General features: G+C 41.6%; 2 protein-coding genes across 3 annotated transcripts in view; both read right to left on the reverse strand.

Moving 5' to 3' along the window:
• Nucleotides 1-7,363: 7,363 nt before the first annotated feature.
• LONRF2 (LON peptidase N-terminal domain and ring finger 2) lies at nucleotides 7,364-58,562 on the reverse strand. Its single transcript, XM_048493768.1, has 12 exons — nucleotides 57,632-58,562; nucleotides 29,166-29,284; nucleotides 27,515-27,637; nucleotides 26,450-26,611; nucleotides 25,652-25,856; nucleotides 23,886-23,985; nucleotides 22,834-22,948; nucleotides 22,035-22,156; nucleotides 20,722-20,880; nucleotides 18,275-18,437; nucleotides 13,539-13,688; nucleotides 7,364-10,479 (listed from the first exon to the last, which is right to left on the reverse strand). The coding sequence occupies exons 1-12, from the start codon at nucleotides 58,344-58,346 to the stop codon at nucleotides 10,321-10,323; spliced, it is 2,292 nt and encodes a 763-aa protein (XP_048349725.1). The 5' UTR covers nucleotides 58,347-58,562; the 3' UTR covers nucleotides 7,364-10,320.
• Nucleotides 58,563-71,173: 12,611 nt separating this feature from the next.
• CHST10 (carbohydrate sulfotransferase 10) overlaps nucleotides 71,174-72,089 on the reverse strand; it is a 19,976-nt gene continuing 19,060 nt past the window's right edge. For both annotated transcript variants that reach the window (XM_048493460.1, XM_048493461.1), the window contains one exon: nucleotides 71,174-72,089. This exon is cut by the window's right edge and continues 2,881 nt beyond it. The gene's annotated coding sequence lies outside the window, so the exon portion shown is untranslated.

Consider the following 72,089-nt stretch of genomic DNA (forward strand, 5'->3'; position numbering starts at 1 on the left):
TTCACTATCTACTGATTTTCAGAATATACACCTGTTCTAATTAAGAATGTAATTTAATATTCTTGACATTCAGTATTTAATGATGATAGCACCATATATCAACAAATGCAGACATCAATCTAGAAAACCTTCCACACTGGCCACCTGTCTCTTCTCAAGAGATTAAACTCTTAATAAAAGATCTGAAATATGGTAAATCTCCGGGCCCCGACTTACTTACTTCTGAGTTGATTAAATCTAACACGAACTTGTGGTCTCAATTACTTTCTTCCGTTTTTACCTGAGTAAACTCAACAGGCAAAATACCAAAAACATGGCTTGAAGCGATAATAGTCCCATTTTTTTTTAAAAGGTGGCCATGAGGATCCTTCTAATTATCGCCCCATCAGCCTGCTGTCTGCAGTGGGCAAATTATACAGGTTTCTTCACCTCAAATTAAGTAAATGGATACAAGAGCAAGAGGTGATAGGGCACGAACAAATAGGATTTTCCAAAGAAAAACCTGCTTATGATCATGCAGTAATCCTGGCTCACCTTACCCAAAAACAGTTAAAACAAAGTTCAGGCAACCTGTATGTCGCTTTTCTAGATCCTTTGATTCACTTTCAAGAGATTTACTATGGAAGAAAATAGAAGATATGAATATAGACTCCAGACTTCTTGTTTTAATTAGGCAATTATATGCTAATCCCTCCTGTCGGGTAACATGTACACAGGAGGGGGCATTAACCAATTGTATCTTAATTAACAAAGCAGTGAAACAAGGCTGCATAATTGCCCCAACCTTGTTTAATACATAAGATATTTACCATTGGAACTCAAAGGAATTGACAGACACGGTCCCAAATTAGGAAACAGACATATAAAAGTGCTGCTTTACACTGATGATACTATCATATTGTTGCATACTAGGGTAGGCTGTTATGTCTATTAGACAGATGTTACAGTTACTGTAAATCAAATAAGCAAGAACTTAATTTTGATAAATTGAAAATTATGGTGTTTGCCAAATCATGGAAGAAACAATCCTGGAAAGGAGAGGCAAAAGAAATTGAACAAGTTAAGAAATATAAATATTTAGGGATCTTGTTTACTCACAATCTTCCTTGGTCAGCCCATTTTAAAACAGCATCAGTAAAAGCTACCTCAACTGCAAATGCTTTAGTAAAATCTTTTACGCTAGAGGATATCAATATATTCCGATAGTAATTACATTCGATGCAAAAGTAGTTCCTCAGCTACTCTTTGGTTCCCCAGTCCTCTCCTTAGCTCAAAACACCAGTCTAAATACTATACATTCTAAATTCTTACACAGGATTATGGGTTTTCCAAACTGCATGTCCTACGCAGCCTTATGCGTTGAATTAGGCCTCTGTCTCTATCTACTTTGGTTTGAATTAGAGCGATAATATGGCTAAAAATCCACCATTATTCCAAGCTGGGGAGCTTTACATGTTTGCTGTTGTCCGAATGTAACACCTCCAACTGGCATGGGAAAATTGTTGATAAAATCACAGAAATGGGTATATCTATGGACGAAATATTAATGTTATCTTACCTGGAGGCAAAACATTGATAAAAGGATTATCAAAGATCTTTAATAGCAGCAAATTCAACTTGCTCACCTGTAAATCAGTTTCTAGTTGGAGAACAGGGTTGTATGTATCTGTTCTACATTATCTTAATCCTAAATTAAGGCGTGCATTCTCCTTAGCAAGATTAATATTTTGCCATTTGCCTTACTTGAGGGCAGGTTTAAAAAAATACCAAGGTCTGAAAGATTATGCCTCTGCAGTAGTGCACAAGTGGAAACACTAGCACACACTATGTATGTATGTACTTGACACTCTGAGTGGTAATTGCAGCTTGATTTTTCCTGCTTTGTTTTTCTTGCTGCAGTTGTCTGATCTGCTGATGTCACAATGAGGCAGGATTGGCAGGTAGGTGTGGCTTTGAGTCTACTTAGAGTTAGATGGCCAAGAACAATGGTTACACAACAGCAGATTCATCAGTAACATCAGTGACATTTTGTTACCACCTTATAGATGCAAATCAGTCAAGTAGTGGTGGGGGACTTTTGATGGAAACTGACCTACAAAGGAAGGATAACTGTGACAGACACCCACTCAGCCTTCTGTAACACCAAACCACTGACTCAGATTTTTCCCACCTTTTCATTTCAGGGTCTGTGGTGCCTCTAGTAATGGAAGCATGAAAGTAGGTGAATGGATGGGTGCCTGTTGACTTTTACTTTTCCTTTCTTTTCAGACGCTCCCCACCCTTGGCACATGGAGATAAATATACTGAGGCAGATTTAAACAAATATACTGAGGCAGATTTAAACAAGAACACAGATTTATTAAACAGGCAAAGGAGATGGTGAAGGAAAGGATTTTTAAACTTGGAGACAGATGGCTGAAGCAAACAAGGCACGAGAAAATATATTTACACCAATTACAAAAGAGAGCTTGGCACAGGGACTTATATTTTGCACTCAATCCATCACAATAACAAATTGTACACAAAAGAGGCTTATGTAATATTAATAGTAACAACCTGAAAGCCACACTCAAGGAATAAAATTCAGATCAAGTAGCACCTTAAAGACCAAACTCAGAGCTCAGCTCAGCCTAATGAAAGTGAGGCTGGAAAATCATGTCAATCCCTGAAAGAATGCCTTTGTCTTTAACGTGCTGCTTGAGTTTTGTTCTACTATTACACAGACTTGAATTTTGTTCTACTACTACACAGAAACAAGCAATGAGTAAAGAACGTAGGCCTCAGATTTTATGTGGAAGTCCATGTAGTACAGTCCAATGACATGCCACATAAGTTGTGTCTCAGCTACATGTATTAGTGCTTAAATGAAACTTAATTTGGACATGTGGATTAAAACTAAATACTCAAAAAGCTTCAGGAGAATTTACACAAAAAACAGGTTCCTGGAAATGCACAACGGCTGTTTGAATAAGGGGGATTCCGCACAGGGCAAATATAACTGATGTAGGGTGCAATACCATGGGGGGGGGGGCACTTTGCACAGGTCCCATCCCCAAAACGAGTTGGCCCCATTTTATTTCCCAGGATTTCAAAAATCACTAAACCAGTGATTTCTTTGCAAAATCCCAGGTTGGAGCAGCTCCAGGCAGGAGAATGCTTTATTTCCCTTCCTTCCACCCATTCACTGTAAGTTCCGTGCTGTCCACCGTCAGGGAGATGTCTGCCATTCTGTGCAGATCACCCAGCAGGTTGTTGGTAGATTCTCCGAGGGATTTCCCGAAGGTACAAAGTCCCCTAAGCACATTTTCTCCCCGTGGCAGCGAGAGTACCTATAGCAGCATGTTCATTGTTGCCCTGCCATTGCGGTCCTTTTTTCTTTTGCAGGGAGGTCCTTTTTTCTTAACATGCACAGCTACGTCGATTGCAGCCAATCACATTGTGGGACGATCAGCATGGCTGTGGGGGTTCATTTTTGTGTGCCTGTCAGCTGCGTATGTGTTGGAAATTTTTAAAAAGAGAGAGAAGTGTCTCTGTGCGAAGTTACAAAAGCAACCTGGAGTGTTTCTATGGGCTCCAATTGCTGCCTACATGGCATGCATGCGAATGGGAAAAAGAAAAACAGGTTCCTTTATAATGACTGCAACCCACTATACATTTGCTGTGTGGAATCCACCTAAGTCTTTACTTTTGATCTACTGAATCTAGAGTATCAAGCTGAAAGCAGACTACCTTCCAATAGGGAGTGGGATGGTCAAGTTTTTGTTCAAACCACCAGAGAAAGGAATAGTCTGCGGCACTCATAGACTTTCCCCTTTGGGAGGTTTACTTATCCCAGAGTTTCTGAACCCACTTCACTAAATTGTTCTCTGGCCTTTCCTCTGCAATGAGGAACAGAAAAAAAGTGTGCAGGCCACGGAGGCAACAAAATGACATGGTAAGGCCATGAAGGGAAAGAGAACTTCGTTGCCAAGTGCACCTCTTAGCCAAAGATTTCAATATGTCTGAGAATCATGTTTCAAATACTGTTTATTACCTTTTAGAGCTGTACTCTTTGTTTTATATATGACACCCACACAAATCAGATCATCACGTATCTTACATTGTTCTGTGTTCTTGGGAAGTATTTTGCTGTGTGGGAGAAAAGGACAATGAGCAATGGATTCTGAGTTTCATTCAACCATATAAATGACAGAAGCTCTGAAAGTGATAGACTTTAAGAGCTTCACAAAGGGATTCTGCACTGCGACTTGGGAAGCCGCCCGATACTGCGACTTAGGAAGGCACTTACCAAAGGCTTTGAACGATCCCTGAATAAATTGTCTGGGGACATATAAAATATTTGGACGTTAACTTTCTATCATTTATATTTCAGTCATTTATTAGACATTATATAGGACTTTTGTCATTTCATTGTATTTGTAGATTGTAGAGTTCATAGTATACAGAGCACGTTAAGTTTTCTTTTTCATGGTAGCTGGTGATAGTTTATATTGTTCACCATGGATTATAATAAATTCATATATTAGTTTTGGGCAGCTTGTAGTGCAGTGCATTGATTGTGTTGTCATTTATTATGTTGCACTCAATTGTTGATAGGAAATACAGGAAGCCACAAAGGGGGGGGGCACCTGCAAGTCCAACCTCTGTCATGAAAGTTCAGATCATGGCTAAACTAAATTGTCTTCTGCACTTTTCAGATTTTCATCAAGAAAATTGAAATTCTAGCACCTTTAGGAAAACAAAGCATCTCCATAAGAGATGCATTTCCCTAACTAGGTCATAGCTAAGCCCACCCCCTAATTACCTTTCATTGGCTCCCAGTTGAGTTCCGAATCATCTTCAAGGTGTTGGTGCTGACCTTCAAGGCCTTACGTGGCCTGGGACCCTCGTATCTTCGAGACCGCTTTACCCCATATGTCCCTGCACAGCCTCTTCGTTCGGTGGAGGCCAATTTACTGGTGGTCCCTGGCCCCTCAATGATGCAGCTGGCCTCCACACGGGCCAGGGCCTTTACGGCCTGGTGGAGCACTCTTCCTCCAGCTGTCTGAGCCCTGCGGGATCTTGGCAAGTTCCGCAGGGCCTGTAAGACGGAGTTGTTCTGCCGGGCCTTTGGAGAGACCAGCCGCTGAATGAAGTGCCCCCTTTTTGCTCCTTTTACACCTGGGTCCCCTCTGTTTTATGGGTCCCGTCACCCCTCCCTCCTGTGGAGGATTTTAAATATGGGTTTTGTTGGACGCCTCTTATTGCTTTAATCGCTGTTTTAAAAGGTTTTTAGTAATTGTATTTAAAATTGATGGTGCCAGTGCAATCTGTAATTTATTCATGCGTAGTAAATCTGTGCTCCCTTGTTTGATTGTACTGGGATTCTATGTTGTACACTGCCCAGAGCCCCTTGGGGATAGGGCGGTATAGAAATCCAATTAATTAATTAATTAATAAGAAGAGAGGCTAGGGCCATAGTCAGACTTCCTCTAAAATATTTCCTACCTCACAACCACCCAACTCCTATAAGCCTCACACCAAGCCCCCTAAACATCAAATGGAGAAGGAAATATCTTTTTTTTTTAGTTCAGAAATTTTCATCTCCATGCAAGAGACTACATTTCTTATAGTGCCCCCTTTGGGCTCCTTAAGCAGCCATAGCTAAAAGGGGATTGATTTTTTTTTCAGGATCATTTCAGCATTGTAAGAATGGTAGCAACCTTGAAAACGCCACCATTTGGAGGGGAAATCTTGAGTGGAGGCAGAGCTGGGTAGATCAAAAAAGATGAAAATTGGAAACTACCCCTTTTGAAAGGGCAATAGCCAGTCTTGTTTAAAACAGCATTTCCCCTGTTCTAAAAACTACCTTTTAAGTTGAAAGTGAAAACTGTCATATAACTACTTTAAAGGTGTATATTAAACAAAAATATGGTGGGGGAAAGCACCTACTGGCTGCAAGAAAAGCTCATCTAATTTTATCTAGTGGGGAAAAAATGCCAGGCATATATTTAAACGCTAATTTCAAACAGACAACTTCAACAATAGAGCTACTAATAAAAGAACTCCTATTTGTGTTCCATGTTCAGCTTCCATGAGTTGAAGAAAAATACCCCACACTGTCTATCTGGTTTTTAGAGAGCTAGAAGCAAACAGGTTCTTTACAAGTTAATACACAACAGAAACTATTTTGAGGTTCAAACCGCACATGACAAGTTTCATGACTCTTTTTTCCCCCAAGGACTGTTTTCTTTTTCTTTTAACCCAGCACCATCACTAAGTTGCAACACAGAAGTTGCCAAGAGCAGCTTAACCCCTTTTTCTCTCTGCTGTCTGCTTAAAACTGCTTTCTTTTCTGCCAATGGGGAAAAAAGATGTTTATTCCATGTACAGCATGAAACCACTGATTGTTTCAGGGAGGTATATATATACAAACTACTAATTCCCAGTAATAACCTCCAGAATTACTTCAAATAAAAGAGCTAGAATTACCTCAAATAAAAGAGCTACAAAAAGGACAGCTTGGTATGTGTAAACTGAATTTATTTATTCCAAATATCGCATAAATACACTTTCCCATGAATATTCCAAATATACATGAAATGAACATTGCAAAAGAAAAAATTAAAAAATGCTTGGCTTCATTTTAGAGAACAAGAAATACCAAACATGGTTGTTAACACAGATCTGTTGTGTTTTTGTTTTCACTAAGTACAAAAAGGCGCAGATTAATAATTTATATTTATACATATGTACACATACATACACACACTTCAACTAGCTTCAAAACAGATGAGGATTTTGTTTCAAGTTTTTATCTACATAAAATGTACTCAAAAACACACGCACACACACAAAAACAACAACAACCTGGTCACAAGCCCCAGATCCTGTTTTGCGTTGCTTTGTTGATACAATCATTCCAGAGCTGCAAAATTAAGGCGCTACCAGACACCAGTCCTTCAGATACCCTAGATACCGTATGACTAAAGCACACAGCCTTCTGAACACCATGGCCATTTATCAGAGGCATATCGGGGGGAAATGGCACCTGGAGAAAACTCCATCTCCAGGCGCCCCCAAGCCCTGCCCCCCCACCTCCCTGCAGGTCGGCTCCTGAGCCGGTCTGCAGGGAGGCTTGGTGGAGTGCAGCTGGGGTGCACACTGTTTGGATATGTGTGGGGGTGCCCGGCGCCCCCCCACGTGACCAAAAGGCATGCACCCATATCCCTATAGGCCCGTGGTGGCGAACCTTTGGCACTCCAGATGTTATGGACTACAATTCCCATCAGCCCCTGCCAGCACGGCCAATTGGCAGGGGCTGATGGGAATTGTAGTCCATAACATCTGGAGTGCCAAAGGTTCGCCACCACTGCTATAGGCCATAAGCCTCTGCCATTTATTTTGTTTTGGAAATTAACTGCAGCCCAAGTTGAAGGAGAAGCAGTAATCTGCTGATTATCACCTCGGTGAAGTCACAAAACAATCTCCGTGATTGAAAAGAAGAAAAGACAGTTAGAAGCAGTTGATAAAAGGCCTCAGTACCAAACAACTGGTATAGATTCGTGAAGTTCAAAAGAAGATGACTGAACTTCAAACAAACCTCTTATTTGGAAGCCTTAGAACTGGCCTGTGAAGGAAAACAAGTTTATGCATGTTTGATTCAAATAAGGGAGGCTGGAATGCCTTCACCACCTTGCCATAATCAACATAATATTATGCCCTGCATGATTTTCTGAAAAGCTTTTTGGACTGCAAGACACCTACTCACCTCAGTTCTCCCAAACTGCCAGACAAATTAGCCTAAGAGAGAAACGCTTTCATAATGTACCTTACATTAAGACATCTGCTCACTTTACAGTTTAATCATTAAGAAGTAGACAACCTGATCTTAATTTTAAGGACTGGTACCATGCTGAAGATTGTCCAAAAAAAAATTGTTTCACCCTAAACAGCCAGGACTCTTCAAGGAGACTGTAGGGGATAGAATCTCGGAGACTGGAAAATGCTGAACTAATAAATTACTCGAACAAAATAGCTGTTTAGTTATATACCATTCCTTTGTTATTTCACCAACTGACAGAAAAAAATAAGACAGCCAGGGTGGAAAAAAGGCTTGAGTTATATCTGGAAGTGGCAAAAAAATGTTTGAAACAATCAAAAAGCATTGTGAAAAGTCTTTGCAGCTGGTCTAAGTTCCCTGCCAAAAATTAACAAGGGCATGCTCAGTTAACTTTGGAAGCTTTGTGAAGTCCAGTGGATTAACTGGAAGACAGCAGTGGTGGGGAACATATGATAGCACCTAGGGAATGGATATAAGGGAATACACCCTAAGACCTCCCTTTTTCTGGCTTTTATGCTTGCTAAAAATACTTCAAAAAACAAAAACACCAACTCCATCTCTACAAACTCTGGAAAAGGTAGCAGAACTTGCAGGAAGGCTATGGTAGAGATTATTAGATCATTGGTTGCAAGTTACACAGTTTACAATTAAAAGAGTAGTCAGAGGTTGTTACTTAACTACAAAAGGCTAATTCAAGGTAGAGGCAACTACAGTACATTCAGAATGTGTTGATCAGTTCTGAGGAAATCACTATTGGCAGTTTCTGACTAGATACTTTTGCCAATTATCTAATATCACTCAGGCTACAATTACAATACTCAAGAATACAGTTAAACAATGTTTAAATATTTCTTCCTGAACTCGTGTGCAAGTGTTTACTACCTTTGTCTAAAGAGAACTTTATTTTTATAATTTAAAAAGGAGGCACTTTTAAAATATTTTGGTATTGCCACTGTTTTCACCTTGCCAAATTATTTGCACAAGCCAATGTTTAACTTTGCCTTCCATTTGTACAGCATGGTGAGATCTGAGCCATTGTGTCTCCCAAGAGAGAGGACTCCCGAGAATACAATTTCCACAGCTTAAAGACCTCTGCTGCTTGCATTGTTTTGTTATTTCACCCCTGCTAAAATTTTCTTTCCAGTGGGTTGTTTGACCATTTTTAGAAGTCCTCAACAATAGGTACTAAGACATCAAAGTACGAACATATTTACAAAACCAACAACAATTTGAAGGTAACACCTGGTTTAAGCTTGCATTGAGTTTTGCCTTTACAGGGTTCAATTGTGCCTCCTTTCATGTTGTCACCATGGGCAAAAATACTTCAAGCACAGACAGTAGTCGGTACAAAAAGAGGAATATTAAAGTTTTGGTTTCAAAAAAATGTGCTAACATTGTTCCAGTAAAATAGGCTGGTCTGGCAGTTGTATGCACAGGTAAACTGAATCTTGCTTGCCTTGAATGAACATGTAAGAGAACTTGAAGTAGCAAATTCTATTTCTCAACAGCCTTTTCATAAGTTAACCACAGAACAGCCCAAAACAAAGTATATATAAGCTAAAAACTGGCTATGATCCAGCCATTACAGCCTGATATGCTTAAGTAGTACAGTGGTAGAGAAATCATCCTGTACACTCAGGAAATTCCATATACTATAGTAGGCAACAGGATTCTCACATGCACAGAGCCCTGGGTGTAACCATTGGGTACTGGGTAGACTCTAGGTATTTTTTTCCGTTTTGAAATATAGGCTGTCTGAGCTTCTTCTAATATTTCTTGGAGGGGGATACCTTCCTCTCTCTCTCTCTATATATATATATATATATATGTTTAAACATTCTTCTCATTACACACAGCATGCAAATTACAAAACACAAGGGATTAACTTATTCTACCACCAACAGTGCTGTTCAGCAGCTGCTTTTCAGGACAGACAAATCCTCTGAAGGAACATCTTGACCAGGAAAACCCGGTTCGCTTCATACAGCAATCGTTTTGACAACAGGGTGCAAAGATTGTCCTGTTCATTCAACTGCCATTGTCTTTTCTCCATTCTTCCTTCAGTTTGAGGAATTTCCCTTCAGTTTTCTAACAGGCATATTCTAATAATTCATTTCCTAGTTCCTAATCTACTGTTCTGAGTTTGTCTCATTGCTACTAAGTTAAAACCACATCTAGGGCTTTGGTGACAATGTAGGGCTCCTAAACTGATTGTCTCACTATGACAAATAGACAGTTGGGCTATTATGAAGCTGTTGCCTACAACCACTGTTAGATATGTTTTAATTGTGGCAAAACTTCCAAGAGGCTCAGATTTCTTCAGGACAATAGGCACTGAGTGCTTGAGTAACTACTGGACAGAGAGTGCAAAGAATGGTGAATGCCAAGATGAGCAGATCAGTATCATTAGTAGGAATAATTATTGTCTCCTATTTCTTTCATTTAAACTAGTGTTCGCAACAAGTAGGTTGCATTGTCCAGTCACAAATAAGGCGATGTCATCTGGGTCTTTTGCGCATCACAAATATTAATACACGTCGTATAGCAATAAGCCGGTCTTTCAGTGAAGTCATAGCAAGAATGGCCAACTGGGCCCTGTTCTCTAGCGGCAATACTGCTAACAACCACCAAGACCAAGCCGGGCCACTGGGACTGCTCTGCAAGAAAACAAAAGCAAATAACGTTAGCACAAGTACATAGGCATAAAACAGTGATCAAGGATCCACTGCCTGCCACTCTGACAATGAAAGGGAGCAAAAACAAAACAAAAAATTAAAAGAGTCTGCACAAAACCTTTGTGTGCTTCAGGTGCCCTTGCCTTCTGAGATTAGGCAGGTGGCAACCTGGAAGAGGGCCTTCTTGGTTATGGCACCAAAACTCTGCTGCTCTCCCTAAAATACTATTCCCCTTCTGTTGCAGTCTTCCACCAGAAGGTGAAGACTTTTTTGTGTTGTCTGGCATTCCCATGGTGGTTCTTCCCTCTCCTTCTTCCGCTGTGTTTAATTGATATTTTTGAATGTATGTTTTAGCTTGCTTTTGTTTTAATGATGTGTTTTTGGCCCCTTCCGCACGGGCATTGTATGGCGGCCTGGGGACAGCAAAAACGCCGTCCCCAGGGAGCCATTCGCACAGGGGGCGCAGCTGCTGCGCAGCCGCGCCGTCCTCGTGCCGCCCAACCGGCGCGAAGCCGGCATTTCCCAACCTCGCTTGGGGAGCGAGGTTGTTGGGAAATGCTGGCTTGGAGCCGCTGCCGTGCGAACGGGAGCGGCTCCAAGGCGCCTTCCCCCGCCCCACTCCCTCCCGTCACTTACCTAGTCTCCAGCCCTCCGGCACGTCGCCGAGGCCTGGGGACACACACCCCTGCCCTGCGACGCTCAAGCAGGCGTGCAGGGCCGGGGGGGCGTGTCTCCAGGCCTCGGCGACGTGCCGGAGGGCCGGGGACAAGCCGGGTCGGCCGGGTGACGGCGCACTGCGGCGCCGTTGTCCCAGCGTCGTGGGGTCGGCGTGGTTTACACCGACCCAACCCCTTCCGCCTCTGTGCGGAAGGGGCCTTTCTTTGGTTTTAATAGTTTTTAAGAAGTATTGTTAATCAGCTAGCCTCCTGGATGGCAGAAAGTGGGGTATACATTTTGTAAATAAGTTAAGATATATAAATCAAACATCATCATTATCCCTTTTCTGAAACCTCCTATTAGCTTCATCTATATCACCCAGATGCAAAATTAGCTTCATCTATATCACCCACATGCAAAAACTACGCCTGACTGGAAACAAAACAACAGGAATCAACATTTATTTGAAATATTAATACCACTGTGTCGCTAGAGACTTTACTTTAGAGGCTCTCGGTGTGTTTTCCACTGATTTCTGCCTTGTAATCTGACAGATCCTCTCACAGACTTTCTTACTTCCCTCGCCCACTGCAACTCATTCGGGCATGCAAAATTTTGTTCCCTAGGGTCGCTAGACTCTGAGGAACAGTATGGGGGAGTTGACAGAAATTGCTACTCCCTATTCAGAAAATGATAGAGTCCTGAGGTATCTTGAACTGTGCAGATATAAGCCACTATGTTAGAGGTCTATATATCTGCACAATGGCATGATCAGTTGGGATCAGTTCTGTCCAGATGGTGAAGAAAACTGCTGGTACATGATTTTCCTGTACTAGATTTCCCACATCCCATTTCCATTCTAGCTTAAACAACTCTGCTAAAAAATCAACTGGGAACAAAATGATCTTTTCATGCAGATATTCTAATCTTAAATAAGGAAGGTAAATAGCTGTAATTGCCAAAATGCTTTTTGCTCACACCAGTGTTGAGTTATCCTGCAATTATATGTTATTTTTTGTCACAGCTGGAAATACCAGAGTTCTGACAGAGCAGCACTGCTTGACGATAAACCTGTTCTTTCACTATTTACTGGTACATAAAAATGGATTTATAGCTTCAGAAAACTGAACACACAAAACCAGAACAAGTAAACAACGCTGCAGAGAGTATGTAGATATTTTGACACATTATGTATTAGAAGGAACAATAGACTATTCAAATACAAATGTAACTGAAGCAAAGAGGGAGTAATTTTAAGATACAATATGTCTCATTGGGCCATTTTCTAGCTATGTAACAGCCTCATCCAAAGGGAGGTGGGCCAAACTGCCCTCTGGATGGCACGAGTTCTCCCTGGGACACTTACCACAGTGGTGGGGCAGAATTGCTGGCAGGTAGATGTTGTGGCCCTCTGGACTGAGTGGACACAGCACTGGGTGCCACATCAGCAGTTCCATACCACCATTTGTCTTGTTGGCACAGAGAGGTGGTCTGGAAGTGTTCCTGAGGGTGGAGCCAACTATAGGGTGGCAAAGTCAATTCAGCCCCATGGAGGGCTTTCAGGTGGCTGGCAAGGGTTTTTTTTTCCTGCCTCTCTGTGCCACCTGAAAAGCTATACAAGATGGTTTCTTATGCACATATTTCCATGTGATGTGTAGTTAATCTTTGAATCTGAATACTAGGCAAGATCTTTCATGGTCATTTAATGTACTCTACTTCCTAACCCTCCTCCAAGATGTAAAAGGCTATTGATGCTTTTTTTAAAAAAAACACTGATCAAAATTCTTTCCTACTGAACAAAATAAGGGACAGATTTTATTTTGACATGGAATGTGGTGCTGTTCATGCTCTGGGATTTTGCAACGCTCCCCTTCCCCCCCACAAACAAGAAAAAAACTGGTTAGTCAAGACTGACCAAATTTGCCTTGTTGCTCTAGAAAAAGACAGAAAATGAAGACAGTGCTTCCCAAAGTAAACCAAACCAGAAACTGACACATTTTAAGGAATGTTTTCAACTAATTGATTTAGTATTATTTCAACTGTGAGGCATATTTTGTCCTATGCATACTAAGACCTCATTACTGGATGAATTCTAAGGCTTATGCCCCCATCCCAAATAACACAATCCTCTCATCAATTCCCTTCATTTACAATCCATAGGTCCAAACTATTTCGTTTCCTTCCTATTGTCAGATCTGGTCTGGGGAAGGGACTTTAGTTAATCCATACCCCCCCTTCCCCCATATTTTACAGATTTATTAATAAGTGGCTGAAGATAGCACATGGCTGGCAAACCAGCAGCTTATGAGAATATTTATCTATTTATGTTGTATACTCTGACTTCAGAACTCCACTTAATTACTGATTTGTAGTATAATATTTACCTGTGGCTCGGGTTCTTTCCCTGGCATTGATCCAAAATGATTTAAAATTTGCGCTTTCATGTTGTCCTTAAGAGAAGTAAACCATGCAACAGCTTGATCATACACAGAATCATGAAGGCGGACAAGTTCTTCATACTCTGCTCCTTCAACCTGGTCAATGCATTAAAAAGTTATTCAGAATTAAGGTTTTGCTCATGTACATCATGATAAACAGACAAAACATATACTAAAGTGATTATACCACTTTTAAGAACTCTGAAACATGGTGTCTTGACTTCAACAATAAAAAATCCCGATTCTGCAAGATTCAAACTGTGAGGGTTGGCACAGATGGAAATACAGAAGTTGTGCTGGGCAGGGTAATCTGAGGCAGGAGAAGGAAGAGGAGGAACACTGCAGCAAAAATAAGGCCCCTTCTGCACATACAGAATAATGCACTTTCAATCCATTTTTACAATTGTTTGCAAGCGGATTTTGTTATTCCGCACAGCTGCATTGACAGTGGATTGAAAGTGCATTATTCTGCATGCGTGGAAGGGGCCTTAGCCATACTAACACATGAACATGCCTTATAGTGAATCAGATCATTGTTCTGTCAAGGTCAGCATTATCTCCTCAGACTGGAAGTGGTTCTCCAGGGACAGAGGTCTTTCACATCACCTGCGGCCTGATCCTTTTAACCCGAGATGTCGGGATTGAACCTGGAAGCTTCTATAATTAAAGCAGAGGATCTTCCATTGAGCCACAGCCCCCTATCTACTCTATGCTGGTCTCTAAGACTATAGCAGAAATTGACACAAGACTCTTCTTGGGACCAATGTGCTACAAACTGAAAGCTGAGCTCCTTAGCAATTCATCCTGTTTACAATATTCACAATAAATAAAATTATAACCACCTCCAAAAAAGAATGAGTTCTTTCACCCTTCCCAAACAGAGAACTACAAACTACAATAACAAATTCAGCAGCTAACCCAACTAATCAATTACAACTTATACAGGTAGATCTATAGGCCAGGGTGATGTAGTGATTAAGGTATTAGATAGATTAGGATCTGGGGAACCCAGATTCCAATCCCCATGCTGCCATGGAAACTTGCAGGGTGACCTAGGCCCAATCACACACTTTCAGCCTTGACCCTGGAAAGTATTTGGATGGGAGATCTCCAAGGAACATGAGAGTCATGTAGTGGAGGCAGCAGTGGCGGAGCGCCAAGAGGACGAGGGGGGGGGGTGCGTCAAGCACCGGGCGCATGCCTGGGGGCAGAAAATCACCCCAACCCCTCCCCCTTTCCCCCGCAGCCCCCCGCGGCACACACATACACCCCGCCCCCCTTCCCACACTTACCTACATTCCTTTTCTTTTTAAAGTATTTTTGAGGGTGAAAAAAGCAGCCTATTTACAGTTCAAGCTAAAAACTGCCTGAGGAACTACAGTTCCCAGGAGACCTTAGGGCTCACAAGATCTCCTAGGAAGTATAGTTCGTCAGGAAGTTTTTTCCCTGAACTGTGAAGAGGCTGCTTTTTTCAGCCTCAAAAAGTACTAGAAATAGAAAAGGAACGTAGGTAAGTGTGGGAAGGGGGGCGGGGGGCGCCGCGGGGGGCCATGGGGGGCAGAAAAAACACACTGTGCACAGGACGCAGTTTGGCCCAGCTACACCTCTGGGAGGCAGGCAATGGCAAACCACCTCTGAATGTTTCTTGCCTTGAAAAGCCTATGGGATTGCCATAAGTCAGCTGTGAGTTGGCAGCAAAAAAAAAAAGGAATACACACAACCAGACAACAAAGAAGTTTCACCATTTGATTACCAATGAAAACAATTAAAGAAGGACCGGGTCAATCAAAGAATCGCCATGTACATGGAAGCAGGCTGATGCTGACAATCCCAGTCTCATTTCTGCCCCTGACAGTGGCATTCGGGGGGGGGGGGGAGTCACACTCTGCGGATGAAAATCCTTTGGTCTGTGAAAATGTTCTGGTGGATTGAAGCCAGAACCTTTATCCCAGTCAAGCTGCTCCTATTATTACATAAGCTTTCACTAGTAAGTAGTATACTATTTCTATCTATAACATCATACTAGATAAGCAAGGAGAGTCGGTGTAGTATGGTGCCCACTGATGTCTAAGCGGAAACAGGCTCAAATTCTCTATGTCCATGAAGATCACTTAGCAATCTTCAGTGCCTTGCCCCTTCTTGACTTTAAATTACCTCCCATGATAGTTGTGAGGATAAAACTGAAGTAGGTGAATTAAGTATTGCACCCCAAGTTCCACGAAAGAATGACAGAATAAAAAGGAACAAACTGAAAATTCTAGACTAGACTCTATTGATTTTAGAGCAACTTGAGGTTGGTGAATATAAAAACATATTCTTTATGAACTTCTAGCTGAATCACTGAAAGAAGATGGCTGTTCCCTAAGGCCCATTTCTAACTGCGGGAACGGGAGAATCCACATGCCAGATATATATGCCACTCCTACTGAACCCCATCTCAGTATCAGACAGAGCGCAGTACATGTTCCTGGTAAATCCTCACGCAGTGACAGTTTTTGAAGGATTTAAACTCAAGCAGATCTACAACATAAGCAACACCATGAGAAAGAAGCCCAGCCTGTTCTTAGATGGGGATAATTTTAAGGAAAATCAAATACTATCTATTCAACACCGTTTCTGTATTAAAAGGATTTCACTAAGGCCCCTTCCGCACATGCAGAATAATGCACTTTCAATCCACTATCACAATTGTTTGCAAGTGGATTTTGCTATTCCGCACAGTAAAATCCAGCCGCAAAGTGCACTGAAAGTGGATTGAAAGTGCATTATTTTGCACGTGCGGAAGGGGCATAAATTTAAAGGGGACAGTCATTCCCAAATGTGAGACTCTTAGGGAAGGTGAAAGGGAAGAATAAACAGAAAGAAAACTACATAAAATCCAAATGAACTTGCCCCAAACAAAAGCCTCTTGTGTTGATAGATGCATTACAGAACTTCTATTCAAACAGTCATATGGGAATTAAAATGAGTCAATTTGTACCTTCCAAAAAAATAAGGTTGTTGATCTATCTAGCTGATAGCTGGATGAGGAGCTACCAACTTTGGACACACCATTCTCTTGAATAACAAGCCTATCTGATTTATTTATTTAAAATATCTCTATCCTGCTGCAGCTCCTTAGACTCAAGATGGCCAACAACACAATAAGCTGCAAACCAAAAAAATTTACAAAAAAACCTCACAATCAGCCAACAAAAAATCTCACAAGATTAAAACAGCATAGCCAGGTCTCATCAAAACAGTTTATTGCTTTTTAATGTTATTTCCCCTATTAGGAAACTGACACACTTAGGACTGCCTTTCTAACAGATTCTTAAGATGGCTAACAAGGTAGTTAATACAAAACAACTAAAACAAAATAATCATGACACACTAAGTACAAAGGTATGAACCTATTTCAGTCTGGCTCAACTACCTTTTAGAAAAGATAAGTCTTTGATTTGGTCTGAAAGGCTCAAAGAGACAGAATGCATTTCACTCAAGAGAAGGGGGATTCCACACACTTGGGACAACTGCCATGGCACAGTTCTAGCAAATATAATCTGCTCTAAGGCTGGTTCTCATAGAAAGGCACTACTTTTGTGACGGCTGGTACCTCCAGGTCTGATGAACAGTGACAGATACAGTAGCATGATACACAACAGCTCTATGTGGAAAAGACTGCATGGAGAAAGTAAGGCAACAAATACTGAGAATGTATTCAGGAGGAAACAGACAACAATTTTACAAGGGGTGACTTAACAAGAGTTTATATAAGCACTTCTTCAACACTCTTATCTTCTCAAGTGGTTATATTTTTGTACCATGGAAGTAGCAGGAAAATGGTAAGATTCTACTTGTCATGAGGCAAGAACAATACAATCAGTCTTCTCATCCATACAGTAGTAATTTATCATCTGGTGAATGATTGTCTATCTATATACTAACAGATAATTTTCCACGTAGTCACCTTTTCTCTCCATCACTTAAGAATAGCTTTGTGCTACACAACTGGGGAAACCAGTGGCAGAAATTAACATGATTAAAGGCCAGTGACCAAAGCATGCTTGAGAAACATGTGATCTGACAGAGCTTTCTAATGCTCCATCAATCTAAAGAAGATCGCCACTGATACTCGCTTAAGAGGCCTGATATAACCCACAAGCTGATTACACGTCATTGCTAATATCTTCTACTAAATACCCCCAAGTGGCACGCATATTTCCACTTCTTGAAAGCCTGTCTCTGCTAAAACTCACACATCCTTATTTGGTAATTACTTTGGAGTCTGCAATAACTGAACAACTGAGAATGTGGGAATGTTGTGCAATAAAATTGCAAACATCTCCAAAAGTCTGCTGCTAATCATTGTGAAGCCTGGGGAACGACACAGAAATTTTGAACATGGTGAGTTGATTCAAAATTATGAAATGCTAAGAGGGTCCTTATAAGCTGGATATGAAGAAGGGGAGAGGAAGAACATTACTTCAGCTACTGCATGAAAAATTATCTGAAACAGACAAAAGCTACTTCAAAAACAACATCAACAACCACAAGCCCAAGGAACAGAGAGGATAACACTGAAGCGGGGCGGGGGAATGATAATTAAGCAATTTATTTCACAGCTGATAAGAAAAAGAAACAAAAAACCCCAGTATGTATCTTGGATGGCACACTGATTCACCAAACAGCACAAAACTTACCTTTTTATCTTCCAGGTATTCAATGTTTGCAGTATTGTACCCATCTCGTTGACCATGGCTTAAGACTCTGAAACGCCGAACGCCAACTGTATCAACAACTGAGCGGCCATCGGGGAAAAACTTCACATCCCTGACCTCTAGCATGCAGCCATAATCGGCAAACCTGACAAGAGAGATAGAGAGATACAGAGATGAGAGAAATCTATATTAAGGCTGAAATCCTAAGCTTGTTTAGGGAATCCCACTGAACTTCACAAGGCTTGCACTTTGGTATGAACAATGCTCAGAATCAAACTGTAAAAAGGATTCACAGGAAGTGCAAGTGTCCCTGATGTAGCTTCATGAGGACAGAGACACAAAAGGCAGGTGGAACAATAGGTAGCCTATCCCAGTACTGCAGATGACCTCATGTTTGAGTTCCCCTAAAGCTGTAAGCTGATACCTACATCATTCCTTAATGCTGTGCAACTCTCCATGGGATTAAATAAGAGAAGTTCAGGATTCTTGTGGCCAAGCACCAAAGGAATAGTCAATAGTTACTCAATAGGATACATTAACAGTAGCGTTAGAGACAACCCAGATATGAGAATTCTGAGCTAAGTTACTGAGCCTGGCTTGAACCAAAATAAAGTCATTTTTGAGGCTTCAGGCCTATTTATGTTTTCTTTCTGTGTAAAATGTCTGCTTCAAGATTATGCTTCGTGTGATTCTTTTCTGTGTAAAAGGTTTCACGTGGCACTTTGCTCCTCAGCCACATACAAAATGTCTGCAAGGACACAGGCATGTTTAAATGAAATAATACATAGAAAACAGGACATATTGCATTCCGAGCTTTGAGAAACCCATTCCAGGCTCCAGGAAGAATGAAAACAAGGGCAAAGTAAACCTGCCACCAATTTTGAGATATGACAGATGAACAGAAGCATTCCAAGGAGAAGACCTTCCTTGGTTACATCCAGAGAGGGAAGATCTGCCCATTATCTATCAAAACCAATAATCAGTTTGAGGGGGAGGAGCTAAAAAATCAGGATTATAAAAACTGGCAAGTATCCCAATTTGGGGGGGGGGGTGTCTTCCGGTTTATGTGAGAACTGATCATCTCTACATTATTCACACTAGCTGACATATGGGTGAGATTTCTACGTTGTGTTTAATGTCAGAGTGAGTGAACCCTGAAGTCCAATATTGAGAGGGGTGGACAAACTGGATGCACTGGATGGACTTCAAGTGAATTCTATGTTATTGACTGCTGTTCTCTCTATGAGTAATCCCCATACCGTGCACTCAATAGATCTTATTAGCATCCAAGGTTTGCGTGTGTAGGCAATAAATCTGTTCAGACAAAGAGAGAGTAAGATTTCACTGCCTCTATCAGACCTTAAATAGCGTTGATAAGACTTACTCAGAGAGTACAGTTTCCCTACCCAGAAGATTTGACAGCTTCCAATGTTCATATTTAATGGTATGAACAAGCAGGCTGTAAGAAAACAGTTTTTGAAAAGAAACTTGAATTACTGATATTTGTGTTTAAAGCAAAAGAGCAGGGCAGATTCTGCGTCCAACACTTCATAGGTGAACTATGTTATGAAGATCAAAATATCCTTTAGAAAAGAATACTGGCAAAGAACAAGAAATGGTTCACTTGAAGAGGATTCTTTCTGGAAATAAGTAATTCCAGCTTGGCGGTCATTTATCTCATGCAGGGTGATATGGATACTACATTCTGCTCCCATCTATGATTACATAAAAAGCATGCTGCAGAGGCATGAAAGAATGGCAATTGAATCATTTATGGGGATTCATACTGTGTCCCCGTGACAGCAAGACATACTCACGCAAAGATAAAAACTGGGTATTTTACTTTCATTTCAAAGCTTCGATTTGAGACTGCACAGGTTTTTTAATTATTTAGGAGAGACTCAAAGGACCAGAAATGTCTAGAGAAGTCCGAACTACGGCACCATGTGGACCTGTAAGTCATCCTCCAAAAAACAAAACCAAGCTAAACCAGGGCATACCAGCAGCAGCCCCAGAGCCTCATTCAGATGATTAGCCCTCCGTACACTGGGAAGTACACATGACACTAACTTATACTGAATTGGTCAGTTGCTCCATCAAAGTCAATATTGTCTCCTCAGACTAGCAATGGCTCTCCAGGACTGAGGTCTTTCACATCACCTACTGCCTGTTCCCTTTAACTGGAGATGCCAGGGACTCAAGCAGGGGACCATCTGCATGATAAGCAGATGCTCTACACTGAGCGACGACCCCTCCTCAAAACAGTATCAGCAGAATGCTCCTGTGTACAAACAGAATGGCTTTTCCTAGGGTACAACAGCCAGTACACACCCACCAGGAACTGGGAGAACCTCCAAACCGGAGGACATTCCTTCCATTCAAAGCTGGGCACCAGCTCTTGCAAGTGTGCTTCCAAATCTTTCACTTACCCTTTCAACTCATCCGCTAAACACATGCCGAACTGCTTGGTTCCAGTTTCCATGCATCTTCTTATCATTAACCGATAGCGAGGTTCAAAAACGTGAAGAGGGCAGGGGATGGTAGGGAAAGCCATGGTGCACACAAAGATAGGAACATCTTTATTCAAACTGTAAAGCATAAGAAAAGAGTAATTTTTTAAAATGTCACGTGCTTAGGCATTCACCAGAATACATAGCTCAAAACATGATTTGGCAACAAATCTTCGCTTTTTTTAGCACTTTCTAGAACCTTCCTCGTGTATCACTCTACAGCTATTTCCTATATATGCAGAAAGAGACAGAACATGTACTATCAAGTTTTTTGTATTCACATGTACGACACATGATATTTGTATGCAACTTAACATTTCGCACCTATTAGCATATTACATTTATTTCCTCCCTCCGTCACAAAAGTAGTTTATGCAACTTTGTGCTAATGATGTCACCATATTTCAGACAGAGATCTGTAAACAATGGCTAGAAATGAATAGTTTAAATCTTGCCTAAATGGTGATTTGTAGAATGTTGATTTGGTGTCTTCTACATTTCATGAAGCATGCGTTGGTGTTACCAGTTCACAGGAGTTTGTGAATCAGTCCCTATGAATTAGATCCCATAGAAAATTTCCACTAACACAAAAAGGGGCGGACATACACTTTTTCCATTCCTGTTCCCTGTTGCAAACCTCTGTTCCTTGCCACACCATATTGTTCCTAGAAAGTGTCTTATCTCTCGGGAGCTACATTTTGAAGGAGGGATTTTGGGTGGCAGTGGGAGATGGAAGCAAGGAAGTCTAATTCAGTTTAAGGAACCCTCTTCTGTCAGCAGAATTTAACTGTGAGATCCAGCTGAGTACAGAAACTATCAATTCTGGCAGAATCTCCAGGCATCCAGGAATCTTGTTCTAACCTCTCCTCTCAATACTGATGGCTAGCACCCTGAGGTTTTGGGCAGCAGAGAGAAGGAGCAAACAAACCATCTCTCTCGAACTTCTTTGTTCTGCTGATCAAAGAAACAAGGTGCTATGATGAGATGGAAAAGACATTATATTAGTAATAGAGCTAGGAAGAGAAATGGCTCTCTAGAAGTTGTCACAGAAAGGGCTCCTGTACAGAAGTCCAGTTCAGAGGTTACTCTGTGAACCAGGCCACTGTCTAGACTCAAGCAATTTTGCTCAGCTACAATATGTTACCACTGCAAGCTTCTTTTGCAAACACAAGTTGATATTTAAATTAATGAGTTAATTTTTATCGGCTAATTTTTGTGGGAAATCCACTTACTTTGATAATTCCTTCATTTCTTCTTCATAAACTTTCTTCCTTTCTGATAACTCTTCCGGCAAATAGCGAACTATTAACTCTTCGGTAAGGATGGTTTTTTTATAAGTTCTACTTGCCAAAAACTGTAATTGAAAAGTTGAAAACATTTAGGAAGTCTTGACTTATTGATCCCCTAAGCAATAAGTTCTGTGTGAGTGTCAAAGTGTAAGGAGCTTGCTCTTTTTTCCCCTTTGGCCTTGAAACCATTATAGGGAATTACACCAAAAGGAAGAAAATGGCCCCGCTTTGCCATCTGACACAGGGAGGAGGACCTGTAGCTGTAGCTATGACAACTGCATCATATCTATGCTGAATTTCTGATTTCCTTCCTACATACAGGTATTTTCCTCTCTCCCAAGATAACAGAACTCAAGGAAACCGAATGAAGTTAATGGGCAGTAGATTCAGGAGAGACAAAAGGAAACTATTTTCTCAAACAACTTTTATAACGCACTGATGCCCACTAGGTCGGACAGCGTTAAAAGTGGGTTGAAAAATTAATGGAAGAGTGGTCCATTGGTAGTTATTAGCTGAGATGGACTACCATATTTGGAGGCAATACACATCCATGGATGTCAAATGCTAGGGGCAGAAACAAGGGAATGTGTTGGCCTCTGATTGCTTGCTGTGGGGCATCTGGTTGGCCACTGTGTGGAACTGCATGTTGGGTTTCAGAGAACATTTGTTTGACCCAGTAATGGTGTTTTTACACTTTAAAGCATTTCTTATTTAAACAGCCACTTAGAAGGGGAAAACTTACTTCAGAGAGCTCTTCCTTACATAGTGGACAGTGAGGATTATGGTCCATACAACGTTCAAGGCATTTGAGGCAGAAAGTGTGTCCGCAACGAGTAGCGACGGGCTCATAAAATAACCTGAACAAGACAATGTGAATATTTTTTAAAAGTTACTTCCTAATTGTATTCTTTTGCATAATTTTGATTGTCTTGAATGAGGCGCTGTTTAATGGGGTTTTAATGTTATGATTAAGTGGAGCCTATCTTACTGGAACTTGTATTTATTATTTGCTCCAACACTGGTCTGTTTTATTCATCTTGTTGTTCACCGCCCAGAGCCCTTTGGAGGAGGGGCGGTATATAAGAATGATAGATAGATAGATAGATAGATAGATAGATAGATAGATAGATAGATAGATAGATAGATAGATAGATAGATAGATAGATAGATAGATAGATAGATAGATAGATAGATAGATAGATAGATAGATAGATAGATAGATAGATAGATAGATAGATAGATAGATAGATAGATAGATAGATAGATAGATAGATAGATAGATAGATAGATAGATAGATAGATAGATAGATAAAATAATTCCATTAAAAGTGAACTCTCCCTCCTCAATAGTTTTCCTTTGTATATAAGTGTGTGCAATTATATTAGAAATTTGAATAACTGCTCTAAAAATACCAGAAGTAATCATTCATACACCGATGTACACTTAAATCCACAGTTCTACTTTAATATAAGTCACATGAAATCTGGAGGAGGGCTTTATCAGTTACATGATTCAGTCATGTAACTGAGGAAGCCCTCTTCTTGATTTTATGTGACATACTTTCTTATGCAAGTACCTGTCCATGAACTATAATAATAAACTTACTTCTTAGCTAAAGATACAGTATTCTGAAGTATGCTTTCAAATAATGAATTAAAGCAACTAATTCACATGGGATCAGCTATGAAGTTGGAAGAGGGTTTATGAAATTTACAGTACAGCCTTCTTTCCTCAATGCCACGAAATTCTTTTCAAGCAAAATTTAGACTTTTCTCACTTCTTGCTCAAAATACCTCATACAGAGGGAACACTCAAAGTCAGATGCATCCACAAGGTTCGCAGGTATCACTTTTAAGGGAAGAGTGGTAGAGTTTGCACAGGTGGTAGTCCCATCTGGAAAAAAAACAGAAGATGGTTAGTCATTAAAAAACAAACATAGAAATTAAAAATCAGTAAAAATAACAATCTACTTAATTCATGATTAAATTTAAAACAGAAACCATTCATATCGCTCAAATTCAGGCCATGTTAAATTAAGCCAATTTAACAATTCCCCCAAACCTCAAGCATGACAAAGCAAAATAACAGTAAGACTGACATTGCAATCCTGCACAGAGTTACTCCAGTCCACTGTAATGAATGGACTCAGACTGGAATATCTCTACTTAGCAAGCACTGTAAGACTATGCAATGACAGAGAACCAAGTTTAAAGAGGTACAGGCTACAGCAAGTGACCCACAGACATAGCCCAGTTGAGGAAAGGAATCAGTTGGTTCCTGGCTCCTGGTAGATAGGGGGACCGCCACTTTTATCACTGTTGCCTTTTCACTTAGGGTACAGCTGCAGCACAAATTGTGTGCTATACAAGTGGATGAAAAAATTAGCAATGTCAAATGTGAAAATAAAAGCACATAGCAAGCAAATGAAACGCTGATTTAGAAGAAACAGCTACAAACCAATGGCCGATTATACACAAAATGCTTACCTCGGGACACTTCTATGTGCAGTGGGTTTGCAGAGGACTCTCCTTGCTTTTCTCTGTTTATATGCAAAGAGGCAGCCCAGTGCCTGCCCTGCAGCTGCTTGCTGAAGTCCCAGCCACTCTCTTTTTGCTGCTTGTCTGAACTCCACCCATTAACAGCCTTAAAAGCACAAATCTTGCTGATATTCTCATCCCCTCCCTTCCTCCCTCATACCCTCTCTTGTTGCTGCAGCAAGAGAGAGGCTTGTTTTTAAAATAGAAGCTGGTCTGGAAATTTTAAAAATGCCCTCCTGATCATCACAGAGGGCAGAAGAAGAGTGGGGGAAGTGGGCTGGAGCCAGAAAGAGACCCTGCTTTTTCTGTTCCTTTGCAAAAGCTAACTTTCGGTTATTACTATATTGATACAAGTATTTAAAGAAGTGAGAAAGAGTTAGCCACAGGGAAGAGGGCAAGGGGGAAGTGTGGAAAGCAGTGTAAGGGAGTGTGCATGGGGTGGGGTGTGTGTGTGAAACGAAATAGGCTGGCTGTGGGCAGAGGGACAAATCTGCCTGCTCTGGCTGTGCAGCAAAATTAAATTCATGCCAGAAGCGATCTCGCTTGCTGCGGGGAGAGTAGGAAGTGAAATTGGGATTTGAGGAAATATGTCTGCACAAGAAATCTTGTGGTGACTCACATCTGCCCCCATCATGCAGCAGATGCCTTGTGAGTAATCGGCCAATAATTGTTTCAAATTGTTCTTCACAAATATTTCCAGTTCAATGGCTGGTTCTCTTACTTTTAAGTGCATAAGTATTTAAAATTATACATACACACACGCATTTACATTTAAAACGAAACAACCCCCAGAATCCTATTATTGAAACTTACATATTTAGAGAGTTTGTATGCTGCTTCTCCACAACTGATACTTACACAGAACAGTGCATAAAATATTACACATATTCAAGCACTGCAGCTTACTCAAATTAAACAGAAACTGCTGTAACGTCTGTAAAGCTATTTCAGGGAACACAAATTGTATGTTTCTTTGCATTCAAAAAGGAATCAAAAAGAAAAAAAGCCATTCAGAAACCAACCTTTTCTAGGAATTTTGCTAGGGACATCTGCTGCATCACTAGAAAGTTTTCTTTTTAAGCTTGCACTAGGTAGATTTGAGAGGACTGTTCCCAAAGTTTTTTTGTCTTCAAAATACAAATCCAGTATGTGGTGGGAAACAGAAGAATCAGTATTTCGAAATACATCAGTCTCTTGGGACGGATTTTTTAACTTCAAGATAGTCTCCTGAAATGACAGAAAATATGTCTCAGACTTTTTTTTTTTTGCAATAAACACCTTCAATGTCCACAACAGAAACTTAAAAATGACAACACTTGGATCTCTGCCAGACTACTGGATCTATGCCAGGGAAAATATTGCCTGCTAATTCCAGATGCCTCAATTACAATTAATATGCAGATGATTTTTCAACATAAAAATCAACCCCACAGCTTTTCCTTCAGAGCTCCATGTGTGTAATTATTGGAACCCCATAATGTCTAGTATGTACCTTCCCTTCCTACTCTTCAACTTCAGTGGAGCCTGCATGAACTGCAAGCTTCCCTTGTATGTTTTAGATGCAACTGGAAAATTAATTACTTAATCGCAACAGGTAGTGAATATGCCATTCACCATCATTCACGAAGTATGTTTGAGAAACATTGTATTATTTTGTGTACTTTAGTTCTCATGTTATTCCACTTGGGAAAACAGTGCACTTCTGCACGATGTGCTTTGAACTAGTACAAACAGCAAAAGGTCACAGTAATGCAAAGTTAAGCAAGAGGTTAGGATCCCCTTCCTCCTCTTTTTGAAAGTATGTTTGTTCAAAACTTTACCTTTGAGCTCTCTTCAGTTAGCCCATCCTCTACAGAAGACTGGGTATTTATGCTACTTAGAAATGCAGGCTTCAACCTTGTATAAGAGGTCCGATTGCAAAAAGGAGTTGTTAGAGTATCTTGCACATTTTCAAAGGCCGGAAAAAACATCTCACACATGATCTGGACGAAGAAAGAAAAAATACAAATGTAAGAGTATTGTTACATAAAACAAGTTATGTGCCAGATAATCTGCAAACTAAAAGTACTGCATAAATTACTATATACACACCATGTATAACCAGTTGTTTGATCATACAAAGGTACAAGAAGGAGAGCAATGGAACGCAATCCATCGCAACTTCCTCTCTCCCCCCCCCCCACCCACACAATCACTGCTACAGTTGCCAGAAGAGACCACAAGCAGGAGAGAAAAGACGCCAGAGAAATCATTTATCTTCATGTTCCCTTTTTTGTTGCTTCCGCACAAGGACCTGTTGTGCTACCATTTGAAGCCACAGAAGGTAGGGAGAAGCAACAGAATCTCCACAGGGAAATGACTTTTTCCCAAGATGGAGGAAAGGAAGTCTGGGGAAAAACACAACAAACCCAGAAGATATCATGCAAAATGCATGACAATGCCTTGTGGAAGCCCATCCCTATAGCCTTTGTTGTAACTGGGAAACATGCTTCTTGAATTGCTTTCTCACATAAACTGTGAGTATTCTTGACGACTGGATGCAAGGGAAAGTCTGGAGAATACAAGGACACTTCCTTGTTCGGCAAGCTGAATGTAGCTCAAGGGCTGCCGGTTGCAGATCAGTTATGATAATAATGTCCTAAGTACTGTGCAATTATAAAAACCACCAAGGTGTTTCATTAGATGGAATTAAGTTACCACAGCAACAATATTCCCTCATGGGTAATATCACAAACCATCACCCAAATAAAAACAAGTTAACAGGTAGTCAACTTCTAACATTGAAACTGTACACAGACTCTGCCATGGAATCAGTTAGTCAAATGATCATTTACAAATGTAGCACACAATGTAGGTCAGAGGTAAACTTTGTACAATTAGTGTACCTTTTGGGCTTCCATCTTCATTGAGCTCCATTCAGGATTTAAGGCAACACAATAAAGAAACTCCTTCAATGCTTCTTCAATCCTTCCTAATCCAGAAAGAGCTTTTGCTTTCACATAATGACCCTGTATACATGTAAGAGATTTATTTCAGCACAAAGACCTTGAACTGTAATGTATTTACCAAATAATCTATGAATTCTAAAAAGCTTTTCATTTTATAAAAAAGGGGATATAAAAAAGGGGGCTTTTGCCCAGCAAAGCTTCTGACTGACCAATGGAGATTTGATTTGTTCTACAGATTTTTTTTTAAATTGCTTTGGCAACTACTACTACTTCACAGAGATCTTCACTGTGTAATTGAAGGTATGGTGTGGTAGTCATTTTGTGGCTAGTTCCACTTTGTGGCTATGCCCACCTCATTGTGTCAGAAATACAAAAATGTACAAATTTATAGTGCAGTATAATATATTATATATTAGCAGCAAAGCTCATTCCAGGGTAGATGCAATGGGCCTGAGGAAAGGGTGGAAGAGGAAGAATCTCCCCCATAATGGGCTTTAGTGGGGCTGTAGCCCCCACCCCCTGCTCCCACTGCGATCTGTGTCACTTACCCGATTCTGAGTCGTTGGCTTGGGGGTGGAGAGTTTGGAAAGATGTGGCTTAGGTTGGGGGAGGGCAGCAAGGTGAAACTTGGATGGTGGACTGAGGTAGGAGGAAACTGAGTGACTTTGGTTGGGGGAAGGTTGGAAAGGTAAGGGTTCTGGGTTCTGGTGGGAGAGTGTGGCAAGGTGAGGGTTAGGTGGAGGACGGGTTGAAGGAGAAGGCTTGGAGTGGTGGGAGAGTTGAAAGATATGGGTAGGAATGGTGGGAAGGTAACAAGGTGAGGATTGGGGTGGGGGAAGGGTTAAAAGGGAATGCATGGTGTGGTGGGATGGTTAGAATGTGTGGGCAGGGGTGGTGGGAAGTAATGGGTAATGGTAGGGAGGGTGGGAATGTGAGGTTTGGGATGGAGGAGGATGAGAAGGTGTGGGTTAGGGTTGGGGAGGGTAGAATTTGGATGGCCTGATAAGTGGGGCATATTTCTGACTTTTTTGAGAAAATAAGCGATTTATCATAATTAGTGGATATGATATCACAACAAATTATAAATCTCAATAGAGATAGTAAGGGTTCGTGAGCATGAGAACAAAATAAACATTTATTAAAATTAAAAAGTTCCATCACAGCAGGGCAAGTGCAAATTGAGCTTGTTGGGTTCAGATGTAACAGCAGCTATGGTTTGATGCAAAATTGGATTAACCAGTTACCTCATCACATTCAAGAGGAATGGAATAAGGAGAAGAGCTCCCACAAATGAGCCTGAAGCTCCTTCCTTAAAGGAGCAAATTGTGACCTGCCATCACACCTAAACCAATGCCTTTGTTTGTATGCTTCAATAGGAAAAAAAAAAACACCAACTTTCAAGCCAAACAGTGTAGCATAGAAAAGGCTTACCTGATGAATTGAATGGTTCTACCACATGCTTTATTTTTTATGCAGAAATATAATCCTTCACAGTGTTAGAAATAATTCCCTGTGTCCTCCCAGACACACAAAGCCTCTTTCTTATACATCTCAAATTTTGTTTTTCAGCAGATCAGAAATGTCATACCTTAGGCCAGTGGGGTTTATTTCGGCAGAGGGCTTCTGCATCGTAAAGGGCTTGCTGATAATTCTTCATAGCTATACAGAGTTCTGCTCGTTGTGCTATTAATAAACATTTACAGGAAGCTGTAACAAAAGAAATACACATTATTAGAAACATCTGAATGAACGGAATAAATATGCAAAATTAATAGATCCTCTGTAGCAGAAATATTGTATTTGCACAGACAGATTCAAAACGTAGCCATTTCATACAAGTATAGTTCACTCTGCTTGACATTCAAGCTGTATCATTAATATTGTGAAATCAGTGGTATGGTTTTCTGGACAAATCTGAATGTGAAAGTTGTCCAATTCAAATTTAAATAATAAATAAATAAATATTAGCAAAATTTAAATATTAACAAAATACACCATGTCCACAAGCTGGGGTTTGTCCACATTTCATCTCCCACATTTAGGTTATTCAGCATGATTGATTTGAAGTCTGATAACTGCAGACAACAGGTCAATGTTCTGAACAGGTGCTTGAAGTCAGTAACTGGCTGAATGAGAGTGAACAAGTTGAAACTTCATCCTGACATGAAGGAGGTTCTCTGAACTGGCAAAAAGGCACACCAGGGACTTCAGATTCCCTCCCCTCCCCCATCTTAGATGGGGTTATACCTCCCTTGAAAGGCTAGGTTTGCCACTTGGGAGTGCTATTCAACAGAGTTTTAACCAGGCAGCTTCTGTGCATTTACCCAGCTCCAGCTGAGGTGTCAACTGTGTTCTTTTCCCAGCTTAGTCACACTAAGCCACAGTGATCCAAGCCTTAAGTTATATCTAGACTGGACTATTACAAGGTACCCCACCTGGGGTGGTACCCTTAAAATGTTCAGAGGCTGCAGCTAGTGCAAAGCGCTGTGACTAGATTGCTGGTCAGGGCCAACTACCCAAGCACATGACCTAATATTATAGCAATTACACTGACCACTCCTAAGGTGTTGGTTTTGTCCTTTAAAGCCCTACATGGGCCTTGGATATCTGAAGAACCATCTTTTTTCATAGCCTTCCTGGAAATTAAGATTGCAGGGATATGTTCTCCTGACCAGAGGTGTAGCTAGGTAGAATGGAGCCCGAGGCAGAATTTGAGTTTTGCGGGGGGGGCCAGGCAACCACCCTCCCCCATCATGACCAAACAATTTTTTTGCACCAGGTAATTTCAAAGGGTATTGGGGGGCGGGTGGGGCAAGGAGAGCTGGGTCTGCCCATGGATCCTGTGATCCATGGGCAGAGAAGGCTGGCTGGGGGTGGGGGTGGGCTTGAGAGCTGGCACTGCCCAGAGCAGACCTGGCTGAGCTTTTGGGGTGGGGGAGGAGGGAGGGAAGGCTTCTGCCCAGCCCCTGCAGGCCCGGCTGGGCTTTTGGGGCGGGGGAAGAGGGAGGGAGGGCTTCTGCCAGGCCCTGCAGGCCCGGCTGGGCTTTTGGGGTGGGGGAGGAGGGAGGGAGGACTTCTGCCGGGCCAGGCCATGCCCCCTCCCCCACGCCCCACTTACCTTTGGTGCTGTGGTGGTCTCAGGCAGCCTGGCAGGGCTGGGCCTCCTTCCCTCCTTGGCCTGGCCCCTCCCCAACAGACTGCTCTGTCAGCCAGCTCTGTCAGGAGCAGTCTGTTGGGGCAGGGGCAGGCCGAGGGGGAAGGGGGGGTGTGGGCTGCGATTGTGCACCCCCACGTGACTTAACTGGGGTGCGCCCGGGTCAAATGTCCCCGGATGTCCCCATTATAGCTTCGACACTGCTCCTGACTGTCACAACAATTAAAGATGCTTGTTTGGTGGATACATGAGAGAGGGAGATGCCCTTTTCTGTGACATCCCTGCAATTACATAGCAACTTCCCCAGTGAGGTATACCAGACCCCTCATTGTTTATCTTCAGGAGGCAGCTGAAGACAGTTTTATTTAGGATTACATTTAGCTTTTATTATCAGAAGTCCTCATTGGAGTTTTTAAACTACAATTTTTGTAAAATTTAAAATAGTTGCTTTTATTACATTTTTAATAAGTGTTTTTAAATATTGCAAGCTGCTTTGAGTTCTGCAAGGGAGAAAGGTGACTAATACATGTTTTAAATAAATAAAACTATATTTACATACGCAAGACAGAAAATTCTCCATAAAAAATAAAGCAGTGGAAAATTTTCTGGAGAATTTTTCATTCCACATCACTGACCAAAATACTGTAAATATCCAAGACTATTTTTTCATAACATTAACTTTGAAAATAGCTAAGATTTTTAACTGAACAACTAAACACTCAAGTCTTTCCAGGACAACTTTTTTTTTAAAAAAAATCATGTCTTGGTCAGTGTGACATCACATTGTTAAGAAATACAAACATGAGAACACTTTGGCATGGCATTTCTCCATGATCTTGGCTCATAAAAGTTCCAGGAAGCTCATAAACATTCCTGCAATTACCAAAGTGCAAAACATAGGATCCTCAATATAGTATCAGAGTTGTGTAATATCTAGGACACAGATAAACAGCATCAATAGGAATATCACACAAGATACGCATTCGGTTATTCTTGATCCTGTCATGCAAATTCCAAACTAACAGACTAGTACTACTTTTCACATATTCTACTACTATTTTGGATTTATATAATTTAGATTTACATCACCCAGAACATAATTTTCAGAAAAATCTAAATGCCTAGCAATTTTTTACAGTTATTTTCTCTTCTGCTGTTATTTATACAGACTGTAAAAGATGCCAACGTAAGTAAAGAGGAGCCAGGCAACATCAGTTTTGTTCTGCTGGCAACCCTTTAGCAAATAATGTCCTGGGCACCCTCTTTCCGTTCAAAAGCCCATCTACAACTGCATAATGCAATCACGGCATGCTAGGTGAGGGGCTATGTACTGTAAATCATAGGCAATTCCTAGAGCAACATGAAGCTATATCACAATACCAATAATGTCAGTGGGCAGTCCAAAATGCCAGCAGGACTGTCACCCCAGCAAGAGACCTGGAAACCCTGCAGCATGCTGAAGGGGAGGAAGGAGTAGATAACAAAATACTGAAAGAAACCGCTGAACAGCTTCAATACAGTTCTTGTCAGGTTTTCAGTTTCTAAACACTTTTTTGGACCAGATGTTCCACTCATTAGAAAAGGGGGCGGGGGAGAAAGAAAACTTTTTTAAAAATTGTCTTTAAAAGTATACCATATAAGAGTATGCCTGTAAAGAAACAGCTATTTCTTTTCTTAACTCAAGGAGTTTTCTATTTAAAGGGTAGTCAGCATCAATTGCAAAAAGCAGGCCTCTAAACTGAAAACACTTACATACAATATTCCAGTCAGGAATGCCAAAGGATATCATTCCTAACGACATAGAAACTTTGTCTACGGAATGGGCAGGGTGTCCTTAATAATATCTTAGGGACATTACGGGATGCCAGAAGTTTTTATGCAACAGAAGAGAACAGACAAAACCTTCTATTAGCATTCCATATTGCTATAAGCTTTCTGAATCGTTGAGGGTACATGACAACTTTTAGAGTACAGAGGTTGGACAGATTACTGGCCATGTAATACTGCAAAGCTAGTCTGAACATGGAACAGCATGGAAAAGTCACATCTTTCATGAGTAAGTACAACTACTTTTATGCTCTACTTTCTACTACCAAAGAAAGACAAAATAGCAACTCGAACTTCTTTACCAACATATTAACTCACTGAACAGCAAAGTTACGCACTACAGCAAAATAGAGGGAAAAATTAGCAACACTTTTCACCATTAGAGCACACGTCACACCTGATCTTTGCTAACGTGCTTGGGGAGTCTTGCAACTTCGGTTCAACAAGTCTTACATAAGTGTGAGATGTGGTATAACATTTTTAAATGTGGTATAATATTTTTAAATAAAGAACAGTCGACCCAAGTTTTAAAAGGAGCTGGCATTTTACCAAGAATACTTACGTGACAAAGGTAACCATTAAACATATTAAGAACAGCTCAAAACAAGTTTGACCAAGCACTAAAAAGCATCTTAAAACCAAGAATACTGGCTTCATCCCTCCCTACCCATCCCTCCCCACCCACCCCTTTTATGTGAAAAAAATAACTGCTAATCATATAACAGTTTCCATCTGACTTAAAATATTGCTATCAGTCCAGCCATGGAGTTTAAATTTAGGAGGCATGCATAGCAAAATCCCAAGACAGATTATTTTTAAATGCCACAGAGCCAAAAAACCTGGCACCAGCAAAGCTTACACTGTAGTTCCGTCTGTTGCCAAATGTATTCTGCAGTACTGTATTTCCTTTTTTGGAGAGTGCAAAAAGAGAGAGCCGACAGATTTTCCCAGTTTCATCTGACACTGTTGCTGATTCCTAGATAAAGAGAACATCATTCTGAACTTTCGTTTTGTTTACTATTCTTCATTGTCTAAAGACTTTCAACGGGAATTATAAACTCTCTCACTCATTCCACTTCATGGTGGCTCTAGAGATACACATCATTGTTACTCTCTTTCCATTGATGGAAGGCAAGACTGAAGTTGTCTGGCTTCCTCTTTCTGCCACGGGAAAACATGGCTGAACACGCTTTTCCATCTCAGATCCAAGTCCGTTTGCTTAACCACACTGCTCTTCTCACTTTTGAAAGGTAAAACTCATGCAACATTAGATTCAGAACTAAACAACATGTCCATCCAAGTCAATCTCCTCAGTCTTTGGAACAATTTTCGGCTATCTTGTCAGCAGCAATACATCGTCAATGGCATTTACAAGACTTCTAGAAAAATGGAAATGTGATAAAATCTTCCTATAATCACAGACTTCCTCTAGATGTGTGTGGGATACACACCCATTTAACTTCACAACCACCCAAATAGGCAGAGAATGATTGTGCGGCAGTCAGAAGAAGAGAGAAACTTTAACCTGGGCACCTCTGATCAAAGACCAACATTTTGTTTCCACGCTTATACTCAGTCTGGAGATGTGACTCTTTGTGCCTTTTTGCTGTCTTCTTGGATGGAGAACATGTGAAAATGCTGTTGAGGTATGGGTGTATCTGAATACCTCTCTGGCATGCTAAGGTTACAAGAGTGACTAGAACTCTGATGAAGACTCTGGGTGCGGACCCCAACCCGAAGGGCAGGCCTTTGAAGTGGTATTGTTGAAGTGTTATCGTAGACAAAATAAACATGCCATCTGTGTCCCAAGAGGATGGGGATGTGCAGGTATGTCTCTTGAAGGTCTATTGACATCACGAAGGCACCTGGGAGCACTGCTTTCTTCATGGAACTGAGTGTTTCCATTTGGAATGTTTTATGGATGATGAATATGTTTAGATGTTTCAGATCCATGGCACAAACCTCATAGGTCATGATGTCAACAGAGGCATCTGCCATGAAAGAGACTGCCCTTTACACTCTGCTTATGTCTTTAGAATTCTGTAATTGTCTAGTGGAATGAGTTGAATAAGTTTGTGAGGCCAGATAATAGAGGCTCTTGCTATTAGAGCTGCCACAGCTGAGGCTCTGATGACTAGGGCCAATGCTTCACTGGCTTTTTTGGTGCAAAGTCTGTCTTCCTGTACAGGGTGTCCTTGATAGTGCCCATACCATGTACAGATAGTAAGAGGATTTTAAGGCTATTATGGGAGCATCTACTAAGGGTAGTTGCAGCAATTCCATAGCCTGGTTTCCCAGGCTGTATAATTTCTTGGCTAAACTGGGAAACTTCTGTTGGACATAGGCTTCTGCCACTCAGCTTTGATAAGCCTTACAAAGTATTCTGGAAGGTGACCCGACTTCTCTGCTGAAGTGGCTATAGGTAAAAATTCCTTGTTCCCCTTAGGTTTACACACTTCACCAATACAGATGCTCCAAAGAAATAAATGACAATAAAATAAGTCATAACTCTTCAGAGAGCGCAGCAAAGCATCACTGCCCAGATTACTGGAAAATGGCCAGAAGATACATCAATGACATCCTTTCCCCCTTGTTCCTCCCCTCAAAGTGTCCCAGGGGTTTCTGGTATGCATCTGACAACCCTAAGAGAGATTCGTGGTTAAATAGAAATTTGAGCCATTAATGGCTGGTACAGAAAGAAAGCTGGGCATATTTATCACCTCACTGTACTACAAGTTCTCATCTAGAGCTTCACAAAGATGTTAGAAAAGCATGGGAAATATGGTACCACCAACTGAGGATAATCCCACACAAGAAATAGCTCCAAGTGTCCAGAGTAGCCATGGAATTAACAGAAATTAGTATTTCCAAGCAGCAATTGGCACTAGTGACCTAGAAGAATTCAATGGTTAATGTTACCAAAAACTATTTAGAGATTCAGGAAAATCAAATAGAATCATGTCCCCTTCTCCTCATCTCTCCCCGTGTAAAGAACATTAATTAACCAAAGCACTTAGTGGCCCAAGCTCCAGAGAAAACCAGATTATATAGTTCCATTTCTATCAGTCTCTTCCAAAATCCCCTGCAGCTCTTAAGCCCGTATGTGAAGAAGAGGTGAACTGAAACTGGTCAATAGTTCTCCAAAATGAGGAGCTCAAGAGAAGGCTTGTTTAGCAGGGGTCTCATAAAAGACCCTAAATGGCATCAATTGTATACTGTTGACAAAACAAAATTAAATTTAACAAGCCACAGACGACATGCTTCTAGATCAAATGGACACACAGAAGTGACAGTACCAAGCGTGCTGTCCACAATCTCAGGTGTCAGCAACTGAAATTCATCCAAGTCAAATATGCAATTGCCAGATTTGGACATTTTCGCTAAAAATTAGGTCACATTAAGCAGATTCCAAATCAGAACTGAGTAATCACTAAATAAACCAAACTGTTACAGCACGCTATTGTGAGCTCAAGGGTCTCAGTTAAACAGACTCTACACGGTAGAAATTCTTTCACATACAAGGATCATACAAATCAGCAGAGAAGAGCTTTTCTCCGTCATAAAGTGGTATTCAGCTGTATCATCATGACCTTTCTGCTGTTTGTCCTTAAGGATCACCTAAATAGCTTCATTGCTCACAGTGTAAGAAAAAGTACTTAAGAACTGCTGTGTCAACTATCCATTTGAATTCCCCATGCTAGAACCCCAAAGCAAAATCAACTGGCCAAAATCAGCTGTCTGGAAAACCTGACCTTTATGGATAGTCTTAACTGCTCACCACCCTTGTAAAGGTTCAGGGAGAAAAATACAAACTTTAATCAAAGGAATGATTCATTCAAACGAGTAAGCAAAGACTACCCCACACATGCTTTAAAAAAGAGTGGAAAAGGCTGAAGGAGCAGAAGAGAAATGGAGTGAAGTAAGGATTGGTTTGGTCTCCTATTTGAAAAATGAGTGTTTATATTAAGGCTTAGAATTGAAATAATAATTTATTTGTACTGCGAGACAGAAGAATGAAGAAGAGAAAATGTCTTGGTTGGAGTAAACAGTTTCCAGAAACAGCTCAGACTGCTACTAAAGAAAGTCAGATCAACCATATGACCCACCACAAGTGCTGGGCCTGATACACTAGGCCTACCCAAGCTTGCCATGATGGTCAGGAATTTTGAGCTGCACTTGTTAAGAAGTCTTGTTTTCAGGGTGGATAAAAACCATTTTTTAAATAAAAAAACTGGATTTTTAAATTTTAAGTCAGATATTTTTGATTTAAGTCAATTTTTAAAATTTAATTTGAATTTTTAAATGAAATTCTTTTTTGAGGAAAAATCTATCTAAAGATTTAAGATACATTATAGGCCCAAAATTATTAATCATGGAATGAGGATTAGGTTTTAATTGTGTTGCATGAGACTGTATATTTATGCAATGTTTAATTTTTGGGGTAACTGAATTCCATTAATCCATTCATGTCATGCTCTTCCAGAGGTTTCAGTAAGATTGCTTTGGGCAATTTTTCTATCTAGAAGATATTATCACAGATATTTGCTTTCACATTTTACAAAATTGAATTTGTGGCTGCAGAGGTAACATGTCTCTTCACAGCAAAAAATGTTATAAAATAAATATACAAAATTGAAAAAAAGACCTAAGCCCCACTGTTTCTTAGAAAATATATGCACACAGAATCAACTCCTGACCCCTTAAGTGCTGAGTTTACAGATCTACACAAAGAGCTCAGTGTATGGAGGGAGGGACAAATAGAAAAAATTAAAGTGAAACCTTTTGGGTAGAATACTCCACAAGTCTGGGATCTTTGTGTGTATAGCCTGAGGTTTGTCATATTATTCTCTCCTTGGAGGAGAAAACCTATAGGCAGCAGGACATAAAAGAGACTCAGTTTGGGAATATTTTAATAAAGTTCCTCTAGCTATGGGTAAGGCAAGCATGCAGGCAAAATGAAAATACTGCAAGTATAACACTATCTCAGTTCAGACAACAAATAAAACCATGGTTCAGTTATTTCAAGAATTTGTATTCTGCCTGTCTTCCCAGTCAGGGCCACCAAGGCAGCTGAGACTTAGGCCCCTTCCACACATGCAACATAATGTGTTTTCAAACCACTTTCACAACTGTTTGCAAGTGCTATTCCGCACAGCTTCAAACAGCACTGAAAGCAGTTTGAAAGTGCATTATTCTGAATGTGTGGAATGAGCCTATAGGTCAGAGATAATAAAATGATAATAAAACTAATTATAAATCCAAACTCTTCTTCTTCTTCTTCTAATTATATCCAGCTCTACCTTTCTTTCCTATCTAATTCTGAGGATGCTGGCAATGTTCTGGACAGGCGTTTGGATTGAGTAGCTACATGAGGATGAACAAATCGAAACTTAATCCTGACAAGAAAGAGGTTCTCTAGATTAACTGAACAGGATTTCATATCTCCAATGTCTTGGATGAAGTTACACTCCTTTTGAAAGGTTTACAGCTTGGGAGTACTACTTGACACAGCAGTTACCTTAGAAAATCAGATACCGGTAATTGAGATGGTCAAGAGTGCTTTTGCCCAGCTTTGGATGCAGCATCAAGCTGCATCTGTTCCTAGATCAATCAGATCTAGCCACAGTGATCCATGCCTATGGCCGCTTCCGCACAGCCATGATGGGGGTTGGGTTGGCGTACATGACGCCGATCCAAACCCCTCCGGGACCGTTCGCACGAATGGTCCCGGTTGCGACGGGGAAGACGGCGCAGCATCCGCACAGGCTGCGCCATCCCCCAAATGCCTTACCGTGGCCTCCAGCGCGTCGCACAGGCCAGGGGACACGCCCCCCCTGCCCTGCGCGACAGCTCGAAAGTCACAGGGCAGGGGGGGCGTGTCCCCTGGCCTGTGCGATGCACCAGAGGCCGGAAGACACGGTAAGGCGTTTGGGAAAGGGGAGGGGGAATGGCGCCTTCCAGCCGCTGCCGTTCGCAAGGCAGCGGCTGGAAACCGCTGTTTCCAAAAAACCTCGCTGCACCCCCCCATGCGAACAGCTCCCTGGGGACTGTGTTTTTGCTGTCCCCAGGATGCTGTAAAAGGCCCGTGGGGAAAGGGCCTACGTGTCATCTAGACTGGACTACTGAAATCCACTCCACTGATCAAGGGCAACTACCAGGAGTAACATGACTCTGATACCACTACAGCAATTACATTGGCGAGCAATCTGTTCCGGAGCCCCACTAAAAGTGTTGGTTTTGAGTTTTAATGCCCTACATGGCTTGGCATCAAGGAATCTGAAGTACCATCTTCTTCCATATGTTTCTGCCCAGGAATTAAGATCACAGGTACAGGCTCTCTTGACTGTTCCATCAAAGAAACTCATTTGCTGGGTGTATGAGAAAGAAGCTTTTTAGTGTTTCTTTTTATTTAGGCCTTTCATAAGGGAAAGGTATGCAGATTAGTCATACATAATGAAACCAGGTTAAGAGTAGCAGAAATCTTTTGCTTGTGGTTAAGCTATATGTTCCACATCCTCCTTTGTCCCTGTAATTTGAGAAAACACATCGTGGAATGACGGTCTGCCATTCTTAAGACTGATTCTGTACAGTCCATTTTAATCACTGTGAAATCTCAGGTACGTTGTTCTACGTCCACTGAAGCCTGTGTTTAGGATTCCACAAATAGCAGAATGGGGTCTTGAGTGAATAGGAATCTTCCCTGGTGCTGCCGTACTAGTATGCCCAATGAAAAGAGGAAGCACGAGGAAGGACATAAACTTGTAGAGGAAAAAATTACAAGAACAAGTGTAGTGAAAGGGTGATGGCTACTCCTCCATGCCCGCAGACTGTGTCACTATTTTTTTAAAGTTTCAGTCTTCAGCAACAAAAGGTTGCTGGTTAGTTCACAGTGATATATTAGAGGGATTTTTTTAAAGTAACATTCAAAGAGGGAAGCTAGTGACAATCTCTAGGTAACTGTTAACTCCCACTCTGTGATATTTTCCCTCTGAATGTGCACTAACTACTTTAGCAGATTTCAGAGACAAGCAAATTTGATACACAATTGCTTTGGAAAGGGAGTGGGATGATCAGTTCCTTTCTAAAGGTCACATCATCCAGTTTCAACATGTGCCACACGTTCAATCCTTGGGGTATTTTTAAGCCTATATTCTTTTTTTTTCTTTTTCACAGAAACAAGTTATCTTCATGGAAAAGAAGCAGCACAAAGAACTAAAAGACATTTTTTTTTGTCACTGAGAAGCACCACAATGTTATTTCAGATACAAATTCCAGAAAAGTAGCTGTCTTGCATCTGTTAAGATGCCACCAGCCTCTTTGCTGAATTAGTTTGCAGCTGACTAAGAAATTTGTTGCTGAGTAAACTTTTGCGAGTCGGAGCCCACTTTATCAAATATATATATTTCTGCCGCTTGGAGGTAATATTTCATATATATCTAGCTCATAAAAGATTATGCAACTTAGGCTTAGGCTCATAAAAGATTACGCAACAATAAATTTGTCACAGGACCCTTTGTTAATGTTGTTAGTGACGAGCAGCCATCCTTGCCAAACATACCTGACTGAAGCAAAATCCACTACACTTTTGGGTAGGTAATCCAGAAAGTGGGGAGGATGGGATTTTGGGACTTGAATGGTATATCACGCTACAGAGACTACCCTCCAAAACAGCCAATATTGTCAACGTTTACTTTTTCCACATTCTCATCTGCACGGGCCTACTTCATCTGTTCACCAGAATGAATTATTATCTACCAATCTTTCCAGTCCTGAGTTTTCAAATTGGTCTAGAGTAAACGACTGCAAAATTGCATCTGGATAGGCAACTGCAAAATGTTGCTAACTTCTGACAAATAAATTAAATATGACTGTGATGTCATGTCTGGATGCAGCAAGTCATGGTAAAACCTGGCTTTAGAGATTTAGGCCATGATTTAACTTTTAAAAAAACCTGGAGATCATTTCCAGATGGATGAGGGTCACTTCAGTGTAGTAGATGGAGTATTTGACTGGGATCTTAAGGCACCCACTTTCTCTCAGCTGAACCCAACTCACAGGGTTTTGTGAACCACATATGCCACACTGATCTCTTTCTTTTCTTGTAATATTTTCTTATGCTCACACAAATGAAACAGACAAAACACACACAGAAAAAATACAAAAACAAAGTACACCACTCATTACCCATCATATATTAACTTCCAGCTATTTCAGATTGAAAATTAACTCTAAGTTCATGCATATAGTTAAAACAATTGTTCAACAGTTGTTTTTAAGTGTTTTCTAGTGTTTACAATGTATTGTTTTCTTTAGTTTTCAAACCCTGCTACTATTTCTCTGAACAAATTATCAAAAGGTATTGTTTTCTAAAAAATTGTCTAAACTGTTGTCCCTCAGTAGTGTCGTCCACACTGATCTCCTTCTACAAAGGGGGGTATAAAATATAATTAATAGTCAAGTCAAGTCAGCCTTTATTGGCATACGAAAAAGAAAGAAAAGGGTTGCATATAAGAAGTCAAAAATAACAAAGTCAAAATACAATTTGCAACTCTAAGCAATTCACTGAGTTTCTATAATATCTAATAATAAATTGGCAACTAGTGCACAATGTGCAGGATCCTCATTATTTAAAGGGGAAAGTATCTTATGGAAGTTCGACAGGCCTGAACACTTAGAAAATAAAGAGTTTTTATATTTCATCCTCAATTGAGTATGTTTCTGGCATAATAATCTAATTAACAGATTAGAACAAAAACCTGGAGCTAGAAAAGCAGAACAAGTCTGGAGAATGTGTCAAAAAACACTAAGAGCTAAAACAGAAGAGAATAATAGTGCCAAATGTGAAAATACATAGCATTGTTCTCTCCTGTCAAAGAACAGAGTTGGGTAGAGCAATCCTCTGAAGCAACAGAGAATCAGAATTAACGTAAAACAATTAATATTTAAACACTGAAATTATAAGGAATCATTTATCATTTATATATTGCTGTGAACATTTAAATCATCAGCTGAGCACACTGTCCATTTCCAGTAGCTTCTCCTTTCTTCCTGGGAAACAGAAGAAGCTGGAACACACACAGATGTCCATAATGAGAATGAGTGCAACAGCTCACTGTTTTCTCGTCCTTGGCAAGTGTGGAAAAAGGCAAGGTGCAGGATCTAGACTCTGGATGTCTGGAACTCCTGGTGCCTGGCTGCAGGAATGCCCTCAACAGCTCTTCAGTCCTTAGCTGCTGCTATTGCTTTACAAGAGGGTTCCTGCGGGTTCTCTTTTGCCCCCTCCCTGAAGAGGAAAACATATTTCCTCAGAAATAAATGCTACTGATTTCTACTGACTTCCCCCCAATTAGCTACATAGGATTGCACAGGCTAAGAGTGAGGCCAATAAAGTCAAAGATTAATGTGTGTGTTAAAAAATGATCTGAAAGTCTCACTCTGTCTTGATATTTAGCTAGTGTATCCAACATAAAAGTGTATGCCTACTTGTCAGAGAAGCCTACTGATTTCCACTGGGCTTCCTTGAGTGCTTGTGGATTTTCTATTTCTCCTGCCAGTCCAGTAACAGAGCTGGTAATACATAAGATTATGTATGTAGGCTAGACAGATTGTGAGCTCGTTAATATTTAAACGATAACGTTTGATAGTTCAAATGGTTGCTTTTAAAGGAAAAAATCTACATTGCTAATAGCAGCGAGGATCCATTCCCCATGCAAGTGCTAGAGATGACTTCAGTAGTACTTACAACTTCAACTAGACCATTCACATTAGAGTTAACAGCAGAGGTCTAGGAATGAGGAATTAAACTGCCAACTGAGAGGTTCATGGCTTGACTTTAGTATGTCTTGTCATGTAGGACAGGTTTTCCTCCAAGGATACTTCTTATTTATATATCTGGCAATGTAAGCAAACATGTTAATATACAGCCTCACATCATAATTTAATTCACTTTGAAGCTGTAACAACACTACAAAAGACTACAGCAAGTGATAGGGGAGTGCACTATCCTTCCTGGGCAAGTTGAACAGATAACAGTTGATAGTTGGAAGGCCAACAAGATGGAATACATAGCCTCAATCAAAAGCCTGGTGGAACCTCTCTGGCTCCTTTCGCACATGCAGAATAATGCATTTTCAATCCACTTTCAATACACTTTGAAGCTGGATTTTACTGTGAGAAATAGCAAAATCCACTTTCAAACAATTTTGAAAGTGGATTGAATGTGTATTATTCTGCATGAGCAGAAGAGGCCTCTGTCTCGAAGGCCCTGCAGAACTGGTTGAGATCCCACAGGGGTTTCATATTTTAAACTCCTACAATTACCATTTTACTCCCTTGCCAGTTTTCAACCACTGTTAGGTGGTATAAACCTTTAAAGCACTTAACAAGTTTTACTGACAGAACCTACATATTCTTTGATTTGTGTGAATAATAAGAGAATAAGAACTAGTATATGCATTGCCCAGGTACTCAGACATATTTTTATTTCCAAGTCATCATTAAAAACACTGTTCCAGAAAAACAGGGAGCCATTTCTATCAGGTGATTAAACAGCACTACTAAATTTAGTATATACATGTTAGAAATTTCCTAATATCTAGGTTAGGGTAAGACAAGCGTGTGAGATCAAAGTGTGCCAGTGATCTTTAATCCATAAAATATGGGACATCTATCCATTACCAAGGAAACAATGTTTTTATATAGGTTATCAAGGGGAAAGGGGAGCAAATTATATAACACTTCCATCTCCCAAGTGGTATTTTAGAAACAGTCTTAGATAAGGTTCTTTATTTAGCCTTCTTCTCTTTGCTTGTGAAAACAAGGCACAGAACAAAAGGGTGGGGGGGAACTGTCACAGATGAAAAAAGTTTCAAAGAAATAAAAAACTCTAAATTCCAGTGTGACAAGCCTTCTGACCTCTCAAGCTGTAACATTAGACACAGATCATAATGAAGACTGAATGTGCATTAGATCCACTGGAGAATTTTGATGGACAGAAGAATTTCTGCCTGTGAATGTGACTAACTCTCCTCCCTCTTCTGCGGCACTTTAAAAACGCCACTCCTGAGCAGTCCCGCCTGCAGAAGCAGCATTTGGGGGGCTTTTTGGACTGCAGTAACAGGGGAGGGAGCTAAGAAAATTGAATACCACCTACAGAAATATTCCAGTGGATCCAGAGTCTGGCTGTAGGGCACTAGTACAGTTCAGAAAGAGAAAGGCCCCTTTCCCATTACCATTCGAAACTGGATGCCATTCACTGTTGGTCCAATATCGAGTAAAGAAATACAGAGACAGGTGTTTCATACAGCTTTCGTTCCATTAATGAGACATTGCTAAAACACTTTGAAGTGCACTGACCATTTCAAAGAGTGTCACACTTTTCCTATCACCTTTTTTGCAGAATGTTCCTTTGGGGATTTTCTTTTAGCATTTATTTTCTTCCAAGACATATTTCCATCATCATTTTATGTATATATCATTGGAACAGGAAGAATTGAGATGCTAAAAAGACAATAGTTTGTTTCTGTGTAAGATAGATGGAAGTCATTCAAGGTCTGTGTTTTAAAGAATACATATGCCCCACCTACTTCACAGGGTGTTTGTTGTGAAGCAGGAAGGGAAAGGAGTTTGTAAGCCCCTTTGAGTCTCCTACAGGAGAGAAAGGGGGGATATAAATCCAACTCTTCTTCTTTTTCCTCTTCCTCTTCTTCCTCTTCCTCTTCTATATCAGTATTTCCCTGACCCAATGCTGTATACATATAATTGCAAATTCTGAGTCAAAGTAGAAGTTTCTTTCCAACAGCAGCAGCTGAAGAGTGAACTATCAGGTTCCACTTACTAAACAGTTATATGATGCACAGTAAGTTGCTGACTAATCTCTGGCCTTTTCCGAATGAGTCATTTCCAACATATCTTGTCGCAAATGCTTCATTTTTTTCTTTTAATTCCACACTTCTTTTTCTTCATTTGATTTTGAAAACATTTTCTTTTCATTTTTCCTCCATTGTTTTCCTGAGCACTTTTACTGCAATGTTTTTTCAATCAATTTTCAAGCTAGTTTTTTTTAGTGTGTGTTTGTCTTGAAAGCCTTTATTTTTCCACCCTACCAAACACCCTTCCCTTGTTCGTACGCACTATTCTTGCTTATCTCCATTTCCATTCCGTCCCTCCAATCAATTCCCACCCTAATTTAAAACAAAATTGGTGCAAGATTAGCAATAAAATGCTGGTGCCAATGGACACATAACACTAGAATAACCTGCCCGATACTGCAGAAAAAGGCCAGGGAGTTGTGGAGAGTTGCTGGTCTTTTCCACTGGTAATGGAGTACACATCTGTGCATATCAACTTTAACCGCACAAGTTCAAACAAAAATACCAAATGCTGTAGGAATGTGATGGCCAAGTATGTTGCAAATTCCCATAAACGTCTACAAGCTGTTCATTATAGGACTATAGAACTGTGCACTCTGAGGACATACTGCCCATTTCCCCCCACCCCGTATCTTTTCCCCCATACAAGCGAAAAATAAATAAATAAATTGGAGTGCTTTGTCCATAGAAGAAGTGTGATAGTTTGATGCTTCAATGGTGCTTGAATGCAAACCAAAGTGGATGAACACACTGGGTCTCTAGTGCATGGAAACTGCAGATGGGCCCAGTGGTGAATTGTGTCATTGGGGCATCTATTTTGCCACTTTGGTCACACATTTTGAGAACAAACTTTTCCAAAAGCAAACAGCAAGTCCACTGTTGGCCATGGACTTTTTACCCATGTGAAAAGGAAACTTTAGATCTCTGATTGATCTGGGGGCGGGGGGAGAAGAAAGCACAGGAGGTTTTGTGCACTACTCAATGAAATACTGACATTTTCGAACGCATCATGCAGCAGATGGCAGTGTGTGGGTACAAATGGTTAGCAGTTGAGTGCCATACTAAAACAAAGGCACTTCAGTATGAGTAGAAGCGCAGAAGGTAACATGCCAGACACGTGTCCATTTTAGAAGAACTGTACCGAATTCTGAGAGGGGATGCAAGAATTAGATTGAAACAGATTGCCAGTAGTTTGAACCTGCATTGGGTTGTTGAAGATCCAATGCCAAACCTAGAGTGCACGGTTGGCTCAGAAGAACTTTCTTCTCATGATCTCATTACTATCAACCAAGAGGACATTTGATGTTCTACACCAGGGGTCCCCATAAATACCACGTCTTGCCAAATGTGGCCCCCTGAAGGCATTTATCCGGCCCGCCAGACATGGCGGCGATGGCTCCATTCATGTGCAGTGGGGGCTCGAGGGAGAGGAGGAACCGGCCCCAACGGCTGTTGATTGCAGTTACATGATGGCACCCCCAAATCTCCATGAATTTTCTGACCCAGAGTTGGAAACCTTACATGTGGTCTCGCGCCGCTCCATGCCGGCGACATGAAGGCCATCGTCCAGCGGGTCACCCGGGCCAGCGTGACAGGTGCGGGACGGCCGCTGCCTCTTCCCCAGGTGTTGCTCGAGGGGGGCCCCGCGCGACAAGCTCCCCGCGAGTGGGGCTCCCTCCCTCCGCCCGCTTGCAGGGGACGGGCCGCGATGAAGCCCATCCCGAGTGACGGGCGCTGCCTTCAGCACTGATAGGCCGCTCGGGCCCCTCCCTTGCCCGTCGGCGCTCTCCCTGGTGCTGCTTTTATTTCTCCTTAACTCTCCTAATTTCTCCCACCACCCCCCTTCTTTTAGCTTCCACTTTATGTATTGATATTTGATGATTGAGGGACTGGAGCACCTTCCTTATGAGGAGAGGCTGCAGCATTTGGGACTCTTTAGTTTGGAGAGGAGACGTCTGGGGGGGATATGATCGAAGTCCATAAAATTATGCATGGGGTAGAAAATGTTGACAGAGAAATTTTTCTCTCTTTCTCACAATACTAGAACCAGGGGGCATACATTGAAAATGCTGGGGGGAAGAATTAGGACTAATAAAAGGAAACACTTCTTCACGCAACGTGTGATTGGTGTTTGGAATATGCTGCCACAGGAGTGCGTGGTGATGGCCACTTAACCTGGATAGCTTTTAAAAAAGGAGACTTGGACAGATTTATGGAGGAGAAGTCGATCTATGGCTACCCATCTTGATCCTCTTTGATCTGAGATTGCAAATGCCTTAGCAGACCAGGTGATCGGGAGCAACAGCCGCAGAAGGCCATTTTGTTCACATCCTACATGTGAGCTCCCAAAGGCACCTGGCGGGCCACTGCGAGTAGCAGAGAGCTGGACTAGATGGACTCTGGTCTGATCCAGCAGGCTTGTTCTTATGTTCTTAATAGTGGCAAGCGCCTGCTCTGCCAACCTTCTTCCTCTCAGCTACCTCCATATGTGTTAAGCTCTCAGTGCTTTCCTTGTTCCACCTCACTCCTATTGGCATCAGCCAGGCTGGTGAATCGCTTCAGCTGGCTGCTAGGGAGGAAAGAACCCTATAGGAAGATACCTTGATCCTGGGTTAGATGGAATGTTTCATTGGGAGAAGTTCTGCTCTTTTTTTTTTTACTATAGGGAAGGTATTCCACAGCCTCCCCAACAATATTTGGAGCCCACCCTGTACTTGACATACTTTGGTTACTGTTCTAAAAATAGACCATGACAGAAAGGCTGAAAGGTGAAATCAAACATTTTACAATCATTTGTGCATAGGAATTTGTTCATAGTTTTTTTTAGTCCGGCCCTCCAACAGTCTGAGGGACAGTGAACTGGCCCCCTGTTTAAAAAGTTTGGGGACCCCTGTTCTACACCCATAGAAGAAGGTAAGGGCTAGATTTTTTTCAGTCAAATTAGCAATAAATAGTTTTGTGTCAAAAAGGTGTTATGTGTTCCAGGAAATATGGGAAGCATGACCATGATGTACATTTATTTACTTGGTGACAAATAAACTCATTGTCGCAGTCTCACTGCCTCTCACATAAGATTCTGACGGACACTTTGCAGTCAAGAAGCAGTTCTCCTCCAAACCAGATTGGCCAGGGATCCTGGAGTGGGGGGGGGGGGTTGGCCATCTTCTGGGAATGGAGTAGGGATCACTGGGAAAGTGGGGTATATATAGAGCTGGAAGGGACTTCCAGGGTCATCTAGTCCAACCCCCTGCACAACGCAGGAAGTTCACAATTACTTCCTTCCACTTTCCCAGTGATCCCTACTCCATTGCAAACTGACTGCAACGTGGCCGTCAGAATTTCCCTGGACATGTAAGAAAGGCCCGCAAGAGCCAAGCACTGACACAACACTTCCTGCTCTTCCTCTCATGATCTTCCTAAGTTTACAGAATCAGCATTGCTGTCAGAAGGCCATCTAATCTCTGCTTAAAAACCTCCAAAGGAGGAGAACATATGATGAGGAAGAGATCACATGATGGGTTATGTTTGTTCTGCATAACAGGAGATAGTCCATGTTTTGGAGATCAAGGTTGCACAAGAAAATTGGAAAAGCATGCAGAAAAGCTCTGTCAGTGTACACTTATAGATTTCTCTATACCCTAAGATTTCTCTACTTTGCAAAAGTATACCAGAATGTCCACATTATACGGTATCTTCCTGAAGTGCCTGAAATCTCATTAGGTGTAGGTTGAGTGATCCTGAATGGTAACTGAGTTTTTAAATATAATGTTTAATTCTGACAACTGTATTTAATGCAGATATCACTGCTGATAATATATTCAAAACAGATATATCAAGCCCTTTTTTTGCTATAGTATGTAAGCTGGCTACCAAAATTTAAACTCCAAATATAAACTCATATTAAAACTAGACAAAAAGCAAAACTGGTTAAAAGATGTATTCACATAAGAGTACTAAGATAGCAAAAAGAAAAAAAACAGCTCTCAACAACATGTTTAGTCAATTACTTCTGAGAGATGTTGGTTATTTAACCATAAGTCTCTACCAAAAGGCAATCATCAAATGGATTGAATTGCTCTATTCCAACAGGTCACAATGTTTGTTTCTGAAGCTGTACTAATGATCAAATAGCTGCAATAAAGGATTCATTCAACTGCATGTGACGTAGAGGAAACAGGCAGATTATTACAAAAAAGCAGAGGGTTATGTAAAAAGAGGCCACTAACTTGCTGAGAGCTAACCAGAGATGAAAGGAACTAAACCTTTCAAAGGCTAAAGCCCTCACAACCACACACACAATTTTCATAGGTGATTTTTCATTGGATGTACTTTTTGTTAAAATAAGAACAGAATCACAGTTTTCTCATCAAGAAAAGTTGGTCAAATAACTCATAAGCCCTTATTTTGACTTCCTGTCTAAGAAATGCATTGCATTTGTACAGCACATTCAGAGACCACCACACAAATTATCTCAGTAATAGATACAGAAGCCTCATTTAGTTGGATGCGATTATTACTCTGACTGAAAATGGGAACAAGAGGTAAGAGATAGCAATAGCTATGTAGAGAGTTCTGGCCAAGGAGTGATTTGATTCAAGAGTTTTTCCACTTCCTTTTCTTAGCCAAGATGCTACAACAGTTCACCTCAGATTTTCTTAGCAGGTGCTATTGATTTTTTAGTGTTTCTTTGCACTTCCCAAGACATTTCAGTGACTACTTTTTTTCTTCCACTAGCTCCAAACATTACACAGGCCAGCTACACCACTGGATAAGCAGAGGAGGGTTTTTTTAAAAGCTTGCCACTACACAGAAGCCACACACAGTTAACTGTACTCAAATGATAAGAGACATTTTTAGAATATTCAGGAGCCAGCGGATACCCAATAGCAACACTTTCCATCACTATTACTGGCCAAGCAATTTTAGCGCAGCTTCCCAAAATAGGAACAAATTACAATATTCATTCTAGGGGCCGGGGGTGGGGGGTGGGGGGTAAAAGAAACCAAATATCAAACAAGCTATATTATAAGAAGAGTTTGGATTTATATCTCGCTTTTCTCAGACATAAGGAATCTCAAACTCCTTCCCTTTCTCTCCTCGCAATAGACACCTGTGAGGTAGGTGGAGCTGAGAGAGTTCTGAGAGAACTGTGCCTAGCTCAAGGTCACCCAGCAAGCTTCAGCAGTGCAGAAACAAATCTGGTTCTCCAAATTAGACTCCACTGCCCTTAACCACTACACTATGATGACTTACGGTAAGAGCACATTATACGTGATTCAATACACACATCTGCTGTTTTATGAAAGACCCTCTGGCTTGTGTTTATTGACTGTAAAGTTGCCAGGTTCCCCCCCACCCCACCCCACCCCCCAGAGTGGGACAGAGGAGTAGGCTAGCCAGTTTCAGGTTGGGAAATTCCTGGAGATTTGGGGCTGGAGCCTGGGGAGGACAGGGATCTCTGTGGGGTACAATGCCATAAGAGTCCACTCTCCAAAGCATCCATTTCCTCTGGGGAACTGATGCCTGTAGTTTGGAGGTGAGTTTTAATTCTGGGAGATTCCCCCCAGCAGCAGGCTGGCATCCCTAGCACCTAGGTAGAAAAGACTCACATAGCACAGTTCACACAAAATGGTGATTATGTGTATCGGGAGGACAGTGTTTAGCATCATCTCCCCATATGCATAGTTGCTCAGGCCCCACTATCTATAAATCAGTTTATTTAATTTATTTGCAGTTCACCTTTCTCACTGAAGCCCAAGGCAGATTACACAATGTAGGTCAGCCATATCAACAGGATGAGACATAAATAAATATACTCTTGTCTCCATGTCTGAACTGAGATAATTCACATGTACTTCTTTCCAAAAATTCCTGGGCGAAGAGAGGAAAAGAAACTTTACTTCTAAAACCACTGCTCATGTGTCCTCATCTTCAAATATATTTCAGAACTTTTGGATGATATCATTAATTTGGATGTATAATTTTCTTTCTAATTTCAATGCACCTTTCTGTATTTTTCTAAACCTCAAGGAAAGCAAACTGTGCCAACAATACAAAAAGCAAAGTTAAACTGAATGTCAGACCCTAAAGTAGTTCACATACTAAGGCATTTAAAGAAAACTAGGTGAAAAAACGAAGTGAGTTATTTGTCTTCAAGCAACAAGACTGCCTGCTGTGAGACAAAATGACAGGTCCGGAGTACACAAAGCTGTCTAGGAGTTCAATAGTTAGCAGGAGGCCTATTTATAGCAATTTAGGTGGGAAAAAAATTATTTCAAAATCAATCAGCAATTTCACTAGTACTATCAGGCAATCCTGTTTCTGTTCAAACATCTTCGGTGAATCATACCTTTTACAATAGTGGATATACCAGGGGGCTGGCATAGCCTTATTGCACATTGAACCCTCTCAAAACACATTTTTCTTTTGCGGCCTGGCAGGAAAAGCCTTTATATACTGGAATCCCTTGCCTTTTGTGACACCAATTCTCCTTTTGATCTGCTTAGTAAACTGCAAAACTCGACATCTAGAACTGCCCTTCATCAAATACTCCCTGTCTCTGTCCTGCTTTCCTAATAATATGTCCCTTCCTTCCATTGTGGAGGTTAAAAATGCAACATAAATGTGATTTGGCAGGCCACTACAAAACAATAGTCTCTCAAAATTTTTACATTAAGATAAATTAGACAAGAGTGGACTATTCCAGAATCCTTCTTAATCGTGACAAACGTTTGCAATCTAACAGCACAAAGCTAAGCAGAGTTACATCTTTGTAGGGTCACTGAAGTCAGTCATGGGTTTAGAATGCTATAACTTGGTTTAGAATTCACTGTGCAGCCTATCACCCTCATCACGTAACTTCCTATCCTTACTCTCCAAAAAGTTAGCTTACATAATCTTGCCTGTATTTAACTGCGTTATTTATACTCACAAGTTTCTGTACCACTTTCAAGATCCTTTTCAAGATCCTCAACCTTAATTTCAGGGGAATCTCCTAGAACTATCTTGCTCATCTTCACTTACCTCCCCACACCATCTGCTTTCTTTGTCTTTCCCACAATACAACATAATTCAAGCTAACTTATTCTCCTCCTCTAATATCCATAGCAAAGTCCACTGCCTCCTACAAAATCAACTTATCTCCATATTGTTTGCTGAACTTTAAGTCCATCCCTACCTATTTGGGGCATTCTTCAATGTAGGGCTTTCTGTGAGTATGTGGTGATCCTCACTGCTACTATGAACTGGCACTTTCCCCCTCAGAGTTCTCTCGTCCTGAGAGGGAAACTGGTGAATTAAAATCTTCTGGAACTGGGTTTTATCACTTGCATGGTCTGAACAGTATATAGTACAACACTGATGTTTAACGAAAATCAACAATCCTAAAACAAACACTTCCTCAAGCTACATCATGTTTCTGTGAGTAAAAAAAGAAAAAGAATGTATTTTGTAACCTACCACTTTGTTCATCTTAAAGAGTACTTGTACACCACTCAGGTAATACCATTTCATAACCCACTGATTCCAGAACTGATTGCTTCAACAGAAAAACAGACCAATGGAAACACTGTCTTGTTTATATTTTTACCAAAAAAAATGAAAAGCATCTGCTAGGAGGCATCCAGTGATGAAATTTTTTCCTTTCCACCAACTGTATTTTGAACATTTTGGATCAAAAGACCTTAGTGTGCTTTTATAGTCATGAATAAAAATAAAAAATAAACAAGATGTATACAAATGACCAAGTGGTAATTTACAATGTAGTGTGAATATAGATGAAAAATGGTATTACATTAGTAGAAGACAATGAAATGACAAGAGGGTAATAAGTGCTGCACAATGATAACACATTCTGCATACAGCAGTATAATCCACAGTCCCTTTATAAATTAACTTCCTGAACTGTTCTGTTATAGAACAGTCCTATTACCTTTATAGAAAAGGCATCCTGAATAATTCCATTCTACATAGTCTTTGGAATGACAGAAGTGTGGAGGCCCTCCCAGACGCTCACGAAGGTCTATTACAGTGGGTGGAAGCCACAACAGAGAATTCGTGTGTATTGGTAGTTGTTGCTCTTGCACATTTGCCAGGTAGCACCTGCAGAAAGCCCTGAACAGATGAGGGGAACTGTCATGGCAAAACACAGAAGGAGATATGGTCCTGCAGAAATGTAGCCATACAGGGCTTTGACCATGATAATCAATACCCTGAATTGAATTTGATAGCTGATGGACAGCCAATGGAGTGACAGAATGGCTGTAATATGTCTACTCCATCTAGCTCCTTGTAATAATCAAGTTGTGGCATTCTGTACTAACTGGACTCAACAGGTTGACTTCAAGGGCAAACCCATGTAGAGTACATTACTATAGTCTATCATGGCATGGATTGGCTAAGTCAAGGTAATGGGGTCTATCTTGAAAGTCTGACGAACTTGAAGGAAGTACTTTTTGCACCTGCATTATCTTGCTTCTACAGAAAGACCACATCTGTATATGCTATTATGTTTTAGTCCACATTCTTCACTGGTGCTATACTGAATTTTTAAATGTACACTTATTAATTTCATATAAGAATGTAGCATGCACATCTTTACAAAAAAAAACACCACCACAGGTTCACTCCTTGAGAGGCTGTGATGTGCTGCTGAGCACACAAGTGGTAGCAAAGTTAGCTTCAAGGAGACAACCAGATATGATTACTGCTAGCTGATGCTGGATGTTACTTTCTTTATATTGCTGTCCCATAGCCAGGAAAATGCTGGCAGCTTTGACTCAAACCACAGCAAGCTATTTCAATAGTTAAATCACAGTGTACATTTTGCCACGCAGAGATTAGAGGTAATGGTGGTTTGAAATATGTCTCTTGTCTCAAATCAGGAACACAGAGCACATTTTACATAAGGTTGCTTTCATCACAGCCCAGAAAAAGGCTTTTCTCGAAATGCTGCAGGATGAGTCATAAACTGCAAGGCAGTAAAGTATTTCACTGTTGATAACTTGATGCAGTGCGATTAAGCTGGTCCTTGTTTTCATTTCCATTCCACTGAGCAGACTGCTGGCTCTCACTCATTTAATCACACAGGTTTATCTACCACCCAGACAAACCTGTGGGAAGAAGGTGTGCTTCTATGTGCTTGCTCTTCTGGCATCAAGTTATCTCGTGTTTGAGCAAATAAATTAATTAATGGTAGGTAGCTTATAAGGCTTATTCAACCTTGTCCAACCGGCATATGTTAAAGGATGATGGGGCTAGAAATGTAACATTTTTGGAAATTCTTAACCCATGGGAAGAAATAGTGGTTTCCCAGAAAAATACAGAGAACTGTTGATAAACTTACTTTCTTAAATAACCAACATTTATTTTTCTGCTTCAGAAATATCAAATTCATGACTTTATAACTTAGCATATAAAGTTGTGATAACTGGCATATTTCAGAAATTGCAAAGTTTAAATACCACAGCAGGCTATGAATGAAGAAAAATGTACACTATTTTTTACAAGGGAAAATCATGATTATACCAGTATTGAGAGGCCTGCCTTTCTTCTGCCCTTCTCAGGACCAAATGCTTTAAAAGTATGTGATATATGCACATCTATCTTATTTTTAAATATCATTGGAGAAAGGCATGCAGCAATTCACAAATCAAAAAAGCATTGTTACCCATCTCATGGAGATGACACTGCTCTTTTGGTACTAAAATGCATCTTAAATATGTATACAGTGTACATAGAAATTATCACTCTCTAATATCTTAGGGCCCTAACTAGCCCAATCTAATATCTTAGGGCCCAGGCTAGCCCAATCTCCTCAGATCTCAGAAACTAAGCAGGGACAATATTTGGAAGGGAAACCACCACGGAACACCAGGGCCACAACAAAGAGGCAGGCAATGGCAAACCATTGAATGTCTCCTGCTTTGAAAACCCAACAGGGTTGCCATAAGTCAGCTGTGACTTGATGGCAAAAATAGACTATCATAGGTAGACATATCCTTTTATCAGCACTCAAATCAAAACTGGTTGTACAATCACCAGTGTGCTCAGAGGGCTATATAATTCTGCTTAGGATGGCACTGTAAATGACTTGGGCTTCTTGGAAATATGAAAGGGCAAAAATATGACAGAGAGGAAATGTGCAACGTGTGCCATCACACACACTTGACACCATGTTAAGCATGTTTATTATATTAGGTATTGATTTGTAATTTAATCTCACACGTCCTTAAACATGACTCGGAAACTCCAGTTGATGCAGAATGCTGCAGCTCCATTACCATCGGTCACCAGGCAAAACACACATGTCACACCCCTTTTGCAGACACCCCACTGTTCACCGGTCACTTAATGCACTCAATTCTAGGTTCTGTTATTACCTGCAAAGTTCTGAATAGCCTTGGGCCCACACACCTGCAGGACCTTCTCATCCAAGCAAAGCTTTCTAAACATGCCACTCTGCAAATGGGAAAGACTGGCAGCTGCCTATCCATATGCATTCTCAGTGGTGACTCTCACCCCGAGGAATGGCAAACCTGAGGTGGTCAGGAAGATTCCCACACTTGTATTTTTCCACAGACTGGGCAAAACAGATATGTTCATGAAGCCATTTTCATCAAGGGAATGGAAGTGCACAAGAGGGTGTCTTTATAATGGATTGTATAGCTGTAAGTATCATCTGCCTTTACTGCTCTGTCTTATAACTTGTAATTCACTTTCTGTATTGTTTATCGTATATCTTGCCTTAGATAGGTGGTTGGTTCACATTGTTCACTGATTCTTTAATCCCAGCCTTACTGTATTGTTCACTGGTTGTTTTATCTTTCTGACTGCACTGTTTTATATCCTGTAATCCACCTTGAAACTCAGTAACAAAGGCAGACTCTAAAGCCAGAACACAAAGAAATTTATGCAGTCCGTAAAATGAATGTACTTTTTAAAACAAATGTGAACAAATATAATGTAAACAAATGAACATGTGAAATAAGATCCCAGTTCATTTCCAGAATCAGAAAACTTTCCAAAAAATTGTTATCACTGATTGCCCCTTAAATCAAGCTAGTCTGGAAACTTGGAAGCAGTTTAGCTGGCTACTTTATTGTCTGCTACCTCTTTCAGGATCCACCATTTCCCTATACGTGGCCAGAAATCAGTCTAAAATCACTTCTGAAATGAAGTGACCAGTGTAATTTTATGGCCCCCCAAAATTAAATCCTCATCTGTGTTACAGTTGCTGGACAGTTCATTCCTTGACTCCCCTAAGAGTGCCTGAAATGATTTACATCATTCCCTCTTCTCCATTTTATACTCACAACAACCTTGTTTATATATGTTTTGCTGTTTAAGCTGTGTAACAAAACAAATACTCTGAAATTAAGAAAACTTATTAGGGAGGGGGCTGGAAAATGCAAACAGAAATTCTGCCTACTTTTATTTCACACAGGGGGAACTGTGATAGATTTCCTACATTAAATCTAAATGTATGAAAGTAAAAACCTTTAAGAAAAACAGAATACTATTTCTCCCTCACAAAAACACCCGACCCTATTAAAATCAATAGGGAGGGGGCCCGGTACATATACTATCTATGAAAGGTGAAAACTGCTGCTTAAGGCAGTACTGCTGTTTTGGAACTCATCCTCAAGTCTTGAAAGAGAGCCACGCCTCTAACAGCCTTCCAAAAGATCAGGCCGACCTGTAAAACTTTACAGTACAGTGAGCAAGTGCCAAGGCCGAGAAGCCTGGCATTCCACAAGACTCCCAACTCTGCAATCATGAGGACAATTCAAGATCACTCTAACAGCCAAGTTACTGACACATTTTGAGTCTGCCTATTCAAAAGTGCATTTATAAAGCACAGTACCAAACAGGGTACAATTAAAAGCTATGTAGCAACTGTAGGAAATTATATAACGAGTCACACTACTCTGAAATGTTTAAGAGAAAGACCCTAAGGTAAATAAGGAAAGGAAGCACAGTGTTCATTCTTGATATTCAGAAGAAGTGAGGAGGTTGTGATCTTAACCCAGACTGCATCTACTTTAAAGGCTTTGTCAGACTGGGTATTTCATTCCATTCACTATTTGCAACTTCTGTGCACAATGAGAGTAGACATAAGAGAATGTGCATAATGGGATGATGCCTAGGAAGTATAAAGTCAAGGGACATCCAACACCCATTCGTTACATCTACTCTGAGTTTTTAACAGATTAAAATACCAGGATATATTCACAGAGTGCATTTTTACACAGAATACACTCATGACATTAAGACCATCTGACATCAACAGTGAAAGTATGTTTTAACCTGCAGTTCTATTGAGTCATAAAGAATGGAACTGATTTTTTAATGTAATGTGTCCCATCCTGCCATTCAAATTATTTCAGCTCTGAGCTGAGATGCACCCTTAAAGCATAACTCTATTAAGAGTTCATCAGATACATCCTTAATCTTACCCAAAACCATTCTGCAGTGACCACACCTTCATTCCATGTTGCAGCTTCACTTGTCCACAAACAGAACTGAAATGTGCTCAGTTTTCAAAAAGGCCACACTTCCTTCATGGTTTATGCAGCACAAAACAAACCCTAGACTGTCAGTGCAGGAAGCTGCAACCAAGAGAGAGCCCATTCTTTCAAATTTAGGTATTTTAATTGTACAATACCTCCTGTCACTCAGAGACCAAACGGTCCTGATTTTTAAACCATTTATTACCACATGGACACCCGGCGTGAACAAACCACACAACTCCCAGGACCAAACCCGCAGCAGCATCAAGCGGGGCTCAGAACGGAATGGCTGTTCGCAACGATGCCTGCCAGTCGTAACATCACTCATCGCATTTCATAACATCTTAGACCCTCCTCCCTGTGCTGCGCCACTCAATCCCGGAAGCTTCGTGACTTTACACACAGCTTCCCTTCGCCCCTCACTCCTGGCCAGCAGGAGGAAGTCACTACTAATCGGCTTCCCAAATGAAAACGGGGGCAAGAGGCTGATCCTGGGCCTGTCCGTCGGGCATAGCAAAGCGACACACGTGTCCAGTTAGAGCAGGGTCACTGGGAGCAGAGGTTCCAGTGCTATTTTAGCCCTAACCAGTTCAGCCGGTGGCTAAATAAATAAAAGGAGGAAACAATAAGCGAGGTCGTAAATCTGAATGGGAAGGCGGGGGGGGGGGGGGGGGGGAATCAGGCCACCGCTCACCGAGTTGCAGGGCCTGGTTGTACTTCTGCAGCGCAGCCGCCGGCTCTTGCCTCTCCCACAACGCGTCGCCTTCGGTGCACAGCCGGCGCGCCCTGCTCTCGTCCGGGAACCACTTCTCCAGCAGGCTGCCCAGGACCACGTTGACGCGGAGGCAAGCGGGAGGCTGCGCCGCCGGCGTGCCGGAGCCCGGGGCCGACCGCTGGGCAGCGCACCGGGCGCACTCCCCTCCGCCGTCCAGAGCGCAGCGCTTGCAGTGGGTGTGCCCGCAGTGCAAAGTCACCGGCTCGCAGAGCAGTCGCCGGCACGAAGGGCAGCCCAAGAGCTCGGGCGGGCGGCAGCAGGTGGGCTCCCCGGGCGGGTCCCCGGCCCCCTCGCCGCCGCCCCCTCCGGGCCCCGGCCACGGGGGGAGCCGCAGCTCCTTCTCGCGGAGGGTGAGGGCGAAGCTCTCGGCCAGTTCCCGCAGCTCCTCGGGCCGCAGCCGGGCCAGCCGAGCGGCAGCGCTGTAGGACTCCAGAGCCTCGGCCGTGCGCCCCGCGCGGGCCAAAGCATCCCCGTGGCGCAGGCAGAGGCCTCGCTCGGGCTGCGGCAGCTCGGCAAGCTGCGAGCTGAGGATCTCGGCCGCCAGGGCGAACTGCCCGCCTCGGAAAGCCTCCTCGGCCACTTGCAGCATCTCCGGGCAGGGAAAACCGCCCACGGGGGCGCCCCCCAACTCCATCTTCCGCGGGGAGCCCGGCTGGGGTGGGTGTGGTGGCGGCGGCGGCGGCGGCGCTGCTGCTGCTGCTGCTTCTACGTCTCCATGGCCGCGCACAGCCTCTCGGCGGGCTGGGACGAATGCAAGGCGGCAGCCAGCCTCACGCAGCCACGCTCGGCTCGGACCCGGCGGCGCGAAGAAAGGGCACTGAGCGGTGTGGAGAGGCGGCCAGCTCTGTCTGGGGCGGCCCCGGCGGAGACAGCGTCGGGGTCAGGGGGAGGAGACCGAGGCGGCGCTTGCCCCCTCCCGGAGCCCGTGGCTGGGACTATTCTCAGCGCTTATGCAACGCCGGGCGGTTGTATAAGCCATCCTCCCCGGCTGAGGGCAGCACCGCCCCGCAGAGTGGCTGCCGGGTCCCTGGCCTGCTGAGGCGAGCGCACATGCCTCCAGCTCGCCGGGGCGCACGTGTGTGGCTGCGGACAGGCCGGTCGGTTCGCGGGTTCCTCCTGGGAGAAAGCGAAGCTGGCCTGGAGATTGTCGCGGTGGCGATGGAGGGGGGGGGGGGCGTCCCTCCGTCCCAATCCCTCCCCCGCTCATAAGGACATAGCGCTGAAGGCGGGGTGTCTGTCGAAGAGGACGGCCGGCATTTATGTAACGCTCTATATTCAGGCTATCAGATCTAAATGCAAAACAGCTCGTGGCCGTGCATCTGATCGGCGAGGTTCTGGCTGTGCGAAGCTTCCCCGGCAGAAAGTCACCGAACTTGCTGGGCTGAGGGTCTGATGGGTTACCTCTTTACCAAGCAAACCGTTGGTCAACTGTATTCAGGAGAGATAGCCCGCCAGACCCTCAGTCCAGCAAGAGTTTGAGAAGTGGAAATGGCCCCGGAGCAAGGCCAGATGAACGGCAGCACCCACCGTTTACGTTATTCTACCAATTGCTTCCTCCCACAAACTGGTGTCAGTGCAGGAGGGGAAAATTACCATTTTCAAGGGCAGGTCTGAGCCTTCTGTCCCCTGAGGTGTTGGCAGAGTTGCTGGGCTTGGCTGTTCTTCCTACTGGCTTTCAGAGATCCTCTAGGGCAGAGAGGGGCAGAGGCCCACTAAAAAGTGTTCCTGTAAGTTAAATAGCCAGTCTGCCCCTGATTTTGGTGACCATCTCCCTGGAACCTAGCATATGCCAGTGGTTTTTTATCTTCAGCAACCCAAGGGTCCTCATTTTGATTGAAAGGTCTTTTTCCGCCCCCCCCCCCCCCACTTTTGTGCCACTTACACACCCTGGCCAGCCCCTTTTCAAAGAGCATGTGGCCCCTGCCCTTAGAAAAACACACAGCAAGACTCTTATCAGCTTCACTTTATAAAATAAACTTAAAATAAATATTTTTTCAGGTGTACTGTACTTAATACACACTATAAGGTCAGCTGTCAGAGTGTAGTGGATTCTATAGAGCCCTGCTCAAAAGGTCCTGACCCAAATTCTAATATAATCCCTTGACTGGGAAGAAAACCAGTAAGAGCCTTCCTCAGCAACACACGGCAAAAACTCCTTATTTGTCAATACGTTTTAGATAGAAGCCAGATGGAAAGAGGTGAGAGGAGTCTTGAAAACTTTCAGAACTGTTAATAGAAAAAGGCCAGCACCGTACAAACCTCAGCTTCCACCTTCTGAAATTTAATTGAAAACTGCAGTGGATTGTTATTGTCTACAGACACAATAGCATCTGTCTATGTGAAATCTTTTGCATTTGAAATTAGCATGGTAATCCAATTCAATTTTATACCTGACGTTACTATGACTTCATCAGGACTGTACAGCCTTTGTGTCAGTCAACCAATTACAATTTGTGAGGCTGAGGTATTGATTCCCTGTGACCAATCAGCACATTTTCTGGCTAGAGCTCTGTGGTGACCTGGAAACTTGTTGGCAGCAGCTGTATGAGATTCTGCTGCTTGAAAGAGGGCAAATGGAATTTGTCCTCCTTTCCTGACAATATTGCCTCCTATTCCTAGGAATCTGATAGGGCTTCATATACACAGTACTTTGAGGTCATTGAGGGACCACATTGCAGAAACATACACAGCTTTGAGAAAGCATGTTTGGACCCTGTTCTCAGCTTTGAAATTTCATGGAAAGTTTGAGGAAAGGTACATGGATGATTCACCAAGGAGAGACTTCTGGAGTTTTTTTCTCCTCTCTCGTCTGCTTGTAGTGTACTCCCTTTTCTCTGATTCTGGTGGGCAGAGACGAAGCAAGGGGGAACTTCACCCAGGGTGCAGGCGCGTCCTGCACCCTTGCCGCAGCACCATCCGCCCCTGCCCCCGGCCCAGAACGCCCCCCCGAATGCCATGCCACACCCATTCCATGGCCCTGCCACTCCCCCTCCACTGTTCCTCCCAGGGCATCGTTCCCCACCCAGCCCCGTTGGCACTACGCCAGTCCTTGTGGGCCATGGCTTGCTGCAAAAATGTTTGCACATTTTGTATTTCCTTAGGCCCTTAGCTGCTGCTTCCATTTTCCAGTAGGTCTGTGTCATTGACCACAAGCTGAACAAGTAATGTTGTTTGTGCCCGCAAACCTCCTTACTATGAATTGAGAATAAAATTGCAAGTTGTGCTTGTGACAAACAGGACATGACCTGTTTTCTATATCTTGTGGCCAGCCTCTTGGGCCATTCCAGGCAGAGCTGTGCTGTATTTCACTAGCATTAATTTATCTTGCCATCCATTCTGGTAAGTAGGTCAATCAGATGCTAGTCCTACCTGGCAAGGGCTTTGTTGCTAATTTAGGTGTTGAACTTTGATCTGCTAAGCCCATCCTTCTCTCTTTAACCACTTGGTTCAAGCAGGTTATGGTAATTGACTTACATAAAGGTGTTGCGGTTTACTGTCAGAGTTCACGGTCTAGTTTTTCCACTCAGTTGCAAATGAACCTTTGATTTGTTGAAACGAGAAGCAGATGTACTGAAATCTGGTCACCGCATTTCTAGCTGTCCTGTAAATATTAGAACTATACTGGTGACATATCAAAAGGCTGTCTGACTTATTCACAGTTACATCTTAAGCAGAGTTACATGCTTCTAAACCCACCAGTTTCAGTGGACATAGAAAGGTGTTATGCTTAGGATTGCTCTGTCCATGTGTAAACTTTAAGGGCTGAGATTGTAGAAATTCTTCTGTATGCCACGTGGCACCTGTAGATAAATCAAGAATTATTAAAGTTGTATGACTGCACCATTTCAGAAGACACACTGATTTACAATCCTTGCACATAAAAAAGCTCAAGCACGTAAAGAGAGCATTATTCTAGGTGTCCCTCCCTGACATACATGGGCAGGAATATTTTGATACCTCACCTGCAGATTGAAATACTAGGAATTCTGTGCCACATAATTCTTCCAAATATGGAAGAAACACTTCCTTCTAAAATATGAACAGTAACCCATAACTTTACACCTACTTCAGTCTGATACATGTTACCTTGACAAAAAGCTTTGCTACCTTAAGTTAAATATACTTTCTTGTGCTTAAGATTATAGCCAGACTGAATGGCATGTTATAAATGGATGCCAGGTATTGTCTCTTTGTGAGTGTTCCCTAAGGCAGAAAAAGGGATGTTGCATTTAATCCTTGAAATTATTACCCCAACTGAAGTTTTAACATGCTCTCAGCTATTTTATTTCCAGTTTTGGTACTTTACTGTATCATATGATGCATTTAAAATGTATCTCCTGTCTTTCTAAATCAGATCTAAACAAGTTACAATCAGCATAATTTTTAAAATACCAGGTCCAAAATAAAATCATATGTACAATTGACACAAAAGTTTAAGACTTGTGGTATTGTATCACTAGTGAGCTCTTGACCTGGATAGGTTAGGCGAGCCTGATCTTGTCAGGTTTTTTGGAAACTAAGCAGGGTCAGCCTTGGCTAATATTTGGATGGGAGACTACCAAGGAATACCAGGGGTGCAATGCAGAATCAGGCAATGGTAATCCTCTTCTGAACACTTTTTGCCTTGAAAATCAGTTTGCTATAAGTCAGCTGTGACTTTAAAAAAAAGCTGATCAGGTAGCTTATAGCTGAAGGGAAGAATATATTCTTTAAGTCAACAAATCAGTTGTAAAGCATATTTAGTATAAACATAAGGTAGCGGAGGTGAATTTTTCATTTTTACTATGTTACAACTACAACATTTTGATCAAAGGGGCTCTCCTAGCTAAGCTGGTTGGAGGGGAAATGTGTTATTAGTATCTCACTAATATCATTTCAGACACTAGTAGGAAGGTATACACTACCAATCCAGTTCGCAATAAGTAGTGAATAGTAGAATAGAATAGAATAGAATCTTTATTGGCCAAGTGTGATTGGACACACAAGGAATTTGTCTCCGGTGCATATGCTCTCAGTGTACATAAAAGAAAAATACATTTGTCAAGAATCATAAGGTACCGCACTTAATGATTGTCATATAGGTCTAGTAAGCAATCAGGAAACCAATTAGTATTGGTTAGATTTGAATTGTACCTCCTTTTTCAACCTGTATTCCACATCACCTTGACTTTGTTGCTTATTTTTTTCATGCCTTAAAATAACAACTTCTGAGTATTCACTGCGTTTGAGTAAGTAAACTCTAGACCACAAAAATGCTGGCGGGGAGGAGGGAGCTTTAAAAATTCTGTAAGACTACTATATTTTATTAGATACTGATGATTGGCTTATATATATTTATTTTGTTTAAAAAAATTGTATGCCACTTTTGTGCCCAATCACAGCTACATTTCAACTAACAGTTAAAACATTATAAAATGTATGATAAAAACAATTAAAACTAAAATACACATCAAAGGTATATAAAGCAGTAATTAAAATATCGGGCAAGAAAAGCAGATCACGGGGAAACCCAAAAAAATACTTCATCCATTGGCAGAAGACTTCCAATTCAGATGTTACAGTGAACTGTATAGTGTATATCTGTCTGTAAGAAACAGCCAAAATGCATTCCCTGCACAAAAAAACCCAGGGACTAGTACCTAGGTAAATGGGGTTTAAATCACATGCTGTATTGCATGTAGCATGAGAATTACTCAAGGCATGTATAAAGAAAAATCAAATGTACGCCATACATATTCACTATAACTTGTGAACAGGGCTAGTTATTGTGCGATATTGCTATTGATAAACCGTTTACTGGCGACATCTGCTGGTGGATCAGAATTGTTTGTGCTTTTAAACACAGCGAGGTTAAAATGGTCAGGTTAGAATATGAATCTTGAAAGTATTGCAGTTACTTGAGCTGATTATGTACACGTAATGGATAGTGTTGAAACCAGCCAAAGCATAAAGATATTTCAGGCTGTCAGTACTAAAAATGCTGGAGTCATGTTCCAGTTTTATTCAGAAGCTGACTTCACCTCAATGACATGCAATATGCAAACAGTTCAAACTCCTCTGGTACACCTGTAAACCTGTCACATGGATAGGTGATGGGTTGGCTCTTTGCCTACAAACAATACATAATGGTCAGGTGAATATAAAGTTTCTCAGACAACAAATCTCCACACACACACACACACACACCAGAGATGAATGCCAATCTCCTCCTTCACTGCCTTTAAATTACAGATATTCTTTCAAATCCCCTGCTATTTTTTCTTTTGTTCATTCAAAATAATTTTTAAATAATATTAACTGCTGATCTTTTTGTCTATAACTAAAATATTTTTAATGAAATGTGTTAAATATCTCTTTATTTAAATCAAACCACATGGGGCCCTGTAGCACTTTGACAAATGTATGATCTAAGAGCTTCTTCAAATGTTCAGAGTTTGTACCCTTATAGAATTTAGTTTAGCTCTAGCTCATGAAAGCCACGGCCCTCCAGATGTTCATGAACTACAATTCCCATCAGTCCCTCCCAACATGAGCATTGGCTATACTGGCAAGGGCTGATGGGAATTGTAGTTCATGAACATCTGGAGGGCCGCAAGTTTGACACCTGTGGCTTATACTATATCTATATCTTCCTTAAGCTGCCACAAGATTCTAGTGTTACAATTATTGATTGATGAAAATTCCAATCTCATAGCATCTTAGACCAACACACTTGTTATGATACAGATGGTGGAAAGATATTAGAACCTTCAAAACTGGATATTGTTGGTGGTATTTTTTAAAATGTATACATCCCATATTCTCAATCCAGTGGTTATAGAAGACATACCAAATGCTGGTTACAATGAATTAGGAAAAGGTTGGAATTCAGAGGCTGATCTCCAGAGAGTGCATTATGGTGTCAGGCTACACAAGCAGGCCAGAAACAAGGGTTATGTCTTTCCACCCAGTGGTGGGATCCAAAAATTTTAATAACAGGTTCCGATGGTGGTGCGATTCAAACAGTGGCGCCACCACACACACGCACCTCCAGTCCCTATTGGGCAGGGAGGTTGCTTTAGTAACCCCTTCTCAGCACTCAGAAAAAACTAGTAACCACTTCTAGAGAAATGGTGAGAACTGGTTGGATCCCACCTCTGTCTCCATCCCAACATGGCCAACAACAATATGTACCCATTTAGTAAGGCAGCTCCCTGGGTATCCCCTGCTTGGGAAGCAGTTATCAAGGACTGTACTACTGTGTATATAATTTGCTGTGGATTGGCTCCCATTTTGTAATTTTACATCATTTGATGTGTTTGCGTCAGTTCTGTTTTTTAGACTTATGTTTTGATCTAGAACCAAAATCCAATTTCATTTTTTATTGAAAGCCCCATCTTGTTGTTTGTAGTAACTTGTTCAAAAACATATATTCCAGAACAAGGGATGATGGGGGAGTTATAAATTGTCTCTGGAGCCTTGCAATACTGCTCTGTTGAACATCGTTTATTTTACACAAGTGGTCATTTCAAATACACTGTGTCATAGTGAACCATAATCACCATTTTTACTGAAGCTTTTGTGTGAAAAAAGTCTTACAACATTGTCATCTCAAAGGTTTTCTACTATGTTAAACCTTTTAATTACATTTTGTCTATAGTTTATTTTTTAATCTGCTTGGAAAGTCTTAACAGAATGTTTCAGACTATTGCCGGGAAAGTGAAAGATATATCGTCTGCAGATGCACCAGAGATTAAGCTTCCTGGTTTGTCTACTTTTATGAAGGCAAGAATTTCTGTAAATGTTAGTCAGCTGATGATGCAGTTCCTCCCACACATGGAACTTCCTTGCCCTATTTTAAACAATCTGTTCCTTTAACAAAATTATGCAATGAAATCCTGTCCCACTTTCCAGTTAAGAGCAAAGTAGTTTGCAGCATTCCACATTAATTAAAAAACATTTTAGCTACTGCCTAATTGGGGAAAATAGGGGGGGGGGGGGTTTGCAGGTCAAGCAGTCTATTCTGGGCAACTGAGCCTCTCCCATTTCATACAATCACTCCCACTCTGCCTGTCACCTGGGGCACCCCCCCCCCTCTAAATCCAGCCCTGATGAGCAGCTTGGCACATGTGAATTAGATTATATCATGGTACATAAACCACACTTGTGTATCTGTATTTGTTCAGAATAAATGTCAGGTCCTGGAGAAGAAGGCACATATCATCCCAGATCATGATCAGATCACTTAATTGACATTCTAGTTCAGCTCAGAATCGATTGTAGTTCACCCCCTAAGTGCATCTCTGCAGTCAGGTATATCCTTTACACACATGAGATGGGATATTTTGCATACTTTTTGTGTCTGTGCAGTCAGTAGCATCTATTATGTTTGTAAGAACCAGTTGCAAGATTTGTCACCCAGGTTCAACCAAACAGTTTTGGAGCTATGCACAGATATTGAATTATGCTATATTAAGGCACACATATACCAAAATAGGAAATCTCCACTGTAAATGTCAATTAAAAAAAACAATGCCTTTCAGTTGGCGACAACAGCAGGTATTGTGGGTAAGGATGGCAGCTACAACAAAGTACATAACTGCCCATGCACAGCTGCAGCTTTGTGCCACATTCAGGCAGTTTGGGAGCAATTGGGCATTGAACACGATCTTCGGTTCTCATGATCACTACTGTGAAGCAGGATGCGAACTGAACTGATGAGCATCCCTGCCTATGTGCCACCCTCAACCTTTGCTACAACTTCTTTCTTTCTAAATTTCATAGGATCTCAGTGGCAGGATGTGGTCCCTCTGTATAGCATTTCTTAGTTGTTTGGTGGCAGCTAGCAATGTATTAGTTAATTGTTAGCTGTTGTCTCTCATTGGATAGCCTTGCTGGAGTATAGAAAGTTGAATGTGATCTTCAAAACATTACAAGAACAGAGAAGAGGGAACAATGGGCCAAGGGGGAATTTCAGTAGTTAATAAGGATGCAGCATTTTTAATCATAGACCTGGAGCCTGAAAATCAAGTATTCTATCCATTACTGTTAAATTGTACTCTGCTAGAACGTAGCATGTTTTTTAAAAGAAGCTCTAGGTGATGTGGACAGAAATAAAACCATTTGTCAGTTCATTGCTTTTTGTCTTATCAGCACCACGAATACTTCTCAGAAGAAAGAGAACTTTTGTACTGGTCTTAGACGGTTTTGCCTCCGGTTTCTGGCTCTCTATATGTTTTCTGTAGATCTCTTTTAACAGTTCTTCACATTAAGAAGTTCTTCACATTCATTTGCTGTGTTTTCCAACTTTCTAGGAATTGTTTTGGAGGATGTCATAAAAGATTTTACAGAGCGACAACAATTGAGCATTGCAACAGCACATCTCTGAGTTAAACCAATGCATTTATAAGCAGTGCCAGTGTTTCTGGAGATATGCTGGCATAGGTGCGCTGCTGCCATCAGGGTCTCTATGTGGGACTGTTACCCATCTGCTGCAGGGAGGGATTAAGATCAGCATAATGACTGCAAAGAGAATGAAAAATATCCCCTTCTGACTCTCTATCCATCCTCCTCATCTTTTACCTACAGCCCCAAACTCCAAAAGTCAGGTTCTAACTTGCCCACTATTTTATTTTAATACCCACCTCTGAAAACACAAAGGCCCGTCAGCTTCCAAGATCGCCCATTAATGGTGTTCTTGGGGACGGGAAATACGCCGGCCCCAGGGGAGCCATTCTCCGCTACAGGCAGTGTTAAGCGCAATGCAGCAGCAGCCGACCTCGACTCTGCTCCTCTCCCCAGGGCGGCGTTACTCCCTGAAAAACAACTTTAAAGGGTTGTTTTTCTCAACAGCGTGAAATTCGCGATGGCGTGCTGCTAACAGCACCGCCAGAACACGCTGAAAGCCTTCGCCATTCACCTTGTCCTCAGCCACGGTTGTCAGCAGTCCGTCGACGCCACCACGCTGTCCTCCGAATTCCCCCCGGAGGTCGGAGGGCGCATGGGCTTCGACGTCAGCAGGCTTATCACGGCGAGGACAAGGTGAGTCGGACGGGAAGGGGTGCTGCATGGGCTTCACGCGCCGTGGTATTTACCACTTATGATAGACAAGGTGAGTCGGACGGAGAAGAGGCGTCCCCATGCGAGCCGCCGTTCAAGTCTGCCAGCCTCTCCAGAGGCCGTCCGCATGCTTGCATGCGAACGGCCTCCGCCTTCACGCCGGCGGAATTCTTGCCGGCGTGGAGGCGCCCTTACGGCCGTGCAGAAACGGCCAAAGAGAGTTGCAGTAAATTACAGAGTAGCGGGGCCAGAATGTATAGTGCTGAAGCTACAAACAGCAATTATTTTACATTTTATATAACTAAAGCTGCTAAGATCAATCATTTTACAGTGGTACCTCGAAAATCGGTGCCTTCAACAATCGTGAATTTCAGAAATCGACAATTGCCACGTGCCGATTTCCACCCTCTAAAATCGTCAGCCGCCTCGATTTTCAGCGGCCACTGAGGGTACGGAAACACCATTATGCGTGCGCAAACAGCGTTCATGCATGTGCAAACAGCATACCTCCAAATACACCGTTTTTAAAAATTGCCAATAATTTCCAGATGGATTATCATCGATTTTCGAGGTACCACTGTACATTTGGGTTGCATATCTTGAGGCTAGGCTATTTGTATAACTATACTGCATCACATTCTCACACACATATAGAATGCACCTGCTCCACAGACAAGACCTAACAGGCACGTAAGATGGACAAGCATGTTGAAAAGATCTGTGAAGAGATGGAGAAAAACCAACATGCTAACATGATGAATGATCCCAACAGGACAGGACTAAAGACTGCCAGCACACTGGAAGTGTACCTGATTTTAAGAGACACTTCATCTTTCAGTGATGAATGTGGGTCACATGGGGCCATCAAGTGGGAATGATTATTGGGACAAAATTCCTGGAACCCTGGACACCATGGAAACCAATAGAGCTGGAAAAGTCACCTGATTTCTGAAATGTGATTTTTGGTTGGCTTTTAGGAATAGGGTAAAAAGAGAATCTTTGTTTGAAAAGCAGGATGTCTCTTGGCAACTCTGGAGGCACATCTACTCCCAACATGCCAATAATTTTATTTTATTTATTTTAAAAAAACATTTGCTCCCCACCTTTTCTCATTGTTCAAAGTGGCTTGCAGTAATTGTGACAACTGCATTATTGCATCAATAGCTATTGGCCTGGCCATGCTGAATACAGCCAGACACACAGATGCAAAACCACTCAAAATAGAGTTTCCTTTAAATTGCAGTCAAACTATCAATGCAATCATAAGGATTTTGTGACCTGAGAGAAAATAAATGTGTTTTGTGAACAAGGCATTGGCGACTCATTGGCTACTCATCGTGGGGAACTAACTGTAAGAAAACATTATTATTCCGGTATCAGCAAATTCATTCCTATCTGTATTGGACAGAGGGGATCCAGACAGTTCAGTGAAGTCCAGCTAAGCTTTATGATGAAGATGGAAAGGACTATCCAGATGCGCATCTGTATTTGACAAACCAGCTCTGGTTTTCACTTGCCTTGACTGACCCTTTGTAGAGTTACCATAAGTTGTCTATGACTTGATAGCACTTTACACATACATACACATACCATGTATGTGCCACAGCACTTTAGTTGTGTCTGTAAAAAACATTCCTTCACAAATAGTTATTCTATCAAGGAAGAACTGACTTACTGTTGTTAGATTTGCAGGGCTTTTTTAAACAAACCTTCCCTCTCCATAGAAACATGGCTTCTTTTGCTACTTTGCTTTTCCCCTGATCAGGGGGTATGTGGGAAAAACTTAGCAAAAGAAACATCCTTTTAAGGAAGACATTGCCACCTAGAATTTCTTTTCACTTCCTGAAAACACCAAACGTGATCTGTCGGTCATGCACACTGCTTTCCAGACTGAAAGGATGTAATTTGGGTGTGACTCACTGGGTGGAATGCAAAGCAGCAACTCAGCTTGTCCAAGAAATTCTTCAGACTTGGTGAATCAGCAACCTGTTCTATGCACTGAGCAATTGCCCAATGATATGTCCAGGCTGGTATTGCACTGCAAGCAATAAGCAGACTGAGATTTCAACTCCTTGTTAATTGGTAGGAGTGTTCTTCCTTTACCTTGTGAAAAATGAAACTGATCCTAAGAAGCAAGTTTTACCAACAGCATCAACTAATTCCTACTGTGTCATTCTTCATAAATATCTTGCATTGGTTCAAATGGTTCAAAACTGCTACTGGCTTTGTGGTTAAAAATAGTTGAACAATAGAATAATTGTTGACATAAGATATGATTCTCTGACAGTTTTATTCACAGGATTCATATGGAGATGAAATTTTCACCTGCCTGGAATAATATTTTAAAAGACTAAGACGACAGTGGGTTGTTTTTTTAAAAAAAGGGGTACACTTAGCTAAACTGACATGTTATTTCCCCAACATTGCTCTTTAATGCTTTCTCCTTTTTAAGTCTCAATGTGGCTTACCAATTTTTCCAAATTTCCACTTGTACATTGTTCTATTCCAGCAAGGATATTTTTTCCCTTTGAGTTATTTCACTCAAGATAATCTGCTTACTATGTCAAGCAGAACCTTGGAGACATAGCATAAAATTTCTTAAACAAATAAATACTCATAGGAACACTGTAGCAAGTGAGCTTTGGAAGACAAATATTTTAGCCACGACTGCTTCTACTATCTGAAACTAGAGTTCTATTGCACCTACTGACAGAATGAGATAACCATTTTTACAGCCCTTGCAATGATGACATACAACTTTCTGTGTGGGTTGTTGCTTGGTCAAGTTTGAAAAACTGTTGTTTAACGGCCATACTTTACTGCCCTCATATCATGGGCCTCAATTTCAAATGACCCTGGGACTCTACACTGCCTTCAGGGTAGGGTGGGGGAGATGGGTAATAGGGGGGAAAAGCAAGCAAGCAAGCCCACCATCTTCCTGCCATGTGCATGGAAGTAATGCTGGGGTAAACTATAATATAGTTTTGTTGGTTTTGTAAGAAACAGCATCACCTCCATGAAATGAGAGCAAAAATCCCACAGAAGATGTCATTTTTGAGCCTATCTCAGTGATCAGCTATGTGCCCAGTAGCCATGCAAAAAGTCTGCATGTATGGGCTCGGTATGTGTGAATCGAACTCCATGAGGACCTTTATCCTTTTCTGCCATCCTTCTGCTCTGAAAGTACTAGCAGCATGACAGAACTTTGTGTATGACCACAGATGCCAGATGCTCGGGATTGGTTTGCTGAGAACTGGAAACCAATACATCCCAATTATCTTACCTCCACACTAAACTCTATTAAAAGATGTAAGAACTTGATTGCAGTAAAGAGCACCCCCATCCCCCAAATCTTACGAGGCCTATTATGAGATCCATCTGATCATATTCTAGACTACATACCAAGAACACACAAAAACTGTATTATGGGCAATTACTTCAGAGAAAGTGGGGAAGAGGGGAAATTGACTTTTCTTTATTAGAATTAGCTTTTAAGGCCTTAATTTGCTATACATTTCTCACATTATTACATTTTAATTTAGCAGAGAGGTAACTGGATCAGCTCATTAGTCCTGAAATACATTAAACAATATACTTTTCTAACACTTTGTATAAAAATAACTGAGCTTTAAGTATCAGTTAAGACATACTGGACTGAAAATATTGTACGACCCCCCACCCCCCACAAAAAAGGAATCACAAGAGCACTTTGAGCTTTGCCTCCTTGGACAAATCTCTCATTAAGAAATCATTAAAGGCGGCTTCATGTGTAATGACTGCCTTCCAGAGATGTTCCTTCTGCATGGGGAAAAATCAGAAGCACACAGATATGACAATGCACTTGTGGTTTTCTGGCAGAGAAGGAGCACCCATGAAATACACGGCTGCATGAGAAACATCCCTCAACGATTCTCCATTAGATAAATCAGAGTAATTCTATATGTTATGCGGAATGAGGTATGAGAATCTGGAATGAAACACTTCAGGAAACACATACATGCATGGGAGCATGGAAGTACTATTTTGGGGTATTCCTTATTCCCCTAAATGGCAGGGGCTGTGGTGGGTGGGTGACCCACACACTTTACACAGAAGTCCCAGGCTTAATCCCAGGTTTCTCTAATTTAAGAATCTCAACTAGTTAGTATCCAGAAAGGTCCTTCCCAGACTGAGACTCTGGAAAGCAACTGCAAGTTAGTATAGACAAAACAATCATCCAATTCTATGACCTACCAAAAATGTGGAAGACTTTATGGCCACATGTTTTTGGATGGAGAGGCAGAAATTTCCTCTGATTATCGCATCCCACCAAGCCCCCTCTCCCGCTCCCCACCCTATG

This window comes from Sphaerodactylus townsendi, linkage group LG04 (genome assembly GCF_021028975.2).
Source record: "Sphaerodactylus townsendi isolate TG3544 linkage group LG04, MPM_Stown_v2.3, whole genome shotgun sequence".
Lineage (NCBI taxonomy): Eukaryota > Metazoa > Chordata > Lepidosauria > Squamata > Sphaerodactylidae > Sphaerodactylus > Sphaerodactylus townsendi.

Excerpts from the sequence above, each read along its gene's own strand:
- LONRF2 (XM_048493768.1), bottom strand. The coding sequence starts at position 58,346 with ATGGAGTTGGGGGGCGCCCCCGTGGGCGGTTTTCCCTGCCCGGAGATG. Across the intron at positions 20,881-22,034 it reads GAAATGAAGGAATTATCAAA|TTTGAATAAAGATGTTCCTA; the intron begins GTAAGTGGATTT and ends TATGCTTTACAG. Across the intron at positions 13,689-18,274 it reads AATACCTGGAAGATAAAAAG|GTTGAAGGAGCAGAGTATGA; the intron begins GTAAGTTTTGTG and ends TGCATTGACCAG.